General features: G+C 43.1%; 2 protein-coding genes across 8 annotated transcripts in view; both read left to right on the top strand.

Annotated features, from left to right (window-relative positions):
* Window positions 1-654: 654 nt before the first annotated feature.
* On the top strand, window positions 655-36,770 carry tle5 (TLE family member 5, transcriptional modulator). Of its 2 annotated transcripts, none has more exons than XM_068591414.1 (7): window positions 655-1,599; window positions 16,469-16,557; window positions 20,799-20,862; window positions 25,874-25,918; window positions 31,083-31,145; window positions 31,917-31,991; window positions 33,423-36,770. In XM_068591414.1, the coding sequence occupies exons 1-7, from the start codon at window positions 1,573-1,575 to the stop codon at window positions 33,645-33,647; spliced, it is 588 nt and encodes a 195-aa protein (XP_068447515.1). In that variant the 5' UTR covers window positions 655-1,572; the 3' UTR covers window positions 33,648-36,770. The 2 variants fall into 2 exon arrangements, with proteins under 2 accessions (XP_068447515.1, XP_068447514.1); XM_068591413.1 differs by having other exon boundaries at window positions 33,420-36,770.
* Window positions 36,771-59,808: 23,038 nt separating this feature from the next.
* tle2b (TLE family member 2, transcriptional corepressor b) overlaps window positions 59,809-60,948 on the top strand; it is a 77,261-nt gene continuing 76,121 nt past the window's right edge. For all 6 annotated transcript variants that reach the window (XM_068591623.1, XM_068591619.1, XM_068591622.1 and 3 more), the window contains exons 1-3: window positions 59,809-59,929; window positions 60,244-60,300; window positions 60,517-60,610. The gene's annotated coding sequence lies outside the window, so the exon portion shown is untranslated. The remainder of the gene's footprint in view (window positions 59,930-60,243; window positions 60,301-60,516; window positions 60,611-60,948) is intronic.

Raw genomic sequence — 60,948 nt, 5'->3', positions numbered from 1 at the left:
AATATGCACATTCTGGTTTGGTTGCCTAATGTGACTGTCTTGTCTTTAAAAAACAGTGAACTCCTGCTTGTAAATTAATGTAAACCTCAATTATTAAGGTTTCATCACTGATGGAAAAAACAAAGTACTCTGCAGGTGTAGCAAAAATAAGAGTTATTGGAAAAAGATCTTAAAGCAACTTCAACCACCCAAAGAAATAAAATAAAGGATTTAAAGCATTATTATAGCGGTAAAGCATTTGCTGTGGATTTTCTTTAAATAAAACATTTTACGGAGCTTCTTAGTATTTCAAAATAACTGGCTAAGACCAAATAATGACATAAATATAGATGTTGTATACTACAAATTCTGCATACTTATATGCATGCAATATTGATTTGATTAATTTAAAAAAAAATAGTTTTGTCCATTATGTGAGGTGGCTGAGGCATTTACAACCATAGACTATTAAAACGTTAAACTTATATTGATAAGTATTACATCGATTCACACATATGCACGTGTATGTCTATACACACACACACACACACACGCACGCACGCTGTGCGGCGACCTGTCCACGCGAGGCGCTCGTTGCCCAGATATCAGCCAGCTGACGGCACAGATCTGCGGCGTGTAGATCTGCGCTCCCCGGCTCGTCTACCCGCCGTGTTTCTGTGTGGGGCGTTCAGCTCTCTCCCCTCCAGCTCCGGGAATTGGACTGACTTTCTAGCTCCGCCGCTGCTGACAAATCCACTGTTTCTCCTGCGACTCCTCAGATACAACGTTCATAGTTTAACTGAAGCCCGAACCGCTTAATTTGAAGTTGATTTGCCGTCTGAGCGACAACCCGGAATTTTGTTTCCCACCCCCCTGCTGACTCGCGCGACTTCTTTGTAGCCGTTGGACGGAACGAGGTTTCAACTTAAAACGAACCCGCAGACATTTTGTTATTTCTGAGAATTACAGCGGGTTTTTTTCTTCTTTTTCCTCCTACTTTTTTCATCAGCGTACTCGCGGCTGTTCAGAAGAGCGAGCGAACTGAAAATCTTTTTTTTTTTTTTTAAAGGACCACCATAAAAGCGAAGGAGGACACCATTACTCATCTCTGCTCACTAAGCTAAATCCAAACACTGCTGTGTGCGTAACGTTTTTTTTTTTTTTTTTAATTTACATGCGTTGAGCTCGCATCGCTGCCGCTCGTGCGTTGAGGCGGAAGGCTTCGCAACTGCGATGGATCATTTTGAGTGACAGCTTTTGAAGAATTAGCTAGCTTAGCCAACGAGGAGCACTTGGTGGCGGTTTCCTGTTCACAGACGCAGTAAATACGGGACAGGTACAAGGTGCATCACGCAAGACGAGACACCGACTTTTTCCCCTCGCGAACGACGGCAAAGTGCATCACTTATATTCGGCTTCATTTTTTTTTCGGGGGGGGGGGTCGCTAGCTCCCGTTAGCTAGTCATCCTGCTAACGCTGGACGGCTCCTGTGTTCGGCTAGCTTTGGACAAAGGACCAACGCAAGGAGACATATAAACACGGGGCACTCAGTTGATCGTGTTAAGGAAGGAAAGCAACAAACAAGGAATTGACATGATGTTTCCACAATCAAGACACTCAGTAAGTGGTTTTTAATTTAAATTTTTAATTTATTTTTTCCTCCAGAATTGAGGTACTTGCTCTCCAGTAACCACCAACTGATTTACACAGGCAGGTCAGCTAGGTAGGGAAATTATGCATGCGAGTTGTTTAGTAATCTGATTAGAGGTTGTTTTTTTTTGCGGTGGGGGGGGGGGGGCAGTAGTCGCGTTGTTTTAGTGTTTAGTTATGGTAAGTTCTGCAGAAAATGTGTTGGTTGGGGATTACAGAGACACGATGGGAGAAACCCCCTTTTTTATATTTAGGTTTTAAACTTTTTTTTCTTTTTTTTTTCCAGATGTTGGTAACCTCCGAATCAAACAACTCTAATGAATGCTGTCATATTTCACAGCTGTGATTTTTACACCCTTGTGTCAGTGTTTTTAATAGGACTGCCTTCTCCAAAATGCCACAACCACATACATACATACACACACACACACACACACACACACACACACACACACACACACATATATATATATATATATATATATATATATATATATATATATATATATATATATATATATATATATATGGTTTCTTGTAATAACAAAAATTCAAATGCTGTTGTCACTGTCATAGTGTGGTTCTGGAACCACTCACAAAACTGAACCACTATGATGTGCAGGTGGGTGTTTGTATGATTATTTTAAAGAAGGCCCACATCTCCTCAATTCCCCTAAATCTCAAGTTCCCATGGTAACTGATTCCAGGTGTTGTATGTCTCAGTGATGAGGACTCCTCGCCCATTGGTCAAACGTTTATGTTAAGTGACTAGAAATATCCAGTTGTGTCAGTACTGATCTGAAGTTGTGATGAAAATAATTTGTTTCTCGCCAACTCAATTGGCAAGAAACTTGTCTTAAACGGAAATATGGTGACATACCTGTATTTCCACCGCCCCGGTTTTGGCTGCCATTTCACCTTTCCCTCGCAAGGGCAAATGTAACAAAAAGGCATTTGTGTCAGACCCGGCGCAGGTTAACACAACAGCGAGAAGACTGTTCTGTTGCCAGGGACTGTGCCCTCTGCATCTCCCTGGCAACGTCTTGTCACCACCGCAAGTACTTTAGCTGCTCAAAGCGGAAGAGTTGTTTGCCGAAGCTAGAACCTGAATGTCTTTTGTGACTTGAATGGGTTTGCCCTTTGGCGGTCAGTGTGTGTGTGTGGCAGCCTGATTGTGGCACTGCTGCTGATGCGTTCCAGGAGCTGATGTGTGTTCCCAGACCAGGGCGCAGAATGTGAGGATTTGGGAACCTCTGGCCTGGCTTGTCAGATGAGAGAAATCCTGTATAAGCTGTGCTTCCTACCGAGTTCAACGTCAGGGTTCTGAAACTGATGATATAAAACGTTTTTTTTTACTAGCACAATTTCAACTGCAAATAATAAAAACCTACAGTCTGGGCTGTGTTCTTCAGCAAAACTCTTTAATATAATATCTGTTACTCTATTAAATTAAATGTTATCACGGCTCTATTTTAGTTAGTGGGATATACAAGCCTTCATACTTCTGTTCAAAAACTCAACAGTGACCATTTCACATAAGCAGCCGGTTACATGCTTTGGTAAGAATAGATTTATTTTTTGTTGTGACAGTATTTGTAATGTATTCTACACACTGCATGCGGTGTGACACAAAGTCAAAAGCATTGTGGGATAACAGACCAAAAAATTCAGGGCAAAATTGACTTTGAAGGTTTGGTAATGATTTGCAGAAAAAAAGTTTGGACAAAATGTAGTAGTGGAAAAGGACGTTTAGTCTCCATTATTAATTTCAGGGAATCACTGGGGTGAGATTCCACTTTAGAGCCCAGGTTTCTCCACCCTCCTTCCTCTGGGTGAAGAGGTGGTGCAGTCATCTCCTGATACAGTGACTTAGTGAGAACTCAGTCAGCTTCTCCAAGGTGAGAGAGGCTTGGCCACTCCGCCTGCATTTCTGTCTGATGGGAGGTTATTTTTTTAATCCAATTGAGTGCCCTTATCCTGCTTGATTGGAGTATTAAGACCCAATACACATAATTAAAAATGTGTTTGGGGAATTTAAGATGTTTATTTAGTCATTCTGCAGCTGCTTTGGTCTTAACATGTTACAACAAGCCATTTCCAACCCTCCACACATACACCTGTATACTGACTCCCCCCAAATCCACTGTAGCTTTAAACATAAATATACTGTGCACGCACACCCACACACGTCTTCCCCCTTCAATTCCTCTTCTTCCTCAGCTGAAGCTGCTGTCACAGGGGCCCGAAGATGGGGAGAATGTGTGACACTCGTATAGATATGAGTGTCAAAGATAAGGAGCTGGAGGATGAGAGAATAACAGCACCGCCTCATAATAACAGATGATGGATCTCTCAAACTGACTCAGTCAGCACAGAATCTTAGAATCTGCTTTCCCCCTTGTTCCTTTGTTCTCTCTATAGTAACATTAGTGTTAAACTTATATATATATATATATATATATATATATATATATATATATATATATATATATATATATATATATATATATATATATATATTACACATACTTCCACCAGGATATGCACAATCAAGGAGCCGCTCATGTGTGATGCATCTCATTTAAAGCAGCAGAGGAAGCTGTCTTGGCGCTAGTGGTGATGTGTGGTCACATTGCATTACAATAATGTTAAGGCGTTTCCTGTGTGAATCATAGAATATGTTGTCTTAGGCTGACCACTTAAGGCAATTTACCGTAGTTTGTTAATATCAACTGTATGTGAACTGCCTCATGGCGTTTCGCTGTTTCATGTAGAATAAGAGAGAGATGTTTTTGTCTCACACAGGGTCAGGCCATGTTTTCCCATTTGTATTGTAGCCGCTTTCTTTCCAGAGATGCTCATTACGGGTTCAATGTCATCTTCCTCAGGCTGACATTTTGTTTGTCATATTGGGTACATATTGTAGGCTCAAACCTTATAGTCACGCCAGGATTTGTTAAAAAATAAACTTAACATGGCAAAATCACAATATCGTTATTTTATCGCAAAAACTATAAGCAAAGACTTTAATTTATTTTAGATAGGTGTCCCATTTAGACACGGTAGACCGCGTGTTAAGAAGGATTTGTGTGTCTTTTAAGTCAATGGGTGCATTTTAATCCACTGTCACCGGTTACGGGCACAGTTCATTGGTTTAATAGGAAAAAGCCTCATTTGATAGCGGCACAGTGCCTGACCCAGTTGATAGCATTTGCCATATTGTTTGGGTGTTGATTAATCCTAATGCAGCTTCAATAAAGCTGGCTGTGGCGTGAAAGTGGAGCAACAGAAAGGCCCGGTGCCAAAGCCGGAGAGTAGAGCAAGTAATATGGAGGCAAAATCTCTCAAGTCCCCTGAGCCCATGCTCCACTGTAGAGATGGCCACAGGTTGTACACACAGACACACTCCCTCCTCCTCCTCCTGCTTGTCTCCCTTTATCATGCGTTTCCTCCCAGATCTGATGTAGTGGTGGGAGGGTCAGGGGCAGAGGGTGCACAGGCATTATTAAGCCCACTTGAATTAACAGGACAGCCCCCAGCCTTTCCTCTAAAGCCTCCAGCTGGGGGGAGCTTAATCCCCATGGTCCCCTGTCTCGCCCATTAAACAAACTCCCCCCACCCCTTCTCTGTCGCTCCGCTGCGCACACACACACACACACACACACACACACACACACACACACACAAAAGCGTGTGTTTGTGCGTGTGTGAGCAACAAGCCAGGCTGTGTGTGTTTGTCGGTGGGGGGGTATTAGACATTGAAGCGCGCACACGCATTTGCACACAGAAGAAAGCATGAGCGCAGCATCGAACATACACTTTAGCTCTCTTCGCTGCCGGTAATTATCGCTCTAGTACATGCCACGAAATGAAAGGATTTTTCCCTTTTCACTCATTAACAGCAAGGAGACACACACACACACACACACACACACGGACCACGGACGGACATTCTTCCAAGCCTCAAGGGTCTTATCTGCTTTTTGTATCTGGGGAACAAATTGAATGTGGGGCTTGACACACGCAGGCCAGCAGATGTCTGGGTCGTTAAGGTTAGTCCAGCTGATTAGCATGACAAACAGAGCCCCGCAGAGCCCCCAAACACCCCCGCCCTGCAGGAGGCCCTGCTGTTGAGTGGTCGAGTCGGGGCCATGGGTCACAGGTGATGTTGATTTTTGTGAAGGGCCACAGTGGATGATTGTCAAATTGCTTTGGGGTTGGTTGAAAGAGAGGGGTGTAGACTGGTGCAGCCCTTCTTTTCTTGAACACACATACCGACTTGGACTCAAGTAGGCAGAGAAGTTACATTTGAATACACATTCAAACGCACTGACTTATACCCTCTTCATGCAGAAGACCGGTGCGCCCTTGTATGCACACTTTGTTTTTTAATCGTTTTTTTAGGCCTTTTGTGCCTTTTTTTTATTTTTCATTCGATGGCGCCAGTAGAGACATGACAGGAAATGTGGGGAAGAGCGATTCAACAAGGCTCTCCCAGCTGGACTCTAACTGGGGAAGTGGTTTGCGGTTGTCATAAAGAGTGTGCCCCAGGTATATGCCCTTTCAACCTGTGTGACTCCACACAAGAGACTGGTGTCACAGGTAATCACTCGCAGGGATTCAGCTACTGTATTGCAAGCATGGCCTAAATTGAGCCCCCTCGAGCCTACGGGATTTTTCTTAAAATCTATTTTTAAGATGTTTTTTTTATCTATGACTAAAGTGGGGTGTTTTGGTTAAGAACACAGCTCACCAACAATAGCTGTTGGATAAAATGTGATTACTCCATAGGAAAACAGCAGATGTAATTCCAGTGTTCATTCCCCTTAGAATCTGACTATCACAAGCTCATGTTACCTCGCAACCGTAGCTAGCTATCCAAACTGTCAGTAACTTATACACTCGGTGGAATCTGTGTTCAAATGGAACTGGTGAGCTCGTGGTTATGATATGGGATGTTGTGGAGACAATATGTTTGGCGTTCAAGTGCTTGAGTTGTGAAAACACAGCTACAATGGCAATATTAGAGTTTATGTCGCCATCTTGAAGCCACAGAGGCTAACAAGAAGGTAATGTAATGTAACAGGAAATGGAAAGGTATGACTGAGAGAAAAAACAACTGTTAGGAATATCAACATTTTCCTCAGACATGATATGAAAAAATAACAATAAACTAATTTATTGTGCGCTAAATTTTACCTCCATGACTTCCACTATTTCTGTCAATGTCAGCAAACACTTTGCAACTCGTACAACATTTGATTTGGTTTGTACCACAAAAAGTGGATGGGGTCATATGGACTATTCTTGGAAAGACACAAAACATAATTTGGTGACAGGAATAGACAATTTTGACATAAATTGCATTGCTAGGAAAGAGCTTTGATGTTAATTCCTGTTAATTGATATCATTTGTATGCACTGCAACCAAGAAATACCTCAAAGAATTGAAGGTAGTTTAGTCACTGACCTTGCAGTATTTTCCATGTATTTTTTTCTTAATTAACCAACCTGCAAACTCTTCATGTTTTTGTATTAATGTTCAGGAGGGCTAATATTAGCAAGCTCTCTCGATAATGTCTCCCATTATTTTCAGAAGGTGGTTCTAATCACCTAAATTATTCTTCCATAAATCTGGACCCTTATACCGCAAGACTACTTTTCACTTGCCAAAACATGCCAAAAACACAAGGTTGGAGCGCTCTCTTTTTTTTGTAAACCCTGTTTTAAAAAAAGGAAACGTATTAATGTGGACGTATCCTGGGATTCATTATTTAGTAATCAAAATCCAAAAACTTTGAATTCTTTTAATTTTTGAAAGTCTGCATGTTATACAATTTTAGAAGTGTTCACATTAGTGTGAACATGCCTTAAGCGAAACCAAAACGCACACAGATTCTTTGAACCATCCCTTTGGAGTTCACGGCATACACCAGAGCAGCGTCTGGCTTGGAGGAAAATACTGAATCAAGGCGACAGAAAAGATGTCACCACTCTATGAAGAATTCAGTTCCTGCTGGGCCAATCAGTTACACAACTTTCACGTCGTGGATATTTGTTTTGTTTGACAGGAATAGCTATAGAACAAAATAATATATATGGACTCAATGAAATCGTAATCAAAGTAAATGTATTAAAGTATATTAAAGTATATTAAATGACCACAAACAAGCGGTGTCGTATTCGTATTCATAAGGCACAGGCTTAGGTCAAGGGAATACAAGGCTGCTAAGTGTATGGATTATTGCCATCATGAAAATAAAAAGTGAAATAACCAAGAACTTGGTCAAAATGAATGTTACCATACAATGAGAAACCTAGACTTTCCCTTAAACATTGATTATAATATGATTGGCAAGTTATCTCTGCCTCGGCCGCTTTGCCTTTACGTAAAGTACCGCAATGATTAAAAAAGAATGTGAAATATAAATGTTAACTGAACTGAGTTGAACCATGTTTTTAGTTTACCTGTGCATGTGCGCGCACGCGTCACTGAAGGTTGTTGTGCATGAAGAGAAAAAAGTAGAATGTTAATGAGTTTGTGCTTGTGTGTTTACGTACACGCTCCCACAAGCAGTCAAGAGCTCATCGGGGGGTGTGTGTGTTTTTTTTTGTGTTGGAGTGAAGATGGGGGGTGTGTGTGGAATGAAGCGGCTGCATCAGTATTCAGCAGTGGCTCCCTACGAGGAGTGTGTGGGAGGGAGGGAGGGTAGGGCAGCCCTTCCTCAGAGCAGAACGGCGCGATGGGCTGGAACAAAGCGGCACAACGGGGGGCTGCCGTGGCCCGCCTCAGCCAGGGCCCCTAGACCTGCCAAAACGCAAGGCGCTGCACCAGTTCCGACAAGAGAATTAGCTGCTCTGTTTGTGTGCCTAAGAGCAGTATGGCTCCCACTGAAACAATGTGCCACCTCAGCTCCACCACGATCTCAGTCAGACAACATGAGGATTCGCAGCAAGGCAAAGAAAACCTCCCTGGTTCAGGGGTGGGGATAGCGAGGACAGACGTCCACTATGAGACAGCACTGGTTTCTATGGTGTTGTATTCACACTGCATGTTGGCAAGTATTGTCACCACCCTGCTGTGTGGTCGGTGCCCTGCAAGCGGTCCCATCCTTATTAAACATGCTTGATATTTGCAACGGGACACCCTGTTGCCTATGCCACTTTGGATAATTACTTTTTTTTTGGTCTATATGGGTATTCAAATTGAAAATATAAGGTTAAAATAACAACACTAGGGGCCGCATCGGCTTAGGCGTGTTGCTACAGGTACCAGTAAGAACAAAAAGTGTCCAGGGAATCCAGACATAGCAATAGATTTAAGAATGATCGAACACCGAAACACTGCACAACTGTATTCGATTAATCACTTTTTGTAAAAAGTGTTTGAGAAAGAGAAACGGTAGCGCTACATCATGTCACAAAGTGATCTACCCATATATATTTACTTGGCCAATGCAGTAGCTTCCTGGATGAAATTGCATTGTGTTGTTGTAAGAGTTTTGTCTTTATGTCTATAAACTGAAAAGCTTGCTGTCATCATAAAGAGAGAGAGAGAGAGACTCTTATTATTCAAATATGAGGATAACTGCACACACATTGGTGCTTTCTGTGCTTGAAGGAATTCCTAGATAAGATATGAGAGTGAAGTTCAAATCTTTACTTTCTCACCTCTGCACTCTTGGCAAACTGTACAAAGCGGACTTGGTTACTGGGTCCTCAGTTTCAACAAACTGTTCGGCCCATTCCTCCACCTTCCAGTGAAGGAAAGGTGTAAAGGGAAAAGCACTTTGGTTGAGGCACGCTAAAGCCTTACGACACAGTGAGCACCCCAAAACTACTACATTTTGAACTAGAACTTTACAGCAGGCGTTGAGCAGATGAAACGGAAGTTTCCTGGTGTCGGCCACATGCCGGCACTCCAGCTTTCTGCTTTCATTGTCTACTTATTTGTTGCGAACTTTGGGACTAATCTTCCTTTCCTGCCTCCGTGTCTTCCCTCCTTCCCGGCTGTTGTAAGTAATAACCTTGGTTTTTACAAGCAGGCATCAATCATCTGCACAACCGTACTGGGTGTAATCTTAAAGCCCCCCTTCTGCGAGGCTGGCTTTAATCTCAGCCATGGTCTCCAAACCCACAGCCCTGTCGGCCTCACCACTTTCCTCACTCTTGACAAATTGCCCATTTCCCTTGGCTTTGCAATCTCTGCACTATTTTCCTGTGTGTGTGCATGTTGTGTTACAGTATGCAGGCCCCCACCTAGTTTCTTGTGTGTGTGTGTGAGGGGGCGGGGGGCTAAAGTTTACGACATTTTTCGCATGTCTGTGTTTGCAGGGCAGTGTGCCTTAAGTGTCACGTTTGTTTGTGTCGGTTCTGCACGCTTGGCTGGCCTTGCACAGGGGTCAAGAAGACGGTCCTGCAGAGTGGGGAGGGAGGCCGCGCCATGCCAAGCCTATGTTTGCAAGGGCACTTCACTCGAAGTGATAAAAGTAGAATAATCCTCTTTAAAGCGTCTTAACGAGGTCAAATCTGTTGGGCTGAAAGGGGGAGGTGTGTGTGTGTGTGTGTGTGTGCATGCATGTGCGTATGTACGTACGTATAAGTGTGTGTGTGGGTTGTTGGGATAACGCCGTAGAAATGGGAGTAAGCCTTGGCTTGGTTCGTGAGAGATAATAATCAAAATCAAATTCCTGGCCCAAACAGGATTAGGCTCTCCCTGCGCTCTAAAGCCCCTGTCCAGAGCGGCTGAAGACACAATCCTATTCCTCAGCTTACACACACACACACACACACACACACACGCACTGAAGACGCACTAAACACACACTCACACTCACACTCTGAGCAGCTAACGTAGCAAGGCGCACTTGGCCCAGACAGAGTTGGCCAGGGAGAGCTTGGCCGCGGGCCAGTTAGCCCTGTCCCTCTTTCAGATCACTGGGCACATACGCTTTAGTCCAAACACTAATCTGGGATATTTAGATGGAATTGTTTGGTTGCAGCTATTCTTAGACGGAGGATGTGATCTTGTTTGGTGCTGGTGTATTAGCAAAAGGCTTAAGCCCTCAACGTCTGGCTCGGTAAATCATGTCATGATGGATTTTTGCTGAGCGGTTTGCCCACATGTTAAACACATACCCCACATGTTGGAGTCACCAATACACAGAGACAGACATAATTATTCCCTTCAGTAGGGTGTCTGCTACACGTAGACTCTTATTTTACAGGAAATTGATTGGAGTATCTTGATATGGTTGATATGGTTTGCAGAGTTCTGTTGAATTACTCTCACCAAACTAAACAACACTTTTAGCCTCTTTCACAAAAGCATTTTTCTAAACAACTCACATCTAGGGCTTGAATGTAGTCCTTTAATTTCTAACCTCGCCACCAAACTCAAAAAGACGAATGATTATTTTGCTTTCAACAAAAATACTTTCCCTTCTCGGTCATTGCGTTATCTTTGAATAGTAATGTCTTTGGGTCTGAGAAAGACGGATGAGGTGGATGGCTCAAATGGCATCCACGGGACTGTTGCTATGGAGCAAACAGACAGCCTGGCGTTGAGAAATAGGCCAACTGCTTGCCTGCGTAGATCTTCGGCATTCATTTAAAAGTGGGGAAAGAGAGATAACATCCAGTCATTAGTGAGTGATTACAATGCCACGGCCCTATCCTTGCACCCAACACACACAAACACCACACACAAACACGCTCCAACTGAGATGTAAACAGCCAGGCAGGGCTCCAGGAAATACAATCCCCAACTGCCGCTACCCTCAGGCAGGATTTATACTGAGGAGGATGTTTTCCAATGTATCCTGCTGTTATTGTCTGTGTGTATTGTAATCGTCTGTGTGCGCTGCTTGTGTGTCCAAATACTCCACTGGATGTATTGTGTGTGTGTGTGTGTGTGTGTGTGTGTGTGTGTGTGTGTGTGTGTGTGTGTGTGTGTGTGTGTGTGTGTGTGTGTGTGTGTGTGTGTGTGTGTGTGTGTGTGTGTGTGTGTGTGTGTGTGTGTGTGTGTCCGCCCCTAATCTCCTTCCCTTCCTATCGCCTTTGTCGACTGATCTATGGAGCAGAAACGGCCTTAGCCTGATTCTTATTTAAAATAGACATTATGTTTCACAGTAGATTTCACATGGATTGGACCAGATGATGAGGCCAGGAAGGGTGGGTGGGGGTGTTATGATGAGTGGGCTTTGGGTTGGTGGGTGGGTGATGGGGGTGGGGCAGCAATTTCCTGAAACGATGAATCCCATTTATTCGCTGAAGACTGTCTCAATTGCCTCACCAGCGCACAAAGCTTTTTAATGCTTTAATTACGTCTCAAAGGAGCAGGGCAGAATCAAATTAGAGATTGTCCTACATTTAGGTGGTGTGTGTGTGCATGTGCGGCAAATGTTGCATATGAGAGAGAATGTGTGTGTGTGTGTGTGTGTGGGCTGTTGTAGCCTTGTGTATGATTCATGGCAGTGAATATTTGTTCCTTTGGCAGCCAAGAATCATACATACAGGCTTATCACACACACACACACACACACACACACACACACACACACACACACACACACCTATTCAATGTTAAGGCTCTCTGTTTTGCTCTAACACACATCTTTCTGTCACATTCACACAGTCTAGGCTATTCCTCTGTAACACAAACAAAAGGCTGCACACAAACACACACGTTAGCCTAGCCTCTCGCTTGCAGAAACACGTTTTTACTTGCACAGCGTGTAGGCACCTTTTTTTTGTCACAGCAGATGGCACGTGTCACAATATTACGGCAGTATTTCATTAACATTATGGGCATCCATCTGTTGTGGGCTCTCAGGCCCCCACATAGCACCTTGTTTTGGTCACTGACGGAGAGAGGGATAATAAACATTGTTAGCTGTGTATATTGCGCGGAGCCAGAAGAGACTTGCATAGTCTGGTTGCGGAGTGGTAAACGTATGAGGACAGCTCTGTGAGAATTGTCCTTCAAACTTCTGGTCTTTACTGAACGTTTTATCCAGGATTTAGGCAGCTTTGTGATGACCTTGATTATTAGTAAACTGTAAATCATTAGCAAAACAATACAGCAATAAGTCTTCAATTGTTGTGGTTCCCTTCTCGTCCTGTTAGCATGGTTGTAAACTAGTTTGTACATTAACATCACCTGCAGCTATACTTTCAAATTATTATCAGTATAGCCACATTTAATCTGGGGTCAGAAAATACATACTTTTTTTTGCTGTGGAGTTATGATCAATGTAAGAAATCTTTAAAGCATTTCAAGTAGAAGGTGAAGTGTGACAGTTATCTTGTTGCCCCAAGCAACCAGATGCTGACTACTGTCAACTACTTTAAAAAAAAAAAAAAATGGTTGCAACCATTTTACCCGCATTTAAAAAAAGAGAAAAAAAGGCCCAAAACCATTTCATATACAACATGTTTGACTATATACACGTGTTTACATTAATAAACTTAAACATGGAGTGCCTTACTACTTTGTGCACAAAAATATTACCATTAGCCCCAGAGACCGATAGGCTCAATGCCACTCCAGAGGACAGAATCTGTTTGTTGTGAGAGCTTGGTGTTGAGAATGAGGTGCACTTCTTATTTTATTGTCCTATCTACGAGGACATAAAAGATGTATTCTTTCTGGAAGACTATGACAAACTTGAGCTCCAGGAAAGGAACCTTTCAGAGCAGATTTTATTTACCAGACCATCAGGAGAAGCAGAAGTTACCTGTTATTCCAGAATTGAAGTAACAGGCCAGTCCTCCAAAAGTCAAAATGTATTAAACAATTGACATGTTTTATTAAATGTAAATATCCTGCTCCAAACCACAGTTGTTGGCAATCGCTGCAGTCAAAAAACGGGTTGCGCTCCGCCGTACAGTACACAGGTACGTTCATTTAAAATTCAAAGTTCTTGCTCTCCTTTTCTTGCTTTCCTTTCCCTCGTCTTCTGTCTGTTTTCTCTTCTCTCCCTCTGTATTCCCAGTGGAACAGGTTGCCCAACCTGGGGCTGTTGACCGAGAGAGACTTTGGTATTTTAAACGTTTGCATACTGCGCTACACAGGAAGGAAATCGGATCTAGGGCAACAACTTTACCCTCAGGCACCGGGGGTAACCTGTAGGCAGACACACACACACACACACAAAAACACTCGGTGTGTTGAGAAAGCATACATGGAGTACATGGAAACGGTTACTGCAGTGTGAGTTACATGGCTGCCTGTAGCTAAGTGCCTTGTGTTGACACAGGCTCTGTGTGGTACAGACCCATATATCCAAGCTGTTGTTTGCAGAGTTCGGTCCATGTCATACCGGCCGAAGTGATAATGGAAAAGGTTATTCTGCTTACAGTCGGCGCTTCTGTCTCCGAGTAGCGGCTTGGTTTGTGTGAATTGGAGCTTCTGTGTGAGGCGGATGCATGATAATGTGAGCACTTTTCATGACATTTGCAAGTCTAATGGATGAGTTCAGTGGGCACCGTTTTTTGGAAATGTATGTTGTTGTTTTTTTAATGATCTAACTATCTGTCTCTCAGTTATAACCTTTGATGCATCTAGTAACATAATCTAAACTATTATATTTGATGTAAAAACCGATATAATATCAATAGTATGTATTTTCCCCAGACTGCTTCACAAAGAATTCATCCCCAACCCTAAACCCTGTTAGCGTAAAGCACTGCCTACTGAGCCAGGAAGCAAAAACTAATTCAGCCTTTGAAGTAAGCAGGTTCATTCCTGCAACCTGAAGCAATCCTGTTGCTTAGCATATTCTCTGTCCATGGTTCTGTGAATGCGAAGCAGTCTATTTGTAGTTAAAAATGAAGCTGAGCGACATGCTGTGGGGAGCAGGGTACAAAGCGACAGGTCATTCCTAACAGCGGCAGGCTAGCTTCCCGTAAGTGCAGCAATCAGATTTCTGATGGTGTTTTATGCCTGCTCGATTGTAGTGGGAAAATGTCGATTCTTTTTTTTTTGTTGTTTTTTTTTCTCTTCTTCCTCTTTCCCCACCTGACCCATTATGCAGCTTGCTGAGAAATAATGAGATTTTGTCCCTATTTGGGTTTGATGCTGGCTGTGCTCTAACACACAACCAGGCCATCCACTGCTGCCTGGGGAATGTAGTGTGGACAGAATTACAATAAGGGCTAATAGCAACATCCAGGCTAGGTGACGGAGCGATGGTGTAACTCGCTGTGTAAGGCCCAAATCGAGTCTTTCTGACATGACGGGAGTGTCATTTGGCTTTCAGTGAACACTCAAAGGTTGGCAAGCAAAATTATGAAATGGACCACTAACCCTCAGCAGACTAGTGCTGTGTTACACAGGAACACATTAGACACCATGGCATCACTACCAAAATAATGTAGTTTGGATCATTTCAATCACAATTTCAATTAATTAATGTCCAAACTGTTAATACATGAACAAGTTAAGTGACTAATCATTTGATCTGTTTGCTTCGTTAAAGTATTGTAGTCATTTAGTTTTCTTTGCAGACCTTAAGGAAACAGGCATGTAACAAAATGAGACATCCGTGATTCGGACATGGCGTCAATTAAATATGACGTGTGGCACAGCTGCACCATCTGTCCATTGTTTAGTTATAGCCCACCACTGTTTTATGATCTGTCAGATGAGCATAACCGTGCTCATGACAACTTGAATATTTCATTTTAATGACATTTTACAATTTTGTGGGTATATTTTAGCTTTGTGTCATGCCTCTTTCATACGTCATGAATGCCGATAAAGTGTTCCGCAAAGGATACACCTGTGCTCTGCTCATGGCTCCTCCGGCAAGCCTCCGCTCTCAAAATGCATTTTGGGAATTGAGACGCTTAAGTAGATTTGCGGGTCACAGGCAGGAGGAGAGCGGAGATGTGGAGGCACAAAATGGAGAAAAGATAAAAGCGGCAGGTGTTGCATTTGTTGTCGTCGTTCTCTTTGTGATGTGTGCTGTGTTGATGATTAGGAAGCAAACCATAGTCTTTGGGTGCATTGTTGCTTTTGATATGTTTTTTGTTGTATTTGCATTAATATAGAAAGGAACTTTACATTTCTTTTAAGGTAATATCAAATCCGTATCGCCTTCCTTTTTCTCCACTTATGCTTCACAACAAGCAAATCTATGAGTGTGATGGCGCAATGTCGGAATTCAAGAGACTTTTTTTTGGAGCTAAATGTTTTCAAAACCTCTAAACTCAACGCCAACTTCTCTACAAGAAAATGTCTAAATGTGTGTTACCGTCATTATTTATACCAGCAAGATATGCTTTTGCTACATATGCTTTTGTTTGTTATGTCCGTGGGTAATAACTCTCCAGGTTGCTTCTGCACTGTAAAGACTCTGCTGGAGCCAGAGCAAGGACAGAAGTCTGGAGTCTGGGTTATGTCTATAGAAGGTTAAATAGGGGTGTGTCGACATCCATTTATGGCTAATTGTGTCTGTGTGTGTGGGTTAGGACAGTGTGCAAGATCATAATTTCACAGTAATTGAGATATATAACAGAATAGTGCATACGCAACGGTTTAAAAATCGGAAACAATGGGTATGCACATTTCTGCTTTTGCGCATTTACGTTTTTCGTCTTAAATCAACACAATGATTCAAGTGTGTGTGTGTGTGTGTGTGTGTGTGTGTGTGTGTGTGTGTGTGTGTGTGTGTGGGAAAACATACTTGCCAACCGGTTTCCTAGTAATATTGTACTGCGTGAAATTGAAAACTGCTTGATTTCATGTTTTTAATAATTTATCTCCCGCTGCTCTCTTTCTCTTTTTTGTCTTTTCACTCGATTTTTACTTTTATTTTTGTTTTCTCTTTGGCAGGCTTCATCGCAGCAGCTGAAATTCACAACCTCTGACTCCTGTGACAGGATCAAGGATGAGTTCCAGTTCCTCCAAGCACAATACCACAGGTGCGAACAGAAACACTCGCACATGCACACAGATACGCAAACGCACACATATACAAAGGAGAAGCAGTTCTTTGAAATATGCAGTGTATCTCCAGGCTATACATGTATCACTTAGTGTTTTCCTTTATTGCACACATTTCTGAAACGGTAGCCACAATGTTAGACTGCAGATTTGAGCTGCAGTATTGCTGCCATTACTTAGGTTTTATTGTGAATGTATACCTTTTGTTCAACACTTAATTTCACATAATCTTGTCACATACACTTGTAAACTATCCTGTGTTTAATTTAACAGATATTTCCGAGGAAGCTGCCTGGAAAGAAATCTAGAATTGGACACGCATTATAGGTCAAATAGATACAGTGTTCAGCTTGTACACTTCCAATTAATAAATTCCTATTAAATGCTAAGCCACTGTTACTTTTGGCCAGTGCACAGCTGCTCAGATTAACATGTAAAATGGTGCATTTGTCGACAGGCAAGCACCAAACTCCGTATGAGGAAACGTATGAGGACTGAATACATGTTTACGACACTATCAAACAGCTAAAGTAACAGTCTGAGAACTCTGTCTTTATTTACCTAATTTGTATCACAAATTGTTTTAATTCTTCCCAAAAAAATATATATTTTGCTGGAGACTGAGAGACACAGCAGTCAGCTGTGATAAAATGAAGACGTCCACTATTCCTCAACTCCACCACCACACTGCAACACCGAGGCAACATCCTTTATTGACTCGTACCTAAATCAATCTCGTTTACCCTCGCCCATTGATCCTGCTTTACTGCTTAAATACCGCTACAGTGCCAGTAGTCTGAGGCACTTCTAAAGTGCCTGGTTTGACCTCAACTGATCTGTTTGATAGCAGTTTTAAAGAGGGGGGACGCCACAGGGTCTGCATCTCTGCGAGAGATCCTCTCTTTGTGAGAGGAGAGTCTTTGAAGACCGCCTTCCTTCCTGAGGAGGTTGTTTTGTTCCTCTGTACCCAGAACCTTCCAGAGGCTTGCCTCTGCCGGTTACAGAGACGAGCAAAGGCAGATGAAAGCCTGACAAATTGTGTGCAAAATTCCCGCTCTGGTCTGATCACTCTTGTTTGCGGAGGATTCTGAAGCAGCAATAACACCCGGCGTGTCTTTTTTTTTTTTTCTCTCTCGCCTTTGGTTTTTGTAATTCCCACAACGATGAGCAGCACCGTTTAACCCTCTTCAGAGAGCCAGGGCGCAGTTGAAAGAATACCTTTTTTGTCTGAGCATACAGAACATGCATACAGTGCCTATTGACTCAGGAGGGGGGCTGGGGTGGGGTGAGGGGCTTGGGAGACACAGACGAGGCTTTGTAGCGCTTTGCTGCTGTGCTGTGCTTGTCTGTTGCCGAAGCCTTTAAAAGGCAAATGTACCGCAGGCGATCCCCCGGGTATAGTAGCAAGCATTGTCGCTGTCGCTGTCTTCCTCCTCCCACACCCCCTCCTCTTCTCCCACCTCTTCTCCCCTCCCCTCGTTCACATGCATAAATAGATCAGGGAATACATAAATCAAAATAAAGATGACAGCAGGAGCGATTTAGAGACGGAAGAATCGGCAATAAAACTCCATCAAAGTGTCGTTTGAGAGCAGCGGTGCGGGCCCGGGGGCTGCTGAGCACCAATCAGAGGCGGCGCAAAGCCAATCCCAGGTAGGCTGGCAGCGGGGAGGCCGGTCGTCATGACAACCCACCACACAGCCTACGCATGTACACAGGGATAGCGGGAAGGGTTTTATGTAGGAGGGAAGGGGAGGCTGCTTATCCACACACAAGAATAGGTGGCAGAAATAAAATTGCCCATCAACCCCAACAAAGAAGCACACACCCCATGACTGTTGATCAAGTTGGGTGTCTGTCAAGCACACGTGATCATCTTGTAAAGTGCTGCCATCATAGACTGTATGTAAATCGCCCAGAGGTAGTAAAAACAAAGAGCATCTGGTGTATTACTGTTAGGCAGAACAGTAAAAGCATGATTTAAGATTTTTTCTTTTTTGTAAATGTTCTAGATTTGAAGATCATTTTAAATACGGCTGATAGCATATGAGGCCATTGCTTGACCTCATTAAACTTTAGAGGAAAGAAATACAACCTCTGCGCCTTTTTGTGATGGTAATTGGTCACAGTAAATGAGTAACTGACAGAACACATCAGGATGCTGAGATTAGGCTATTAACTTTTGCATTTGAAAAGAGGGTCTGTGTATTGACTGAACTGAAAAATGGAGGGTTTTTGGGAGCACCATGAGTACTCAGTCAAATTCTGGGTCATTCCAGGATTCCTGTGTGCTCTTTTTCTGCAATAAATATTTCAAGAAAAAGTTTCTAAACTAGGTGACATGGCGGGACCATCAACATGCAGCAGGATTCCCTATAGCCGCGTCTTTTCTGAATGTAGTTTGGAGGGATTCATGGGTTTTCTGATAAAATATCCTGTGAATATGTTGCGTTAGCCCACAACATGTCCCCAATACATGCTGAATAGGCTCTAGTCCCTCTGCAGGGGATAGAATGTAGATGTATTAATTATTTCAGTAGGCTGTGAAGAACAAAGAAGACCAAATAAAAAAATACCAGCAGACAGAGTTTGACCATTTTAAAAAGGTTTGGCACTCGGTGTCCTTAAGCCTTACATTAATTTAAATATAAATTTGACATTTTCCAGAAAGCAGTTCTCAACGCCATTTCAAAACTCCCAAAACCTTCCACGCAGGTTTATTTTCTGGAAAAGTGGAATTTGTGTCATATCTGACCAGTCATAAGCCACAGAAAAGTGTATCAGCAATTATAGTTGAATAAGACACATTTCAACTACATATTATGTAGTACATAGTTGCTTATAATTAAATTCCAAAAAAACAGGTTTAGTAAAAACGGTGTATGCAAATGCGCCGATGTAAGTAAAGCACATCATAAAAACTCCTTCACTTTAATTTACTGTCGCCTAGATCTTTTATGGTTACTTTGATGTTCAGTTCCAGATTTATTTGTTAATTACTTTGAGTTTCAGGTTCAGTTCCAGATTTATAGAGGCTATATATATTGCGGTTAGCCTCAGTTATTCTGATTGAGTATTATATCATCTTTTGACACTTGTTAAACTTATACTAAGGGACATGTAAAACATAAGCACAACCAAGAACTCAACTCTTTTAAATATCAAAAAAGATACTTAATTATAGATGTTTCAGTGTTCTCATGTCCATCATCATCATGTCATCATGTCCAATAAACAAGGATAAACACTCAACCAAAACTGAAGTTAACCACAGCCAACACTGCAGCTGCTGCGATAATTATAGAAGAAGCACAATACTGTGTGTATGCGTGAGCTCACATTATTGGCCCCATGTAACACCGTGTTCAGTCTGCCAGTTAAGACTAACAGCGATGAAGATTCAGACAGTGCTCGCTGTAATCGAGCTGTCATTCCCGCAGACAGCTGAGAAGAACATCCCAGCATAAATATACACACCATCAAACAGGTTTCAGACTTATCCTAAATCTGAAACTATCCACCGTGTGCCTGCGCATATCTTTATTTGATCTGAGTCTTATCCTGTCCTCACATCGGTTGATGCCTTCTGAGACTGGCACGTCGTAACTGGCTGCTTCAGTCAAAAGGCATCGAGGGGAATTTTTTTTCCCCCCCTTCTGTCTTTTTCATTTGACGATCTGGGTGACTTGTTGACGCGTCCTCCTTTGTCCTGTCGCCTCGCGTGACATCAGCGCTGACATGATTACAGCTAATGGCTGTCACAGGGACTGGGTCGCAGGAAACGCTCCCAACACTATATTTAGACTTTTTTTTTTTTTACTTCACTGCCTCTTCTCTGATTTAGAAAGCAGACATTTTGGCTCGACACCATTTCTGGAGTTCAGTTTGACCTCCTCCTCTCAATTGGCACCTTGTCAAGCTCGGTGAAACCCCTGCCACCGTGACTAGTAAAGGTGTGCATGATGACGGCGCTAATGATGATGATGGAGGCGGTGATGGGGATAGAGATGATAATGGTAGCCAAAATAACAACAATGGAGGATGGTGCTGATGATGATGATGAAGGTGGGAGGCAGTGATGAGGGTTGAAGTGATGATGAAAGTGATGACAGAGCCGTTGGTGATGATGATGAAGGGGGTAGAAGTCACCTGGTGTCAGCACTTTAGAGAGAACACTGTCGAGCTTACTAACCTACTCTAACTCTCCCTCTCTCCCCAGTTTGAAGCTTGAGTGTGACAAGTTGGCCAGTGAGAAGTCAGAGATGCAGCGCCATTATATCATGGTGAGTGAAGCTGTGTGTGCGTGCGTGTGTGTGTGTGTGTGTGTGTGTGTGTGTATGTGGCACCAGAGGTGATGGTTTGTCATCTTTCCACTGTGTTTGACCAATGTTATATTTGATTCTTACATAAAGATGTTGTTGTTTATATGCAAAGAAAAGGTCTACTGTTGTTCTGATGTCCTCACTCTCTCTGTTAATGAATCCTTTTTCAAGTGCTCTTTCAGCGCAATTGTTCTCTAATGTCTCTTTTCTTGCTGCTCGTTTTTATAGCGTTGGCCATCTGTTCTATGTACTCACTAAAATTGCAAACACTAAGAAAATTGCTTAGATCTTGGAATGCCAAGAAGCTGCTAAACATAGGTCAGACTGGTCAGGAAACACAAGCTGGGAATCTTACATGTTTTAAGAGCCAATGTATATCGTTAATAGGTTCTGTCAGCAGAAATGGAATATGATATTCATAACTATATTTCCATTTGTGTATGATCACTTGGATCTTAGAATCGTTGTTTTTGTTCGCTTAATGAGCCCCTCATGTCTACATTGACCTCACCACCCTCACAGACTCTGTTGTGGTGCATCATATTACAGTAGCCCAGAATGGACAAAACCATACACCGGCTCTCCAGAGATACTTTTGCATTTTCATATTACCTAAGGCCCACACTGCGAAACAGTGGCACCACCAGCCGCTGTCGGACTATTCTGGCTCCTAAAGTTGTGTTATTTTGCCAAGGATGGCCTCTGAGGGATGCAGACAGCAATCCTCTGACATTTATATTAATTATGTAATTTACTGGCAACTCCTCTCTCGCCTCTTTTGAAGAAGCAGAAGTTTACCTAAGTGTAATGGAGTAAGAGTGCTTACAACACTGAACAGGTGTCAGCCTTTTAAAATGAGCAGCCGAGGCAATTGCCTTAATTGAAGGCCTTTAGTGTCCGTAAGCGTCACTGTGGTCTCACAATGCAGTCACGCCGAGTCTGTCCACCCAAGAAAAACGACAGCATCTGTTGTTTTTTCACAATTGTCCTCAAATTACAATTGTTTATGTTCAAGTGACAAAGGCCTCTCGCAGGCCAAAGAAATCATGAGTTGTGTTCATCAGGAGCAAAGAAGGAAGTCAGGTGACTTTATTATAGTGCCACAAAGGGATGAGGTCTGGGAATTAAAACTCTGCAGTTGTTGAAAAGATATTTATTAAAAGACCAGAAGCATTTTTTTCCTATTTAAAACCTCTTCTGTATATCAGCTGCCATCTATTTGAGCCCATCCAAAAAGTTCTGTGAGGACTAGTGCACAAAAGAAGTGGACACAAATCCTGCTAAATCAGGAACCGCCCCACTCTGCCTCTGACTTGCTGGTACTCGTTTCCTCCATTGGTTGCCTTTGTCATAGTTAAGACGGAAAATATTGATGAACTTGCTAAATAGATGGCACAGATAGAAGTAGAGGAGGAGGATGGTGTATAAAATATAAGACTAATGACAGGCCTGTACACACAGTCTCCATCTGGTGAGTCAGACGCCAGACTGGTTTCCTACTGACCATCAATGTTTCTTTTAACCATCGTTCCCTCCTTTTAACAAAGTGTTTTTTGTGCTTCAACCTTACCAATCCTAAACCCAACCATATCCCCAGTGTTGTCTCATAAAACTGAATATGTTTCACAAGGGTGATTTATTTCATCATTTGCCAAAGAATTGTTGGTTAAACCATGTTCTGTGCCATCAACATAGCAAGGAGAAACTATAAAGTCATTTTTCAAACATGTGAATTGATTCAGAATCAATTTTGTTTTTTCATTTTTCAATATTTTTTTCACTTTTAAATGAATTTTATTGTAATATGTTGATGTTAAGCACCAATACACCAAATACAATGTTTTATATGAGAAACCTACTGGGCAATAAATAGGATTCTGATAATGATAACATAACCAATGTTGACCAAAGCGACAAAGATACGTCCATGGTTGCAATAAATTGCGACTGTCCTTGATTATTCTCTCCCTTTGTGTTTCTGGAGGGACTGTATGTGAGCAATATCTCTGCCCAACCCCCTCCATTTCCTCTCTTTGCCTTCGTCTCTCTCCACACATACAGTCACACACAAACATGCACACATACACACAGATGTGCTCGCCTGCTCTCTGCTCCACCTCAGGGCTAATCTCATTGTTGCTGGCCGTGGCTGTGTTGCCGTCTGATGTTTTGCCTCTAATTGATCCTCTGACTGGCTTTAATCTCATCTAATCTGTGCCGCCGCACTGCTCTCTCCACCATCAGCCAGCCAGCAGACACACACACACACATCCACACTTCCTCTCTGTGTGTTTCAGGCAGGTGCGAGTGCATACGATCTCTCACACACAGTCATTGTCGGCCTGATAGCATCCGCAGACACAGATAAATTATACACATTTGGACAGGAAAGCACAATCTTGCAAAAAGATCTGATGGAAACCCGATGCCACAAAATGTTCTGTTTCTCTATTTAAACTGACGTTCACAACTAAATGTATTTCATTTTGCGCTTGGTATGTTTAAGAATTGTAAATTATGCGGATAAAGGGTCAAAGTTGAATTAAGATTTATGTGCTTTGCATAAACAGTTTTCTTTATTTTACACGTCATCTCGGCTGATCGGGTAAATGAATGTCCGACAGGATGTGTGCTAGCCTAAAGGCTGGCATTATCAGTAAGGAAGGAGAAGTGATGGGTTTTCATCATGGTTTGAAGTGTAACGTAGAGTGCACTGCGGCTTGCAGCTGTCTGCTTTTTGCCACACAAAAAAAGCAGTATTTTCGACAATGCTATCCTCAGTATATTAATTTATTTATTTATTTGTCTGTTTTCAAGAACACTCCTTTCCTTCCGGCTCACTTCTGATCTAATGGGTGCATGTGCCAAATCCAAACACTGTTAGTCCGTCTCTTATCTGTTCTGTGTAGGATTTGGCCCCTTAAACTCAGCAAAATCAGGTATTCATAATCAATTGCGATCTGAAAAATAAAAATTAAAAAAATCACTGTGTATAAGTGCAATAGTCCATGCTGTGCAGTCCAGTCTTTGTAAACCGCACCGTCTGGCTTATTGCCTTCTTAGTAAATGTGTGAAGTGAGCTTTGCTAAACAAATAATCAAGATAACAAACTATCTGAACACTATTGTTGAAGCATTTTGGATGCAAATCTAAAACAAATAAATAAAAAGGTTTTGGGTGATCAAATATGATAACAGACATTTGAAGCTTTGTTCGAAGCTTGAATGTCAAAAAAGAAAGAAAAGAAATGACATTGGGTACAGCCCTACTGTTTGCTGCCTTTTATAAACACAGCAGCCTGCTGGTTACAAACAAAAAAGCGACAACAAAATCTGAAGTCACCTGTGGAGTTGTCACTCAGTGAGACAGCGGAGGCAACACAAACAAGCAAAACAATTCTGCAATGTATTTTTTTTTTTACGATTTTTAAGCTTTATGCGCCTCATTTTTTCCAAACACAAAATGTTTTCCCCTGAAACACAAAGGGGTCTTCCTCAGTTCGAACTGTCTTCAGATTCCTCTCAAAATGTTGCGAAATAGAATTGAACTACGAATGCAATGTGGATTTTCCCTCCCCCTTCCCTCACAAACTCCTAAAGCACACCCTCACTCAAACAAAGCCACGCCATGCACACACACACACACGCACACACTTTCAATCGCACTTCCACTCCATCAGGGGCAGGCCCGGCCTTGTATCCCCACAACAACCACCCCCCTCCCCTCACTGCTTCTCTAATAGCGTATCAGGTTTCCCCACTCCCCCGGCCAGCGGCAGCACCTCCATTTCCCCAGCGCTGTAATTACTTTAGTGTGTGTGTGCGCGTGCGTGTGTGTGTGTGTGTGTGTGTGTGTGTGTACGTGTGTACGCATTCACAAGATGGTGTGAGATCGAAAAAGCAAAAAACAAGTGTTTGTGTGTGCCGTGCGTGCGTGAGCACACACATTCAAGATGGTGTGAGATCGAACAGCAAAAAACAACAATTGTATGTGTGCAGTGTACATTTGTGTGAGAGATCTGTGTGTTTGTTTTTCAGTGACAGAGCCAGTCCCCCCTGCAGACAGAGTGGGTGATTAACAGGGTTGACGCCTAGAGGGTGGCCCTCTCATTAACACTGAACTCACACATACACAACTATACACATACACACACGAGCGTGCGCTTTCTCTACTCTTGTCTTTTCTCGCTCAGGTTCTTATCCTATTTGTAGCCGTGTGTTTTTTTCGTCTCTTTGTATGCAGGTATGTGTTTGTGAGCGGGAATACGTTTAGAGTTATTAAGATGTCAAAGATCTACTCTAGGGTTTGACGATCGTATCTATTTTCATATCGCCCGTTCATGGTTAATTAAGATTGCCAATAGTCGATCCGATCGCCACAGGGCGGCATGGCTAAACGTCTGACAAAGCTTTGTAATATTAGAACCTCACGGCTTTTTGCAAGCAAAGTAGTGAAAGATAAGTGAATAAACATTTTTAAAAGAGAAACGCATCTATTTAATGGTAATGTCTCCTCTATTCAAACAGCTTCCTTTGTGTGTCTGTGCTATTCAACAAAATCACAGGATTGTGTTCCAGTTATGTGGCTCATATATTTACCATCACAATTCAAACCATATCATAACTGGGCCTGTACCGAATAGTTTGAAGCTTAGAAGCTTTATTAAAAACTTTGACGTTTGTATTATTGATGATGTAATTAAGTCAATATGACGCACTATTTAGTTTTCTTTATTAACTGTGCTAAGCAACTACTAAATTGTACATTTATTATTTTGGAGAATGCCATCTGAAAGACAATTTGAGTCCAGTTTTAGTGTTATTCAAATAAGCCTCAGCTGTACAACACATTGTACACAGTAAAGGTTCCATAATGAAGTGTTAGCATAGCCCCCCTGTGCACAATTTGTCTGGGAGAAGTTTTTTGATGCTTGTCTTATCACTTTATCGGTTTGTTTTACTCTATTTTCCAGTACTATGAGATGTCCTACGGGCTCAATATTGAGATGCACAAACAGGTAAGTCTATGTTAAATCCTTTTTTTTCTTTTTTTAAACTTGTATGTCCCGATCACATAATGTCTGAACCGGTTGTCAGTTTGCTTTGGCAAATGGTTGAAAATACCATAGTTCCCATGGCTAATCCAAAGAGAAGCCTTTAAGTGAAACATGAGTCGAGCTTTTTCACTAAACTTGGTGCTGAAAGGGAGCAGGAAATCATTTTATTTAGCATAACTTCTCCCCTCTGCACTTGCCCACCAGGTAGGCAATATTCCCTTTGATGTGCTATGAGGAAACCAGCAAGAGCCCCAAATTAGAGCTGCTCCAATTTCAGAACAATTAGTTTTTTCTTTGATTATTTAGATTTTTTATTCCTTTAAAGTTCTGCCTGCCCTTAGTGGTTCAGACAGCATACTTTTAAACTTGGTGATTTGTCAAAGTGTCGAGGACTATCAGTCCTTCAATGCACTCCGTCAATTTCAGTTTTTCTTATTGATGATTCAACCGTGGGACTTTCACGGCCATCAAAACCTTGGAGGTGTTCCAGCTTCCAGTGACTTCACATCGTCTATGCAACGAAAACAAAGACCTTTTTTTACTTTCAGAACCTTGAATGTCCAAAATAACTTCTCTCACGTTGTTATTCTATTGACGCAGACACAGCTGTGCATTCCCAAACCCATTTTCTCCCACTGTGCACCTGCAGCTCACTGATTGGCAGGTGTGAATTACAGAGATAATCTCCCTTCACTTTGGGAGCATTCAGGGACATTTGAATGATGTCACCTGAGGCTCAGTGTAGAAATGCAGGCGCCAAGGGGGTTAGCTGTTCTGCTGTTGCCAAATCAATTTTAGTTCACTTCATCCACAGTAATGGTGAGCATGAAAATGTGCATAAGGAAGTGAATTTTAGTGGAAAGGTTTATTTTAAATTGTGCGTTTTAATGTGGCAACACGTCCTAATTATATAGCCACAACTTTTTTGCATAAAATCAGAAGAGCAAGCTCACCCCGAAAAACAAATCTTTCAAATTCGATGTAGACAGTTCAGCTAGAATCAGTTGCCCATTTTGATAGAAAGGAGAAGGCAGAGGAGGGGTGAAGAGCCGATATCCATACAGTTTGTCTGGCTGAAGCTGGGGGAGTAATTTATGCTCAGCCCGTAGGAGGGGGAGAGCGATGGGCCTCCAAAGGGCCAGCCCTTATCGGTGACCTCGTCTGGCGCTGCCCCTCCACACACACACACACACACACACACACACACACACACACACACACACAGTCTTATGATAGACGGCGCTCACTGACAGCCATATTGGAAGAACCGAGTATGCTTTGACAAATGGACACACACGCGCAGAAGGAGAGGCTTCCGTGATTTAAAGACCTTCACATATTTGCACCCACACAAACTCTGAGGCAGGAAGACTGCTGTGATGCATGCAGGACAAACACACACACATAGATACATACACACACACACACACACACACACACACACACACACACACACACTGACTGTTACAGGCACACAGCGCGCACACACACATACGTACTGAGTTTTATGGTGCACTTCATCCCACCATATTCCTTTATCTCACAGGAATGAAATTCACAGTCACAAGTGCGTTTGTGTGTGTGTGTGTGTGTGTGTGTGTGTGTGTATGCGCGCGCGCACGTGCGCGCGCATGTGTGTCCAGAAGTCTTTGTGTGATTTTGTACATTTGCTCACGCATTGTCCTATCGTCTGTCAGCAATTTAATAAAAATGTGAGTGTGCATGTATCCCCCTCTATTAATGCATTGTGTATGTGTGTGAGTCTGCGTGCGTGTCCGTGTGGCACGTCTTCATAAACATTTGTGGGTTTCTGTTGATGCGTACTCCTGTTAGTGTGTGTGTGTGTGTGTGTGTGTGTGTGTCCTTGCTTTGTGCACAGTATGAGTGGGTGCGGAGAATCTCTAGTTCCATTAGAGAGTTGAAATTGAAGGGGATGTGTGGAAACGAGTGTCGAGGAGCATTCATGTCTAGGCCTATTGTGCACAGCCATTGCTCCCCCTCCCTCCCTCTTCCCCCCTCTTCTGCTCCTCCTCCTCCCTTTCCACCTCTGTCTCTATTTCCCCCTCTTTCTTTCTATCTCTCTCGCACTCTCACACATTCAATTGCTCCCTCTTGATCACTCTGTCCCACTCAGTTCAAAAATATTCTCTGTCTCTCTGTCTCTCTGTCTCTCTCTCTCTCTCTCTCTCTCTCTCTGTCTCTCTCTCTCTCTCTCTCTCTCTCTCTCTCTCTCTCTGTCTCTGTCTCTCTCTCTCTCTGTGTTTCTCTCCCCCTCTCTCTTTCTGTGTTTGGTCTTGGTGAAGAGAAGCAAGGTTAAGTTGTGGATTGAACTGGGAATATCTTGAATGAAGCCGCGTGGTTGCTGGGTCTCTCCTCCATGTTTAGTCTTGGACGTGTGTCCTTCTGTATGTCAATAACTCTTCATCTATGTTTTGCTTGCGCTGTGTACCGTGTCAGCGCTTTCATTACATGTCTGAATAGTGTAGAAACAGCTGTACTAAATTCCCTACTTATTCAGACCTGGTGTCTATAAGTGGAACTGAAGAAGACCTCTGGGCTCTTTGCTCTTGTTTGGATGTGTTGGCAGAAGTATCTACATCCATAAGTAAAAGTAGTGGAGCTAGCTAAAATGTCCAAGTGGATTAGCTTAATGAAGTTTAATATGAAAATATTTTGATAATTGATTATTAGTTTTAGTAAATTTCTACACAAAATTCTTAGTCTTCAAAGTAGGCAGAATTCACATTACATATATTCTTATAACTATATCATATGCTATTGGATTATATAGCTAATGTGTTAACTTGCAGGCAGAATTTTCATGTTTCAGCTAGTTTAGCTAACCAGTAGTAAAGTCTATTGGTTAAAAAAAAAGTTATGAAGAGCTACAATATCGGGTTGTTTTCTTGGCAGGAAGCAGAAGCTCATCCAGGGACAGAAGCAGGACACCCTGAGGAAGTCTGTGAAACGTTAGGTTTGTTTAGGCTGCCTTCCATGCTTCCTTGAAACGGATTCCTGGTCAACTTGAACACATTTCTATGTTAGCTCTCCATGTGAGGTGACAGTTTTCAAATTACAAAAGATCATTTAAAGATGGATGAAAAGATACAATAAAAAAATGTTAATATAGACAAATATTCTAATTTGACATAAAGAAGCAAAGACATCTTCGTATTTGTGCCCAAGCCCCCTTTTAATTTTGATGTATGTATTATTTGCCCACATACAATGCTCTCGTCAGTGAATGTGCAGCACTTGAGGAAAGCTGGAAAGAAGCAGAGTAAAATGTAAAGGCAGGACAAAAGAGAAGAAGCGTTCAGACAGATAAAAGCTGAGGGAGACACAGAGAGGAGGATAATGGAGAGCGCAGATAAAAAAAAAAGGAAACTGAGGGTGGGTCGGGGGGAAAAGAGAGAGAGAGAGGCGCATAAAGGGCACTGAAAAAGAGAAAGAGCCATAGTTAGCATGGAGCGAGTCCCGCAGAGACATTTTAGAGAGACATTTTAGAGATGTCAGGGAGTGTGTATGTGTAATGATGAGCGGATAGGAGTGAAGCGCTTGATGGGGAGCTGTGCTCTGCATGCCTAATGATGGTTAGGAGGGCCCCTCTCTCCTCATCGTGCCACGAATTAGGCTCTAACACAATTACTGCTGCTTTGCATATCTCAGACGGATTGGATGATTACCAACCAAATGTGATAATAGACCTGCATGTGAGAAAGATAGAGAATGTGCAAGATGGGAAAGTGTGTGTGTGTGTGTGTTTGCGTGTTTGCGTGTGCGCCCAAGAGTTTGAGGAAGAGTATAGCGTACAAGCAACTTAATTAATGAGGTGAATAAAGGGATTTTGATATGTCTGGGGTGTGTGTGTGCGTGATGCAAGAAATGTGTGCCTGAGTTTGGGAAGGTCAGAGCAGATGTTTCCCATACTGATGAGCGTGCAGGGTTTAAAGGATAAAACTGGTGGCGTGCTTTAGTTTTTTCTTTGTCAACACATCCCATAAAAAGACCAAAAACAAAAAATAGATTGACTCATTCCTTTTTATTATTCACACGTGTGTGTTTCATACTGTGTTATGTTAAAATGTCTTATAAAGTAAGATTGTAAAAATGTTGCGCTCCAAACCGGAGCAGGATGGTCTTGGCGAGAGCACGAGTGGTTGTTGTTTCCACTCCTTTTCCATTGTGCACAAAGAACGGCACATGCTGAGTATTAATGTGTCCCAGAAGCATTGAAACAATACAGAGTAATAAACACATTTCACATGACTTATTGAAGCTGAATGCAAGTGAAAAGGGCACTGTTTCTGACCACACTTTAAAAAAAAGCTGCCATTTGCACTCTCATTTTAGAGGTTTCCCCCACTCTTATCACCAGCCCACACGTTGGCTGGTGATAATAGTGCAACAAATCTAACGAGAGTGAGGGAGATGTCATCCAAGCATAGTACGTTCACACCCACATAGTCCTGAGAGGAGGACAAATCAGGCGTGTGGGTGGACTAATGCTTCACTTAAAATGGCCGGAAGACAACTTCTTCATCTTTCACGTCATTTCTCTATTTTTTTGCCATTTACAGTCGAAGAGGGTTCTGCGCTCCGATTGGTTAAAGTCACGGTCGTGAAGGAATACAAGGCTGACGTGTTTGTCCCTCTGTCAGGACGTTGATAGGTGGACCAAATGTGGCGTCTATTGTGTTACACTAGGTGGAAAAAAAAGATTGGTTGACCCCAGCCGACGCCCACCGTCGTTCTGATTGTCACTGGCTGGAATCGGGCTGCTCTCGTGTAGCATTAGGGCGTGTAGCGGCTTTAAAAACAGTGAGTCACACTGTTGCTCTGGCAGCTGATATGTTCCTTCATTATCATGAATATGGACACTGAAGTTGATCTTGAATCAGTCTCACATACACCATGTTCCCTCGAGCACCAAATGTGTATACATCTGCATCATTTAATAGTCCCCAACTCCTTTTGTGTAGCATTTGCTTAAAAAGTGGGAAATTACTTTTTGGGACCAGGCCAGAGATGAGGTTTTGGTCTTTTCTGAGAATTTGTTGGCAACATTTAAAATGTAGAGCACGGGCTGTGTTACCCATTAACTAAAAGACCTCTCTTTCCGCAGGCTGAGATAGTGAAGAGATTGAACGGGATCTGCGCACAAGTCCTCCCCTACCTGTCTCAGGAGGTAAGCACACACTGACACAAAGTCCTCACTAACCCTCTGACCCTCAGCACAGTTTCCTTACATCCTGGAATGAGATCACCCTCATTCCCGCCTCATTACCTCTCCACCTCTTCGACCCCTCGCTCGGCATCCCTTCCTCCTCCTCTCTCCTCTCCACTTCTCTCCTCCCGTCATTCATCATCACTCGCCTTCTGTGTTCCTTTCCAACTCACTTTCACTTTATTTCTCCCTCCCCCACTCTCCTCTGCCATATTCAATCTGTCCTCCCCGTTTCCCCTCCCCCTCCCTCTCTTTTTTTCTTACTTCCTCCTCCTTTCCTTTATCCCTTCCTCCTCCACCATCTCCTCCATCACACTTCTCTTTTCCCAATACATGTGTGTGTTTGAGTGTGTCAGCGTAATAAATGGTTGTGTGATTCAGATAAGCCATGCTCTTATCTGCCCACCAGGGCGTTGACCTCCACCCATTACAGCACACCAGCCAACCGTGTGTGTGTGTGTGTGTGTGTGTGCGTGTGCCAGAGAGTGTGTATATGACTGGATGAATAACTGAATGGCCGGAGGAGAGGGTGGGGGGGCGCGCGCATCACCAGAGAGGGTTGTCGTTCTCAGTTGGGACTATTGATATTGATCTAACCTCTCCATCTCTTTCCCTTCTCCCTCCCCCCCCTCTCCCCAACTCTCCTCTCCTTGTTTCTGTCTCGCTTTTGTTGTCTCTCTCACTCTTTCCCTCCCTCATCTCCTCACCCCACCACCCACCCAATCACTCCAGCACCAGCAGCAGGTCCTGGCAGCCATAGAGAGGGCCAAGCAGGTCACCCCCCCAGAGATGAACTCCATCATAAGGGTATGATGTTCCAGCCCTCAGCCTCCTCTTGAGGGTCTTATGATGGCGAGAAAGCACAATTATTGATCGTTCTCACATATTCGATTTTCTTTAATGGCCTCAATTTATTGGCTTACAGTTTGAAATATTTAACGTCTATATTTAACAACTAGTTGGAAAGCTTTGGTTCTCCCTACCTTAACTGAAATTGGTCAAATACTGACTCAAATAGGTATCGAAAACCATTATTTTAATCAATAACAATTATAGCACATTTATATCTATGTATTCGTTTGTTAAATTTTGTTTTACGAAGTTATAAAAGCAATGTTTAAGTCCAGGATCAGATCGGTGCATCCCTACTTTACCCCCCCTTCGCTCCCCCACTACATGGGCACAATTTTGATCATTAGAATAGCAAGATTAGCTAGCTTGCTAAATACTGAATCAATACGGGTGGAGTATTAGCCAGCCAGCTGTAATCCTTCATCTCTGGGGCATTAATGTTAGCCGGCTACACTTCATCAATATAAGCCTTGTAGTAGCTAGCTTAGCCACTTCATCATTTTACTAGAGGTTTAGTATTAGCTAGCAGAGCCACTCCATCATTTTACTATGGGTCTAGTGTTAGCTAGCTTAGCCAGTCCATCACTGTGATGCATGATTCAAAGCAGCGCCTTGCCTTTGTCTTTGTGTCTACAACTTTCGATACAAAGGATAGGCCTGTTTTTATAGGAGCTGCTCTTCTTGGTATCGGGAGCCACAGAACAGGATTTTCTGTTGCCTACCTATATTTTTCTTTTATAGCCGCTAATATTATACTTAAACATCAGATACAGGTCAAGGACGAGGAGCTCTGGTTTAAATGTAAAGCGGAGCTGTTAACTTTGGAGGTGTAGCTTGTGCAAACTGGGGCATTTGGATACAGTTTATGAGAAGTCAGCCCGGATTGTTATAAAAATCCACCCACTCACGTGTCACAACATCACGTCTGTGCACAGCAGGGAGTGATGAGAAACGATCAGGCAGTAACAATATGTCTTTCTATATGTTCAAATGAAACGTATGTATCCAGGGGTATTTGTATGTGTTGTATTGTGGTGCATGTGTGTCATCTATTAGACATTTCTTGTACAGTATTCTCTCCTCTTGCTTGTTTTCTTGGGGCTATATAGATTGAAATTGCATCTGTTATAAATAAGTTATGCGCGCTGCAGACTTTCCATCTTCTTCCGAGCATGTATTTTAGCGTTGATATGTGCCTTCCTTCTCTCCTATTGTGCCTGAGCGATTAGCGCTGTGCCTCTGGGGTTATATATTACACATCATTTGTGATGTATAATGGGTCTGTGCATTGCAGATTTTGCATTTCCCTCAGTCTTTTGCAGTGATTTGTGGGTCGGGTCTAGCCTGCTGTGCCTAAGTTGTGTCTGGTTGTCTTCCATGTAGCAGCAGCTCCAGGCTCACCAGCTGTCTCAGCTCCAGGGCCTGGCCCTGCCCATGACCCCCCTGCCGCTGGGCCTGAGCCAGCCAAGCCTCCCTGCCGTCACCACCTCCTCCGGTCTCTTCTCCCTCTCCTCCCTGCTGGCCTCCCAAGCCCAGCTGGCCAAGGAGGAGAAAGCCTCACGTGACGGAGTTGACAGCCACCGTGAGGAGGACGGAGACAAGTCTGATTAGATGGTGTCCCCATTCAGCGCCGCTTTTTGTCCAGAGACCTGAATCCCTAGATCTGAGCCCCCTTGGCCTACAGCCTCTCCCCTGGTCTCCTTCTTTCTGACCTTAGCTAACGTGGGCTTTAATCCCGTCAACACAGCTCCAGCTACAGACCCCTAACCAACTCCCTTTATTGGGAGTGCTTTGGCACCTGCCCCTTCTGCCAGACTAGTCCTGATTGCTTCATATTTACCATACATAGGTTGTTTATTTTTTCCTCCTTCTCTCTATTGCCATCAGAGTGTCTCCTGTGTCTTCTTTAAATACTGTATCTCTTTTTGGCATGTGATTAAGCTTCAGTTATTATGTGTTTTTTCTTTTTTTTATCAGTACTGCTTTCTATTTCAGTTCCTTCCTGCCTTCCTGTCTCTCAGTTCTTATTCCTGTTTAGATTTCTGTTTTTTTCTTCTCCATAACGCTATTCCTCAACACACACCCACCACTTGCCTCGGTTCTAAGCTGTTATGCAGGACTGATCTGTAACACTGAACTGCAGGCTAAACGTTCTTTGGCAAGCCGTAATACTATTCAGAAACACAGGATTCCTACGAACTTCATCTTCCCAACAAAGAGGTCTGACGGAGATCTGTAGTGTTGATATTTTTTGGCAGTACAGATTGCATGCATTCATTCCAAGCTCCAAGTTGGCTTTGAGTTTAAATGGTGGATTGTTATGGAGCAGAGAAGTGTTTGAATAGTGCCCTCGTCCCGGCTAAAGAGAGACACATTACACACACACACACACACACACACACACACACACACACACACACACACACACACACACACACACACGCGCGCGCAGAATTGTTATATTGGGAAGACCGCTCCAGTTGACAAACTACATTTATATTAAAAAAGGAAAAGCACCTTGTTAGAGCAAAGTTCCTGCCGAGTAGTTAACAACCCCACCTCGGTAAGGGATACCCCTCGATTGCTTGCCTGACCCTGTGTGTGTGTGTGCGTTCGGTACGATGCATCCAACCCGCACCTCAACTGAAAGGCAACCTTTTTCTTCGCTAGTTAAATGAACAGAGATGCTGCTCGACTCCTGCACCCTCCCATTCACCCTTTGCATCTTTAATGTGCACTATTATTAGAGCAGGCACCGAGGGGAGACGGTGTGCATGTTGTGCATTTGACAGCAGAGGGCAGTGTGTGTCTTCCTCCTCAATGGGTTCAGAGCAGCAACAACAACAACAACAACAAAAAAAACAGGGCAATGACAGAGAACAGGCTGTTTCACAAGAGGGAATCGCTTATTCATCCACTCTGTGTGTACAAACTTAATATACAGAGACTAGACTGGTGACATTAATCTCTGCATGCGGTCAGTCCCAGTCTCTGTCACGATCCAGTTCTTGAAAAATAGCCTCTGATCTGTTTTGGGGAACATCTCGGTGTGAAACAGAAACCTAACTGCGCCCGTACTTTTGAGCCGTCTGTAATTTCTGATTTAAATATGGTACATTTTGATTCGCTGTACGGATCTGTCACGTATCAGACCAACTCCACATTATTCAGGCGGTATCACACCTACTACAAAACTGACTGGGTAATTTCCATGACCTAACAAAACAATATCAGTGCACCTCCACGCAGATGAAGCACAAGCGTCTTCCACAGCTGCTGCGATGAGTAAAGACTCCCCCACAGCCTCACGGGCCCTGTTTTCAATTAGCCCGTCCGGTTAGGCAAAACTATGCTGGGAATAATGTGATGTCACCAAATTAGCCGTGTTCAAAACATCCGTATCCGAACTTGTATAGTGCCCTCAAAAATACTCCCACATTTGGGTTGTCCTAGTACGCAGCGTACAAACAGAAATGGTATGAAGTTGTTCGACAAACTCGCAACACAAACAGACACACACCCTTACTTAGCCTCCGTTCTGAATTAACAGCTACACGGTGAGAATTCATTGATTTTAAAAAGTGTGCAATTCTTGAATTTGGAAAAACGCCACTCCAGATGACCTTTAGCTTGATGACGATATAGAACATTTTTATTACTTAAGAGATTAAAAAAGAAAAGAAAAAACACAAATTACACGTTACGGCCAAAAGTTCAGACGACATATTGGTGGGATATTGATGGCTCTTTTTTTGTGTATGTGTGTATGTGGATGCATGGACCAGGTGTGTGTAAGTTGTCCAGGTTTGATGCACACGGATGAAACGTGTTGCTGTTCTTGCTACAACTAAAGCTAACATGCTATTCTGCTTGTGAATTAAGCTGCCGGCACATCGTCCTCCCACATACTGTACGTGTCGAGCTCCATGATGTATTCGTCGTGATATCCAGAGTGCGTAGACACCGCGGCATACACAGCTACACACACACACACACACACACACACACACGACAGTGCATGTCTGCCGGGGAAACGAGATTGATTTTCTTTCTAGTTGAGACATTTTTTGTCAAAAGAATGTTTGGTCCAAACTTTTTCTGTGATCAATGCACTTGTTTTGTTTTTCCCTCTTATTTGTTTTTAAATATTAATCAATATGAACTAGAACGAGAGTTACAAAGCTGACGTTATAAACATACAAATTAAATTCTATGTATTTGTTCAAGTAGTTGGAGGCGCTTGCCTCTGTATACAGTTATACATAGAAAGCTTTATGTGTATATAGCTGCATCTTTTCTTGTCTGTCCTGGATGATTCTTGTGCTATTGTGTTACAAAACTGATGTGACACCAGGGGGGAAACTGCAGTACGTTGACCTTTTGCCCTTTGACCCTTTTTCTCTTTTCTGACCCCTCCCATGGCCTCTACTCCCACGCCACATCCCACCTTCCCGACTTTTTGCCCCCATAGCGTGAAGCATTGTAAGCGTTTTGAGCTTTGTAAAGGTCTTTTTTTAAATACTTATTTTGTGCATAATGTAAAACCTGAAAGTGTGTACTTTGGCAAAAAAAAAAAATGTTTTGTGTCTGAAATCATAGCTTCATTGAAACGACAACAAAAAAAAGAAACTATTAAAAAGTACAACAAACATTTACTATAAATAATATGAAATGTTCTGCAGTAAGGAAGGACTTCTGGTGCCTTACAAATAAAGTCAATCAAATCATAAGAAACTCTTCTGTGACTCCTTTTGTCCGTCTGTGTGTTGGTGGTTAGAAGACCTTCATTGTGATGAAATGACTAAACAGATTGTATTCCCATAAAAGCTTTTTCTTATTTAAGTTTTGGTAAGTGCAGTCTGGTGAACTGTGTTAGTGACTGTCCAAGCACAAGTGCTGCTGCCGCTGAATGTTTCAACTCTTTACCAATCAAAACCAAAGTGAGCCACATAAAACTTTGTTAAACATCCCAAATTGTAGGCAGGTATTGATTCTAGTTCATCTCATCCAGGTGTGCGAATAATTCAGAGATTTAAAACTTTCTTGTTGAAGTAAGCTGATCTTAACCCATTTGTGTTCGCAATTTAGATTTCTAATTTCCTTTTGGTGGAAATGTTTCCTGGGCGTTAAAAGATCTAAAGGAGCGGTGAAACGGTTTGGCTGAAAAGAGGTTTCCTTATCACACCACACTTAGTCTTTGGGAACATGATGGAACTACTTTTTTGCTTTTCTTTTGTTCTTCTATGTAAAAACTGAAGTCTCTTGTCCCCATAGTTTAAAGTACATGAACACGGCTGTATCTCAGAATCGTCTTGCAGCACAAGTGTCTGGTATCTATGAATTCATAAGTTGAATATCAAAGATATCCACATATGAAAAAAAACAAAACATTTAATAGTGGAAAATTTAAAGCTGAAAGCATTTTTCTCATCTTTCTGGTAATCTAGATGTTGGCTATTTCAAAACTGCTTTTACCTGTGACCTAATCATTTTCAAGTTCTACTTTTGAAAGCTTTTCCACAGAATGTCCATATCGGATGAGGCCTTTTCTTAAATATGCTCACACTTTAATGGTAAATAAATGCATCGAATTTTAGTTAGTTAGCACGGAAACGTGCAGCAGCATTGAAGACCAAACATCAAGGTGTAAATGACTCCACTTTGACTCCAGGACTTATATTTTGTGACAATCTTGGAGTCATTGCTGAAGGACGAAGGTGGCATCTCTTCCAAGCACCAGAGTCCGTTTCGAAAACATCTCACTTCACTGCAGCAGGGTCTGCCGGTCTGCTCCGCTCAGTCCTGGTCCTGGTTCTCTCGTCCCTCCCTTTCCTCCCACAACACCATCGCGGCTCGGCTCCTGGCCGGAGGAGGGGACTGAATTCTGCCGGGCGCTAAGCTCACATCCTCCCGCCGGAGCTTCTGACTCCAGGTCGAAGGCGTCGTATCCGGGTCTCTCCGCGGTGGGTCGGCTGCAGCTGGAGTCCGAGCTGAAGGTGTTTCCCCTCAAACCTGCGTGACTCAAGGATGCATTCAAACAGCATCTCTCTGCCTTCCGGGTGCCTGACGGTTCCTGTAGTTCACACTGGCTCCACCAGGAGGAAGTGTTGATTAACGTTTACCAGCACCTGCCCCTCTGAAAGCAGCAGGTAATTGCTCTGAGGTATTCTTACGTGTGCTTCAGTGTTTGTGTGTCTCATTCAAGAGGGAGCTTCCTGTTCTTTTGGCGCCGTTGATGAAGGTTTATCTATTCAGCGCCGCGTGTACCCAGAATTGATGTGACATCTCGGAGACGGCGGATCACGGCCTGGTTGGCACCTGCGCGTAATCCTCATTTAGATGCTCAGCCTAATACTCCCGAGACATAACTTGGCGTGTTGAATTCACACTCACAGCTCAGTCATTCACACGCGCCGATGATAGGCAGAGCGATGCACATGCAGTGGATGTTTTTATTAATTGTTTTGTCTTCTTCTTCTGTGTTTGAATGACAGCACATCCTTCCCTCCTCTATCTCCTTCTTCTCCCTTTCCGTTTCTTCCCTCGCTCCCTCCTGTTTGCCTTTCCCCCCTGTGTGTCCATGGTTGTGTAGACGCCTGCCTGTGTGTGTGTGTGTGTGTGTGTGTGTGTGTGTGTGTGTGTGTGTGTGTGTGTGTTCAGAGATAGAAAAGAAAAAGGCAGGCTTGTGAAACCTCAGAGCTCCTGTGGTTGCAGCCCTCCTTCCTCTCTTCCTCCCCTCCTCTCTCTTTCGCTCTCCCTACAGACAGCTCTGGATCTGACACTTGAATAAATATGAAAGTGCCCTATTTTTTCTCTTTCTGTCTGAGGATTCACACGCTCCTCACAAGCAGCGACGCAGAGGCAGCGGAGGGGAGGGTTTCTCTCATCCTGTCTTTTTCTATAGAGCACATTAGAGCCTGTGGGAGAGGAGAGAAAAAAAGATAGAAGTTCCACAATCACAATTGAGTTATTTAATTAGTGGCACCTCAAAGGTTAGCGCTGATGATGCTGCATTTATGTTGTTGAAATCCCGTGAAAAGACCAAATAATAATGAATGAATGCCTAATACAGCATATTTCTCTGTGCTATAGATATTTACTGTTGTCCACAAACTATTAAACTTAAAGGTGACATATGATGCTAATTTTTAAGGTTATTTTTTTGTATTTTTGGTTACTACAACATGTTTGGATGCCTTAAGGTTAAAAACAAACAAACATTTGTCTCATACTGTCCATCAGAATAAACCTGTTTTTTTACCTTCTGTCTGAAACACTGCGTTTTAGTGTCTCTTTAAGCCCCACCCCTACACAACTCTGATTGGCTTGCACCGAAAATACCTTCCCAAAGGTATATTCCTCCAGCTGTGGGTGGAGATACTCTGATGCTGGTGATATATTCTGATGAGCCTGCATGTGTCATAGGGAGGGGATCCGGGCACCCCGAACTCACTGGGTTGTCTGATGTCACAGGTTGTGCGTTGGCAGGAACTCAAGATACCTAAATGTGTACAAGCACTTAGGTGAAGTGTTATGTCCCGTTTAAGTCATTTCCACCTACTGCTGCTGTAAATAGTCCTGAGAGCAAAAAAGAAGAAGTATTAATCTGCATCTGAACATAGTCCTCAATATATATTTACAGCTGTTTGAGCATTCGCTAAAAGCAATATTGTCCAACTGTTTTAATAAATGACTTAACTTTGAAAAAAGGAAACTATATGTCCATGTTTTTATGGATGAATACATTGAACCCTGTAATTTGATAACAAAACAATAAATAAATTAAAAATTAAAAACGCAGCCTTATCATTTGAGACAAGGGGTCCAAAGGTCACCAGATGATTGAACTGTATTTTCCTCTATAACTTTGGTTCTTGGTCATGGACAGAATACTTTCACCTTTCAGGCTTTTAAAAACTCTGCCAAATGAAACAAACAACTCACAATGTCGCATGTCGTCGCTGCAGACACAACCTGTGATTTGGGGGTCACAAGTGAGCCTAAAAGAAGTGAAACCTTCAGGCGGTCAACTCACGTCAGCCTCCCCCAATCACGTGGCGTATGATAATAATGACGATGTACTTTTCACACCGTGCACTTCACACCACTCCCCTAAAAGCTATGAGCTGTCACTTGCTGACGAGGCCGCAGCTCTTGTTCATGCAGCATTTCCAGAGCTGCACCTTTACCACAGCGTCTACCTGTGTGAGTGCTGTTGTCACTTCCTGCTGTGCCCGCGGGAGCGTGACCTGTCACAACCAGAACTTATATTGTGATGCCTTCAATGCCAGTTGGCCAATTGAACTTCATTTTTGAGGAATCACTAGTTTGGAATCCAAACCTTTTGCTGTAAAGCGGCCAGAAACATACATGTGCACTGTGTATGCAGTCATCAGGGGAGTGCACAAAGGGGCCGCACTGGATAACAAGGTTGTGTCTGTGTGTGTGTGTGTGCGCGTGTGCGTGCGTGTGTGTGTGTGTATTGATGATGATGAGTCTGAGCAAAAAGACAGAGACGGCGAGGGGGAGAGAGAGAGCGACGGAGAGCGAGAAGCGTCTTGATTAATCATGATTGACTCATTCAGAGCCCACTCGTCTTTTTCCACCTCGCTCCCTCGCTCCCGCTCTCCTTTATGGCTTGATTACGGAGACGTACTCTGTCTCTCATTACCTCCCCTCCTCCATCCCTCACTCCTTTTCTCTCTCTCCATCCGTCGCTGCACCGGTTTATTCATCCGTCCCCGGGAAAGGAGGCTGTCAATCTCCGTCTGCCGCCTCTCCATCCTCTAACCCGCCTCACGTCCCTCCATCCATCCATCTATCTCTCCCTCCCATCCATCACTGTCACTCCTTTTACTCTCTTTACTCTTTTCTTCTCTCTCCCTCAAGCTCTCTTCCTCACCCATTTCTGCCACTTTGAGACTTTTATATACATTTTCTCTCTTTCAATGTCCCCCTCCCACCCTCTTTTACCTCCTCTGCTCTCAGAACGATCTGTCGTTCCCTCTGTGTTTGTCATGCGGACTCAGAAATGGTAAAACAGCAAACACCCACATCTCCCTCTCTCTCTCTCTCTCTCTCTCTCTCTCTCTCTCTCTCTCTCTCTCTCTCGGTGTGTCTTTGTGTGTCTCTCGGCCTCAGCTGGAGGAGCAGTCAGTGTTGACACAACCCGGTTTCATACAAATGCTTCCAGAGATGCACCATGGGAAACCCTCTCTTGGCCTGTTTTTCTAATCTTGTCTTCTCTCTGTGCAGTTCCCCATTGCACACACGCGCACACACACACACACACACACACACACACACACACACACGTGTGTGTGTGTTTGTTTATGTGTTTGTATAAGGCATATGGATCTGTGTATGTGTGAGTTTAGGCATGTTTGTGTGTGTGTGTGTGTGTGTGTGTGTGTGTGTGTGTGTGTGTGTGTGTGTGTGTGTGTGTGTGTTTGTGCGCAGCAGTTGGGTTTCTCCAGCAGCAGGAAACAGAAAGAGAGATGAAAACTATTCAAACTTTAATGGAGTGAGATACAAACAACCTCGCTCTCCCTTCTTCCCTCGCTGTCTGTCTTCTCCTTCGCTGACCTTCCTCGTCTCCCTCGTACTCTCTCTGATATTTTCATCTTTTTTTTTTAAGTTCGCTCTAACCTTCTGTCTCTCCTCTGTTCTCTCTCTTCTTTTCTTCTCTCCTTGCTCATTTGTTATTCTCTTCATCATCTCACCATCATTTCTTCCATTCGTCTTCTTTAGTTTCGTCTCCCATCTCGTCTTCATGTTTGACTCATAATGGTTCTTGCCTTATCTCTATTGCTCACCGTCTATCTCTGTCGCTTGTTTCTTTCTTTGAATTTTTTTTTTGTTCTGCTGCCTAATGACTGCTTTCTCCAGCCGATGCCTCATCGCCTTCCTTTCTTTTTTATCTTTGAAGCTCCAAAAGCTGCCTCAGAACGCTTGAGCGTGTGAGTGTAAGAAATAGTTAGAGACATTTTAGAGAAGTATTTATTTCATCTCATTTGTTGTATGGACCTGGAGCCAGCACATGTTTCGTCTAGTTTAGCTTAGATTAGCATAGGTTAGCGTAAATGTGGAAAACAGAGTGAAACAGCTTGCCCCGCTGTCTTCAAAATGAAAAAGCACCTTGAACTTCGCCTACATGAACAGAGAAGATAAGATAAGAACAATAGTGTCTGGTTTCACGTGCTTGACAAACAATAGTTCATCCATCCACCCAGCAGCCTCCTGCTATGGCATCGCTTGCCAAATATGAGCACATGTTTAGTTCTGGTGACTGTCCAAGCACAACGTTACCAGAACTTGCTGTCCCAACTATGACAGCAAGACTTCAGGCAAGAGTCACTGCACCCAGCTGTTCATCGCCCAGAAATAGTTTCAGCACAAAACTCTCCCTCAAACCACAAATGTATGTTTTTGCCCTTCTGTGTGTAAGACAGAAGCACATCCTTACATCTTACATAGTTAAAGAAAGAAAAATAAGCCTGAACGCTCTTCTATGGAGATTTAAAGCTGATTTAAATGTGAAGCTACAGTTAGCTTTAAACATGAAGCTACGGTTAGCTTTAAATATGATGCTACGGTTAGCTTTAAATATGAAGCTACGGTTAGCTTTAAATATGACGCTACGGTAAGCTTTAAATATGATGCTACGGTTAGCTTTAAATATGATGCTACGGTTAGCTTTAAATATGACGCTACGGTAAGCTTTAAATATGAAGCTACGGTTAGCTTTAAACATGAAGCTACGGTTAGCTTTAAATATGAAGCTACGGTTAGCTTTAAACATGAAGCTATGGTTAGCTTTAAATATGAAGCTACGGTTAGCTTAGTACAAAGACTGAAAAACAGGGGAAACTGTTGTCCAAATCTAACAAAATGTACCTCTACATCTTAAACAGATTAAACATGATTTTGTGTCTTTATTAACGGGCTTAAGAGGTTTCACACTGTAGCCCACTGCTTCCATTCCATATGCTAAGCTAACGTAAGCTAACCACCTGCTTACAGACTTGACGTGGCATAGATTTTCCCATCTAACTCCAAGCAACAAAGGAATTTTTTTCTTCCAAAAATGTTGAACTGTTTCCTGGAAGAACAAAACAAATGTAGTTATGATGGCAGTAAACAAAAATAAATCAAAGTGCCAGCGCACACCAGGATGCTAGGATCCAAACTATTTTATTCAGAGATTACTGCACATTGTGTTGTTGCTTCATCATAGTTTCTTTGTTCTGACAGAGACACATGTAGCTCATTCCTTCTTTTTCATCCGGTAATGACCCAGCAGACACCTTAAAGTATCCCTGTGTGAGCTGGAACTAGCTATTTTTTACTGGGGCTTACCTGCACCACCTGGCACCCGGGCGAGAACATGCTCATGGGGATCTTCTTCTTTTTTTTTTTGAACAATTATGATTACATCTGCTGTTTCTCACCAAAACCCTTTGCATGCTTCGTGCCAAGATGTGTCAATTGCATTTCTGTCCTTTTCAAACATTTTCAAAGCCAATATTTTAGACTTTTATCCACGTCTACCTGCTATTTGGTATAGATGTGTTTGTTTACACCTTACTGACAACTGTCAGTCAGGGGAATAGTGGAAAACCATTAATGGGATTCTTTCATATTTTCAAGGAACATATGACACTGATGCTAATTCTCATTTGTTTATTTCCAATCATGTTTTAAACTATTCCTTTAACCCCCAACAGTTCTGTATAAAGAGAATGTTTGGGTGCTCTGAAGTTAATCTTCTTGGTTCAATAACAGCAAAACAAATTTTCTTTTTATTCCGGTGTCCTCTTTTTTTGTCTTCCTATTTGATTTTCTTTTTGATTTTTCTATACCTCCCCTCTATAGTCTCTCTATCTTTGTCTCTCCATGACTCTCTCTCTTTATATTTAGTCTCTCTACCCCTACTGGTAATGTTTTTCAGTGTGGAGCCCTCCCCTGTGTGGTTAGTGGGCTGTTACCCAGCTGCCTCTGATACTTCCTGCCTGTCACTTCCAATCCTGGTGACAGTGCACCTAAAGCACACACACACACACACACACACACACGCACACACACACACACACACACACACACACACACCCTCGCCTTGTCCTTTCCTGACATACCAGCGTTTAGGAACATTATTTCGTCGCCTGTCCAAAAGATATGCATAAATACACACGCTAATGTTTTTCACATGCATGCTTGCAAAACCATTTGTGCACACACACAAATCCACACACAGACATACAGAGACACACATTCAACTGCTGATGCACACATATGCAGAAGGACACACACACACACACAGACACACACACACACACACACACACACACACAGGCAACCCGTCAGCACATGCTGGCGGTCATATATGTGTATATGAGGATATTAGCATGCAGGCACATATGCCCACACACACACACGCGCACACAGACACACACACACACACACACACACACACTCACACACATTACTGGCAGAGCAGTGGAGACTCCCCATCGCTAAAAGCCAAATTCATTTAGCAAGTGCTCTCTCTCTCTCTCTCTCTCTCTCTCTCTCTCTCTCTCTCTCTCTCTCTCTCTTTCTCTCTCTCTCTCTCTCACTTTCTCCAGCTTTATTCTCATCCCGCTACATTGCTCCTCCTCCTCGTCTCCTCCTTGTCGTCTCCTAGTTGCTAGATGAAAAACCTCCTTCTTCTTTTACCGGTCCCTCTCCTTCTCTTCATGCTATTCTATTCTCTGAGTTTTATGAAACAACTCTTAAACAATAAACAAAATAGAAATAAAGAACTTATTGTTGAGTTCTGAGACTTTCACCTGTGTTTGTGTTTGCAGTTTGTTTACTTGTCGTGGAAACTGAGTTCTTCGGTTGTATGATTGCACCTGAGCAGACTCCTTCCACTGAGGTGTGATTGACAGCTCCATGGAAAAGTGGACCTTGAGTTACGACATGATTTGATCAACTTGTGTAAAACCTTTCTGCCGCAGTGCTTTCTGCTCCTACATTTCCATCCACAGCTACATATGGTGTACGGGGATTCTTGTAATATTTATTAAATGATTTTTTCTTTGTGTTTGGTATTTTTCATGCATTAACTTATATTGAAGTTCTGTGAAAATGTGAAATGAGTCTTGCTGCTCCAGTCTTGCTGCTTTTCAACATCATGCAACAAATGCTGAAAAAAAATACAAATTAAGTCCCTTTTTATTGCTGCTTTAATGGTTGTTTCTTTTCTTTTTTGCCAGATATCTGACCGAGCGTAGACAACAACACTTCTCCTTTATATATTTCCAGTGTGGCCACAGAGTCTGACAGCTCATTTCTTTTCATTTGCGTAAAATGTCAACCGCAAACCTCAGACGTTGACGGCAATTGAGCAAAATCAATGAGCAAAGTCAAAGTTCATCAGTTTCTGCCAATATTTTACAATCACACGAAGAGAAATCTACTGACAGTGGCCTCAAAATACCACAACACAATGTGGCCACATAAAGGGATGCAGGAACAAGTTGGCAGGAACCTTTTCACCTGTTTTTTGTGAAACAGTGTAAGTGCTGACTGAGTTCTCACCAATATATTGTTGTAATATTACAGATAAGAGTTATGTTTCATGTAAAATTACAGATATTTTACCACAAATATAAATATTCTTTAATGTATCTCATCGACCTTCACAGTCTATCGGTCAAATTCAAAGATTTGTGGACAAGAGAGTTAAAAGAAAGTGTTTCTCATATTAATCTTAACTTCCTCTCACTTTTTGACAAATGTATGCTGAATGAATGATGAATGCACTTGTGAGAAAAGGAGCGTGCATTCATGAAAAAGATAAATTAAGATAATTAAAGCAGCAATAATACCATGTGAGGCTACATCTCCTACCCCATATGTCCTATAATTAATTTCTGCTTTTGGCGACCATAAATTAAAATGAAATGACTGAATTATTTTTCGACGTAAGAGAAAAATCTAAATATGAGGAAATGTCCTCATGAAATCCCTCGTACGAGTCCCTTCAGATGTTCGTACGAGTGCTCCTCGCATGAGGCCCAGTGCGTCAAAATACAAAATACATGAACAAAAGTGCCGCTTCAATACAGATTGTTAAAATGAGCAACCCCACTGACAGGTCTGCAGATTGTCCAGAAGTATTGTTGGCGTGCATGATGTGTGTTGACAGTTCATGGGTTCGTGTCCCGTCTATCACTCCAACCTCACACCCCGGGCACGACCTATCCCATGTGCCCCGGCTTTGTCTGGTCGGCGCTGCAGTTTCTGGAAAGCACTTTCATCCTGATCCTCATCACTAATTCATTTGCTTATGACCTCCATCCATCAGCGCTAGCTGAAGTATGAAAACACCTCGGGCTAGCGCACTACAATAGTGGCCTGACTTCCTCTTCACGCCATGAAACTCAGAGGCTGTTTCTTTTTCTTTTGCTTGTCCCTATCGCACTTTTCTTTTTCTCGTCGCCACCTGTCTCCTTGTTCCTGGCTCCTCTTTTTCTTTCCTGCCTCTTATGTTATCTGTTTATACTGTTCTTTCCTCTCCTTCTCTTGTCTGCTTTTCTTCTCTCGCTGCATTTATCTGATGCTCGCCCCTAAAAGCGAGCATTACAGTCAGTGCCAATGACAAGATAATGGTCTGCTTGTAGTTACTCTCCTAAACGCAGTAATGCTAATGTTAGATCCTCTCGGCTCCTTTTGTGTGCTTCACAAATATATTCCTGCCAACTTGTACTTCAGAATTACAATTCTGTTGGCTTTCTATATTTTCCTTTGTTGTTCATATTAGAAAATGACACTAGGATTTGCACGGGGATCAAGGTTAGAAACGGCTGCTCGTGCAGTTTAGTCAAGTTTGAATGTTTAAAGAGTCTTTCTTTGCCAGCTACGGTCTGTTGGAACCATTAAACAAGTATTTTGTATGACTTTATAAATACATGGTTGTCAGGCTGTAAAATGTTAGCGTTGCTCAATTACTGAAATGAAGATTTTTATGTGATACAAGTGTTTTCAGCTGTCATCTGTGGCGTATTAACTGAGTCTGCCCCCACTGGCTTTTATCCATGAAAGTGGCACGGCGCTGACGTCTATCTGTTGATCCATGGGGCCAGATGGATTGCCATGAACTTTGTACAAGTATCCAGCGTGCCCAGATGATGAACCCCAATGATTATGGCGATCTTGTGACGTTCCCTCGGGTGTCATCGTGAGTTGTATAACTTTGGTGCTCGCCTGACTTTTCATCCAGTAGAGCCCTCGAGGCGGCACGGTGACCTATTGGTTGAGTCACATGCTCAACAACTGCAGGACCTTTTCTGCGCTAACTGTTGGCTTTTCTCTTATCAAAGATATCCACCGACAGGTTGTCTTTATAACCTTTTGGCTGAAACGTCTTTAAAGCTTTAAAGCCTTCCTTGCCCTGTACAGTTGTGTCCAACCTCGTAATGGAACAAACCCGTCAGCTAATGATCCGCAGACGATGTAACCTCCGGGAGGAACAGCCAATTTTGCAGAGGTTTCGGATGGTTTCGCCAGCAGATATCCGGATAACGGAGAACGGATAACGCATGTCCGGGCCAAGACTTCCTCTGCCATGGTGCCTGTCTTTGTTTACAGTCAAAGTAGCAACTTGAGACACAAGAATAGAGTTGGAGTCTCGATCTACAACTGGGTTGTTTCACAATAAGCCAATTTACACTCAGTGAACAGTTTGTTTTTCAGCTCAAGAAAGCTATTAGCCGATGGGTTCTGACTTTCTGTCCAGCGTGTCGGTCTCTTTTGCTCTCCCTGCAGTCCGTTTACCGGCACACAATCAAACGTGATTGGTCGCAAGGGAAACGAGAACACCTCATGTTCCAAAATCTTGTCACGTTTCTGCTCACAGATTCTGCATTCATATCCATATATTTCTTCATAGAGATAAGTCACAGACTATGTTTGTTTAAATCCAATAAAGCAGAAACGTTGGATTATTTTGAGAACATTTTAAATCCTTATCGAACACACGGAGCAAACGGTACGGCGTCCTGCTGAGCGAGGTGGAGACAGAGACGCGAGGAGACACAACACATATTTTTTAATTGACGAAAAACCAAATCTAAGCCACTTATTTTGTATTTCTGTCAGCCTTTCATGTGACCTAAATTAGACTTTGGAATATGAGACACAAACAAAGACCGAGTATGTGATGGTAGCATTCCCATGTAGCTAGCTATCTCCGGTTACCTGTGCAGTCCATCATTCAGTATTGCATGTAGGTGGCTATTAAAATAAATTGTTTCTCTACAGTGAATCCTCCGTCAGATAAATTACTCAGTTGTCAGTAGTAAATATAGCGGGCGGCAAACGGATGGGATAAAGCTGGAAGGATAAATATTTTTGGAAAACGCTTAAATTGGACTCCCGGCCTGTGTTAATGCCGCCCGCCTTGTCTTTGTGTTTCTGCTCGCCTCTCCTCCTTTTTTCTCCCTCAACCTGTTTTTCTCATCCCTCGTGCCACCTCGCCTTCTCTTGTCGTTCCTCTACCTTTCTCGCGTCCGTCATTTTTCACTCGTCCTCCTTCACCCTCACCCTCATCCCACCAGTCCTTCTTCCCTTCCTTGCTTTTCTATTTCTCTCTGCTGCTTTCCCTCCCTTCCGCCCTCTTCCCTGCAGACAGACGTGTGCGGCGCTGGAAGTGCTGTGTGGTTGTGATGTGGCTTGGCTGTGGTGGGTTTCGCTCTGCCACGGCGGTTCATTTCGCTTACCAGCCTGCTGCTTCACCCTCGTTTGGGCCCGGCCGGCCGGGCCGACGGTTGACTGACTGACTGCTGCGTAATTGAGGCGGTGGAGCGAATGCACGCATGCACATATACACATCCTACCACGACCACAAGCCTGTCATAAACTATCCTCGCGTCGCTGCAGACACAGCCCAGCCATCAGTGTCCCGGCGCTGCTCCGTTCCCAGCTTAACGCTCCCTGTTGTCTAAACACACCGACAATACCACCAAACAACGTTTATCATCCGATAATTGCAACCTGCTGAAAGCTGGTCAGTGATAAAGCCGAGAATGATTAGTGTGATGACTCATGGTTCTTTTTGTCCAGTGAGAGGCATGCAGGGTGTGTGTGTGTGTGTGTGTGTGTGTGTGTGTGTGTGTGTGTGTGTCTGCGAGAGTGTGTGTTTAGCTGCACGTAGCTCTGAGACAGAAAGATCAAAAGCAAGCTAATAAACTTCTGCGGGCGTCTGCTCTTGTTCTTTATCATAGCTTTGAACTACCGCCATGGCACTTTAGGTCATATTACTAATATTATTTGTTTTCTGTCTCGGTATAAATGTCCTGTCTGTCTGTAACTCTGTGTTGTATTTCTGTTGTGTCTTTACCAGGTTTCTCTTCATGACGAGAAGCGGTGTCTTAATGAGACTATACATGCATGAATAAAGGTTAAAGACATTCAAAAAGGAAGGGTGATGAATGGGAAAAGGTGGCAGAAGCAGTGGAAATGAGCTATTATATCCGGAAATTATGTAATTTAGTGTGTGGGCTTTGGGGGGGATAAGGCAGGCAGGAAAGTGCAGTAATAAGGTCATGTTTTGGGCTTAAATGTGTGCTCGTGCATGCGCGTTTCATCGTCTGCAAGGAGGCAGGAGAGAGAAACCGAGTCAGACAGAGAGCATACAGAGCGGGAGAGAGGAAGCTGGAGGAGGGGAGCAGCCAGAGGGTGAATGTTGGAACATAGAGCATGCTGTGTTGATTTGATTAAATTCAGTTCTGTTCTATTTGCAGTGGGCCTAGTTACTCAGCTATATTTGCACAGTGCTATCTGCTGAGTTCTAACAACAGCGACACAGGTCGCGAGGAGAAACGCAAGGCCTGGGATTTGACTTGAAAAGCACTTTAGCAAAAAGGCTACACCAAATTTTGGGGAGATTAGACCCGTTAGTCAGTTTTATGGGCTTGCTGGTCAGCCCATAAAGAGAGAGAGCGGATGACAGAATGAGGGATAACTTTCTGTAAGATGTCGTTGAAACTGTTGCATGAGGATACTGGTCTCAGCCCTATGGCTGTTTGAGAAACTTGCCTTGATGAGCTCATTGTCTGACGGCCTCTCTCTCCACTGCGGACCGAACTCTTGCTTTTTGACTAATGCCGTGTTCATTCTCCGTGATACAAAAGCGACGAAACCGCCGAAGGGTGCAGCCGACCACGATGCCGGCGAGTCGCCGTCGAAGTGTTGGCCTAACGCTCGTTGACGTAGTCATGGCGTTAAATAGCACTGGGAACTTTTTGGATAGTTCGAAACGGGGTGAAACAAAAAGTTGAGACCAGAAACACTTTGATCTGCAGACTGCGGCGCGTCACACCCGCCTCAGCGCCGCAGCGACCGTTTGTAGCTTCATGTCATCGGCTTCCATTGACAATGACATGTTTTTAGCAGCTGCACCGACTCCTGTTCGCACCAATTACATGTGTGACTATGAGGGACACGGGGAAAAGTGTGAGTCAGCCACGAGGATGCTACTCTCTACCTTTACGTGGTGTCGTTTTGCTCTATAGACCTGTTGGAAACTAGCTTATTTCTAGAATCCTGAACCCTTCGTGAAACGAGTACCTCATTTGAAGCATACCGAGGGCTTCACAGTCACTCACAGAATTGGTACCCAAAAAATCAAACAGTTCTACGAGGTGATAATCTGGGAAATATTAGCTGTTCATAGTCCAGTTAGCAGCCAGTCGATAGCTAAGAGTTACACAATAACTCTCCATGAGTGCAACAAGCAATCATTGAGCAGAAGCAGACAGAGAGAGCAGCGATGCCGCAGTGTAGCTGCCTGTGATTTTTAATGTTGCCAGTGAAATCATTGACGCCTTAATAGGACCAAATGCTTTGCTGGTAGAGAATTCAATGAGCAACTATTTCCTGAAAACAAATCCAATTGCGGGCGCAACAAATAGGAGATTTTAAAAACATATTGCCTTCCAACCTAATTCGGTTGCGGGAGCTGAAACCAATTTAATTCAGTTCGCAGGACTCAAAGTTCCTCCGAATGTGTTTATGAATGTGATGGATAGAGAGATGGATGGAGCTCGGTGAGTCAGTGTGTCGATGGTGAGTGTGTAGCGCTCTGAGTCAATGTCTGGTGACAGCTTGGGAACAGTCAGCCAGCCAGCTCCAGTCCCAGGGGACACTCAGACTAGGTCACACACACACACACACACACACACACACACACACACACACACACACACACACACACACACACAGCCTAGACTGGCTTGATGCTCGCTCAATGTCACTTTGACATTTACTCTCTCAGGGAACGCTGCTGTCACTGAGGACGATGTGTCATAAAAATGGATGCAAATTCTTACAAGGTTACTCTGTTGGGTGCACAATTTTACAAGTAGGCACACTGTAATGGTTCATCTGTGAATTGAATCTCGTGATTTCCAGTGTGTTTCAAGTCAAATCCAAAGTTGACGCTGTTTTTAAAGACCATGTTAATACTTTCCCTTGATGGATGTGGAACATATTACACAACTGTTTTTCGTTTGATGTCGCATGTCCGCTGCCAGGAACTCATCCAACCGAACACACAGCATCGCTTTCTGTCAAAGTCACATGCCACACACACACACACACGCACACATACACTAAAACAACATCTTTTGAACACGTCTTTCTCTCTTTCTTGACCTTACTTCTTGTCCAGGCACAGAGTATACATTTGCAAAATAATTTCTATACTGCAGACACACACACACACACACACACACACACACACACACACACACACACACACACACACACACACACACACACACACACACATTCCCTGGCTGACCATGTTGTCCTAGCTTCCTGCCAGATGGTGTCATTTGGCCAGAGAAGGTTGCTCTGCTCCACGTGCCGACAAAAAATATCCGTCCCAACAAGTTATTCAAAGGGTTCACCTCCCCAAGTTATTTAGACCTCAAATCTCTGGAAAATGTGTCTTTTGCTCGTGTCTTTTCCACAAACAAACTCCCCCTCGCTTGGGATGAATCCTCAAACCTCCCTGTCAACCGCTCACTATGGTTTCCGACAACTCCACTGATAACCTTTGACCCCTGCAGTCCCTTCACCTCCGACTTCCTCATCCTCCTCGTGTTCTTTTCAGTTCATATCTATTCGCTCCTCATGAGGCCATTTCCTCCTGTTACCCTGTCACGGATGTGGTTGCTATGGAGAGCAGGGATGTTGGAGGGGGATCTTGACGGAAACTGGGTTAATGTTCAGGGAGGTAAGTTGTGCTTGAGTTTGATGGCTGGCTCGCATGTTGTGGATCTGTCTCGGGTGGTTAGTGTTACTAAAGTCACTCTGTTGCCGGATGTAACTGTGCGTGAGGGTATGAAAAGTGTGTGGGTGTGTGTTTGGTCTCATTTTAGGGCTATTGTGGATTGGGTTGAAATTTCCGGGTGGAGCCCTTTTAGTTTCTGAATGTAATTGACATCACATGGCCCAGGTAATGTGCCAAAGATGTGTGTAGTAATGTGTGTACCTGTTTTGATATCTGTGCTCATTTGCCTGCAGTCACGAAGTTCATGTTTCGCATGCGTGTATATAAATATACACACAAAAAGAACTGTGAATGGCTCATTAAATCAGTTAGGTTTATTTTTTATTTTATATGTGTGTGTGTGTGTGTGTGTGTGTGTGTGTGTGTGTTTGTCTGTGTGCTTCCATTTGTATGTAAATCACCTTTATTTGTTCCTATATACATGCAAGAGTTTGAGTGTCTGCATTCAGATAATTTATGTGTGTATGACAACAGTATATCAAGGTGTTAGCTGCAACAAGTCGACATAATATGCACGTATCTGCACGTTACACAAATACAAGAGGAAGCTGAAGTATTCAAGAGCTTGAGAACAGGTTAAAGGCTGAAACATGCTTCTCCATCATGGTCAGAGATACAGTTTTCTTTTACACTTGTATAAAGGTATTACAGCAGACTGGGCTTTTTCTGGAGGCGGTCTTAAAGAGACAGGCACTAAAATGGAGCATTGAGTGAATACAGGTATATTCAAACTGACAGCATGAGGTAAAATAAAGTTTTTGGAACATGAGAAACCCAGAATACGTGTCCCTGAAAATGAGTTTATGTCCCAGGAGGATCTCTTTCAGAGAGATGAAGGTGTTACATTCTCCGGTTAAGTGTGAAAGTTTGGTTAAATTGCCCTTCTCCCCCCAACATTCAAACACGGTCATGGACGGTCATTCACAGCTGCAATGCAGAAGACATGCATTGTGATGATTGGGAGCAGAAGCAGCAGATTTAGGCCTTTGGCAGCCAGGGTTGGGTTTTCAGAGAGATCCCATTGGTCAAAAGGTCATGTGACGCCCGCCTTCCTCTGACAACAAAAAAAACAGAGAGCGGGAGATCCACTTTATCACTTGAAGATGTTTTATTCCAGACCGGCGCCAAAACATGAAAAAAGGAAAACATATTTTTCAAACATAAAACACCCTCACAAAAAAAAGCCTTTTTATAGATTCATTAGAGAAACAAAACAGCCTGCTGAACCTCCATTATATGTTTTTGTAAGAATAACGCTTGTGACAAACCTCAAAGCGAGTAAAACAACAGTCGAAACAGAAGCCGGTGTAATCACCGCCATGATCCGTGCACTGAGAACCAAGATAAAGAAGTCAAAAAGACAGACAAATCAAATTAAACTACACCAGTTGTAAACAACTCTGTCGAAACACACAAAGCTGCCGCTGACCAAGAAAAAACAAAAGGGGAAATAAAGGAGAAAATGAGGCCGTAATGAGAACTGGGGCTCATATTCAGCTCCGTGTGAAGCTCCTGGTTTGTTAGCCACTCGCTGCCAGTTTCCATTAGCTAGCGCGGAGTCCGAACCCGCTCCACTCGGGCTCGCAGGGCTCTCTTTGCCCAAATGGTCTTGGCAGGCTAATGTGTAGTACACCTCACTCAACAAACACTGTGTCAAGGGAGCAGCTGTGGAGTAATGTGTGTAATGGGGAGTTAGGATCACTTTGTTCATATACGCAAGCAAAGCATGTTTATCTCCCTCCCGGGCCAGAATACCGAGCTCCTTCTCACTGGCAGACAGGGGAGCGAAAAGTTGTTGTGATCGCCGACGTTGAAATGTCTCGAGAAATTGCCACGCTGCTGTGCGAGAAAAGCATGCCTGTCTTCCTTTTCCTGTTCGCTATTTATGTCTCTTCCTATGTACCTTCTTTGTTTACTTTGCAACTTTCCAGACGCGTTAGCGGCGCGGCTCGGGGGACGGAGACGTCTGTCGGTCGGCCCGCCTCTTCACTCCCGACTGAAACGTCTCAACTTGATGGATTGCCACACAATTTGGCAGAGGCACTCGTTTCCCTCTCAAGAAAAAATAATGGTTTTGCTTCTTTTCTTTTTTTTTGCACTCGGACGATTTCATCTTGCACCATCATCAGGTTAATATTCATGTTTGTCCGATACTTTGGTTCATCACCAACGACCTGCATAACTAATGGTTTTCCCATCAGCCCCAGCTCCCCTTAGTGTCCAGCACTAACTGGCAGACATTAGCTTGTCAACATGCTGCACTGAGATGGTGAACACGTTGAACACTACACCTGCTGAACATCAGGTATTAGCCAGTTTTTACAAGTGCAGCTTCACAGAGCTGCTGACTGTTCAAATCAAATCCAACATCATCGGACATCTTGCACTTCAGACTTTAAAAGTTAGAATTAAGTTGATACAAGATTTCTATCATTAAAATGGTGACTAAGATTGATGACCTAATAACTCATTTTTCTAATTAATAATATAAATAATGTAAAAGTGGCTTTGGTCACTTCCATTTACTTCACTTCCATTATGCCAAAAAGCCATATATATATATATATATATATATATATATATATATATATATATATATATATATATATATATATATATATATATAGCTCTTTCTTCTTTCTGACTTCTTTCTGACTACTTTGTTTTTTATCTTTTGTGGTAATACATTTTCTTTGACGTTAGATAAGTCAACGTATATTTAGTTGTTTGGAAATTATGAACATTATGTGAAATATTCACTCGACAGTTAGATGGATCTGCAACTTTGTGCAACAAAATATTCCCAGAGAAGCTGACGAGTACGTTTCCAAAAAGACATTTCTCTTTGTCTGTTCGTATCAGTGTTTCTCCATATCTATCTAAAATGTGTCTCCTTCTTTGATTCCATATCTTTTAAACACACACACACACACACACACACATATTCCCTGTCTCGGCTGTGTGCGCGTGCGTGTGCGTGTGTGTAGTGCATGCCTGCTCTGTAAGGCCAGTTGAACAACAAGATATCCCCCAGGAACCTCCAAACATGGCATCATGAATTTTTCAACACTGACATCTGCCATCTGCACCTTGGACAGCACACACACACACACACACACATACACACACACACACATGCACGAACGCACTCGCACACACACACACACACACACACACACACACACACACACACAGACACACACACGCACACGCTGCACCAATACAGCATTCCTCACACGCATACATGCATCTGCTCGCTCTCGGCCTGTCTCACCTCTCTCTTCCTCTCTGTGGCTTTTGAACACTTTGCATCTGGTCGCAAGAACCCCTTCCAGTATATTTTACACTTACATAATGCATTCTGTCAAAATGTTTAATAAGAGAGAGAGAGAGAGGTCGACAGAGGAGGAGAAAAAGAGAGACGTGAGGTAAAGAAAGATATTGATTTTGCTGTTTGATTAGTGATATCGACAAAGCCATTTTTTTCCAGTGCAATGAGGCATAAACCTGAGATGCGGATAAAGATTGTGCGTCTGAGAAATGGAGGGAAAGCGCTTGGTATGCAGGATGTATCGAGCAACATGCAGAGACGGAAAACAAAACACAGCGACGGTGTGCTGCCGCTGCTGCTGGATAAATGACCAGCTGTCACAAATGCATGGATTTATTTGCCTGGAGTTGGAAATTAAAAAAGAAAACATACATGAGCACATGAGGGATCACATACACACGCGCGCGCAGGCACGCACGCGTGCGCACACACACACACACACACACACACACACACACACACACACACACACACACACACACACACACACAAATGTGATTGTTTTACTGAAAGTATTCTACTTTATGCTGTTGACTTTGATACAACAACAATATATTAATACATGGAAAATGTCAATGCATCTGTTCAGGGACGTGACACGATGACAAATTAATTATGTGCATTCAGGAAAGACAGAAGATAGAAGAGTGAGAGATGATGATGATGATGATGATGATGATGATTGAAGAGGAGGAGGTATTTTATTCACTGCAGTCTGACTCAGTCGCTATTAGTCACACAATTGGCTTGTGCCAACAGGCTGATCGCAGCACAGTCTACAACAGCCTGGAGGTACTGTACACACACACACACACACACACACACACACACACACACACTTAAATGCACACATACTGTACTGTACACTGACATTATGTAAATGCTTTTAGAATAGCTCATGCATTCAGACACACACCCACGCAACAACCTACTCACACAAGCATGTATACGCGCGCACCCACACACACACACACACACACACACACACCAATTTCTACCATCTGCATATGAAGAATCATACCCTCCTCAAATCTATCATTTACAACTTACTCACAGTGCACACGTGTAGCTACAAATGCGTAGCTGTGTTTGTGTGCGTGCGTGTGTGTGTGTGTGTGTGTGTGAGGGGGCGGGTTGTATGATTTGTCGCCCTCTGTGTGGATATTCTCTCAAGTTTAGTTGGGAGCACAATAACTGTAATGTGTAGTTAGTCTTTTATTCGATAAATCATATTTGAGATTTTGTTGCAAATCTGCCTGAAGCCTTTGACCTTTGACCTCCTCATGATACTCTGCCAGCTCTGAACTGAAGCCTGCTTCATTTCCTGCCTGTTTCAAGAGTCTTCGCCTTAAGCCTGGTATGTGTGGCAACAGGGGAGAGTGCATTACAATCAGTTGGACTGAGGTCAGGTGACTTCCTTGGTCAGTCAAGAACATTACAGTGTTTCTTTGCTTTAGTTTCCATGATTGTCCTGCTGTGTTTTTCCAAAACTGCTGTACTTTAACAGAAGGAATAAATGACAGCGACGCTGTTCTCTCACTGTGGACTTGAACACTCTTAAATACCCCAAATAAGAAAGCCAGTCCTGCAACCTCGGCGTAATTGTTTCTCTTCAGATCCAATGTGCCTGAATACAGTGCCAAAAAAAACAAAAATAGGCCGTTGTCCACGCACACACACACACACACACACACACACACACACACACACACACACACACACACACACACACACACACACACACACATAAAATATAAACAAGGCAGTCACAGTCCTTTCCTGGAGCCCGGAGCAGGAAATAAGTTAGATGAAGCTAATTGTGGCACAGAGTGCTACTGCACACATGTCCCACAAATACAGAGCCGCTAGACGTGCAGAACAGGAAGTCACACTGACCCTACAAAAACATACACGATCACACCCAGACACGTCACAGCACGCACGAGCAGACACGCACGCACGTGAAAACACGCGCGTACACACACTCACATATATTCATACACAGAACAGTTAATGTTTGCACTACAAGGTCACAAGATCACATGTGTTTGCAGACGCTGAGGGACTTGTAACACACCGCAGGTACACATGCCAGTTTTATTCGCTCTGTGTGTGTGTGTGTGTGTGTGTGTGTTTTCTACTCTGTGAATACGTCTATTCATCCAGCAACAGACCAGACCAGAGTGTATCCAGAGTCCTACATCATAGGGTTAAGGTTTTTGGCTCTGCCGTTTCCTATTACTGCATGGATTAGTCAGAGCAGATCTGCAGATCACTGACCGACTGCTGAGGGAGAGACAACTGTGTAGTTTGTGTTTCTTTGTGTGTGTGTGTGTGTGTGTGTGTGTGTGTGTGTGTGTGTGTGTGTGTGTTTTTGTGTGTGTGAGGAAGTGTTGGGATTCATACCTGTATATTCCTTTGTAAATCAGAACAAAACACACAACAAAGTAGAAGAGAGATTTTGACCACTGACTGTTAACTCAAGGACTACTTATTATTTTTGACCCCATGGCTTTCCATCCTGTGATGCGTCTCCGTTCAAACAATTAGAAACAACTATGATATACATCAGGTTTTGGTGCCTGATTTTTTCTTTTTTAGTCTACAAGAAAGTGATTGTTTCCAGACAACAATCTGGGATACAACTTTTGCATACAAGGGATCGAAAGTTGAAAAAAAAGCAGTTTCTCCTTTAACATCGGCCACGACAGACCTTGCAGGCTCGCTTGTTCTCAGGTTAGAAACCCCCTGGCTCGCTCTCCTCAAGGGGAACTCAACATGACCGACTGAAGAAGATGTACTGTGGGTGAGGCAGGTTGAGGAGAAACAGGAATACAGAAAAAAGACTGCATGGGAACGTTGCAGTCAGCGATGATCTCACTGTGCACCCGCATAGATGTGTCCTTTAATAAGAAGATACAGTCAGGACTTCTTATCACACCATACATATTGCATCCCACAGCCACACATTCATAAATATGACAGTATCTTCTGAAGAAAAAAAAAAAAGTATCCTGGCCCATCCATAAAGCTTTATGTCAGCCTTCCACACAAGTGAAGACACGACAATGAATAAAACGGGAGTCAGCAGGTTTTTATTTTTACTCGGCAGCGGCAGCAGTGTTATAAATGTGTTCTGTGAAGGGAGTTATCATGGCGACGCATGTTGAAACGCACCAAATATTACAATATCAGCGTAAAATAAGATGCATGCAACAACAAGATGCTCAGACGTGGAGGGTGTGTATGTGCCTACGTTAGACCAACTATAGGCAGCATATGAGGTTTCGGGATTATAAAATTAGATTAATCAACTGGCTGTGTGCGTCTGACTGTATGTGTGCAATTTGTATGTGTATATTTTAAACTAAAGCGAGTATTCCTGATATAGAGAAGGAAAGAAAAAAGAGAGTAGCCAGCAGGGGATAATTGACTGCAGAAACAGTGCAGGTTGAATATCAAAGATGACTTATAATTCTGCAGGATACGATTTATATTGCTCTCTGTCTCTCATTAGAAGTCCACCCATTTACTCATTTTGATTTCAGTGTTTGAAGTGGAATAAAGAAAATTTAATTTTGAGCCGGATGTTTCAGAAGTGAGGTGTTTACTTGCTGTGTACGTGTGTACATTGCCTGTGTGTGCATGTGTGCATCTATGTGTGTGTGTGCGTGCGTGCGTGTGTGTGTGTGTGTGTGTGTGTGTGTGTGTGTGTCTGTGTGTGTGTTGTGGTAGTAATAGTAGTAGAAGCAGCAGCAGTAGAAATAGCAGGATTGAAATTAACGGCGGAATTTACTGAGCATTTATGTAGCGTGACTGGCAGCGTGCGTGTGTGTGCAGAATAATTGGGACTTCAATGCCCACAATCCCCACAGACTGCTCAGCTCCCCTCCGCCTCCCCGTCGCCGCCGCTCACACCCATTCCGCGGTGGGGTCGGCACGCGATTGGCCTGATTTATCCATGACGTCAGGACCCAACGTGGGGTTTCCTCCGAACGATTGGTTAGAGCGAGGCCTCGCTTGGGCCAATCAGAACGCCCAGACCGACCTCAAACAAGGAAGAGCTTTTAAGGTGGAACCGTAGAGTTACTCGCGCGCCTCTCCGACAGTGATTGAGACGTGCTCTCACGGTTAACTTGAGTTTCCCTCGTCGTCACAGCATGTTTTTGATGTCATAAAAAGTAAAAAACAGGCGCAGTTTTTTAACTGACAGGTGACTTGGTACGATTGCAAGTTACATCGTCCCAAACTACAGTTATTTTCAGTTTTTTAGGCCGAAGTTAATGTAAAAATGTGCAGTTGTCATATCTTGTTAATCTGTAAGCTAGCTAGGCTAACGACTAACTGTTGTGTTTGGTAGCAGAGTGTGGCACATTGTAATTTAAGGACCCCGTCAAGCTCTAGGTGCCCATTTTGTAGATATTTTATTGTATTAGTCCTTGAATGTCCTCACACTGAAGGAACTGAAGACATTTTTATGCACGTTCAATTTTAAAATATATAAAATATCATCTTCCTGAATCGGTCTTGTGCAGTTGCTGCCACGGGACCTCCAGGACCCTTCATTGTTGGCCCCATTCCTCAGAGGCAGTGTGAGTTTAATGGTGCTTAAACATATAAATAATTGACTGCTGACACAAAAGACTGGTGCTGTTCTGCTAGAAATGTTTACTACTGCTGTGAGCCGATGTAATAAATGCACATTAGTGGGCAGCTTATATCTTTTGGTCCTGCTTTTCAGGGCTTTGACAATGAACTCGTATGTCTTTACTGCACCGATAAGCTGATTCTGCTCCTCTTTGCTTTAGGTTTCGCTGACCTTCACTCTGAAGGTGCTGACTCTCCTCTGTAGATCCCCTCAGCCGGTCTCCCTGAACCTCCTCATGTATCACAAAGGCAGAGGTCAGTAAAATGCACTCTCTTTGATGTATTCAGAAACCACAGAGAAAACCGCAGTGGCTCATACTCTGTACCACTTCAGAAAATTCAACAGTTGATTGTTCAGAAAATATTTGCAACTAACATCTTTTGGTAAAAAGAGGAAGCTGAAAGCAAACACACCCCAACATGCTATAGATCAAAGCAGTATCAAAAACACTGCAAGCTATGAAGCTTTGTAACTTCGGGTCTGTGTTGACGTCTGTCTGTGTGTTTGTATGCATGCCCATCTGTCTCAATAAACCCCAGTGTGAGGAGTCAGGGGAATAATTACCTGCATAATCCTTTCTAGACAATTAGAT

Source organism: Clinocottus analis, unplaced genomic scaffold (genome assembly GCF_023055335.1).
Source record: "Clinocottus analis isolate CAN_PGR_092001 unplaced genomic scaffold, fCliAna1.0.p SCAF_25, whole genome shotgun sequence".
Lineage (NCBI taxonomy): Eukaryota > Metazoa > Chordata > Actinopteri > Perciformes > Cottidae > Clinocottus > Clinocottus analis.
This window is presented reverse-complemented; position numbering and strand designations above follow the sequence as displayed.

What these genes read in the sequence shown, in the direction of transcription:
- tle5 (XM_068591413.1), top strand. Translation starts at nt 1,573, where the DNA reads ATGATGTTTCCACAATCAAGACACTCA. An exon ending in TTCCACAATCAAGACACTCA is followed by an intron (nt 1,600 to 16,468) that starts GTAAGTGGTTTT and finishes TCTCTTTGGCAG; the next exon opens with GCTTCATCGCAGCAGCTGAA. An exon ending in CTCCAAGCACAATACCACAG is followed by an intron (nt 16,558 to 20,798) that starts GTGCGAACAGAA and finishes CTCTCTCCCCAG; the next exon opens with TTTGAAGCTTGAGTGTGACA.